General features: G+C 42.8%; 2 protein-coding genes and 2 pseudogenes across 2 annotated transcripts; all 4 read left to right on the top strand.

Annotated features, from left to right (window-relative positions):
- Positions 1-22,081: 22,081 nt before the first annotated feature.
- LOC123090366 (omega-hydroxypalmitate O-feruloyl transferase-like) lies at positions 22,082-22,908 on the top strand (annotated as a pseudogene).
- A 5,057-nt stretch (positions 22,909-27,965) lies between these two features.
- LOC123089658 (cortical cell-delineating protein-like) lies at positions 27,966-28,700 on the top strand (annotated as a pseudogene).
- Positions 28,701-38,055: 9,355 nt separating this feature from the next.
- On the top strand, positions 38,056-38,826 carry LOC123089657 (cortical cell-delineating protein-like). The gene has a single exon (XM_044511280.1). The coding sequence runs from the start codon at positions 38,127-38,129 to the stop codon at positions 38,556-38,558; it is 432 nt and encodes a 143-aa protein (XP_044367215.1). The 5' UTR covers positions 38,056-38,126; the 3' UTR covers positions 38,559-38,826.
- A 30,680-nt stretch (positions 38,827-69,506) lies between these two features.
- LOC123089656 (cortical cell-delineating protein) lies at positions 69,507-70,262 on the top strand. Its single transcript, XM_044511279.1, has one exon. The coding sequence runs from the start codon at positions 69,567-69,569 to the stop codon at positions 70,029-70,031; it is 465 nt and encodes a 154-aa protein (XP_044367214.1). The 5' UTR covers positions 69,507-69,566; the 3' UTR covers positions 70,032-70,262.
- Positions 70,263-72,089: the final 1,827 nt, after the last annotated feature.

Here is a 72,089-nt window from a genome sequence, read left to right as displayed (position 1 = left end):
GTATTTGGATTTTTAATCTTGGACAATGGCGTCGCCCCAGTAGCCCACCACCCGACACTGACCATGCCTTGACAGACCTGTGCCGCTCTACCCATGTGTTTGCTCCCTTAGGCCTATGCCGCCACCGCAGTCTGCTAGATTCGGCCATAGCCCGTGTACCCCTCCGCCCATGTCGTCAGCATCCATTGCGGAGGCCGTGCACGACAACTAGTCGGTCAAATGCCAAAACGAAATTACTTGGCGTTGTGTTTTTTTTCTTTGACTCAAACACAGTGGATTCTGATGAGGTGTACTTCTAGGTTGAATTCATGGATTTTCCTTCATTAGATGAGGAAGATGGGTATCAAACGGAGGCGATGATGGCGATTATTGAAGAAATAAAGCGTGTACAGGAGCATGTTCTCAACTTCATGTTGGGATATTAAGCGTTGAATCGGCGCTAGTCATATGGGCATGTTGATCTATACGAAGACGACTTTTCCCCTGATGCGCTATTCTAACACGTCTGGAGACCAAGATTGCATGCACTTAAAATGGAAGAACTGCCCATATACTCAACAAAGGAAATACTAGGGCCATCATAGAATTCCCACCGTCATTATTGAAGCATTTGCATCAAAAGATTTTGGGATTTGACACTCTTTGTATGGCATGCCAGGGTCTCACAAGTCACAGTGACATCAACGTGTTGCAGCGCTCTCCATTGCTTGCAAGGTTTTGTGCAGGCTAAGATCCTACATGTGGGGAGTGGGGGAGGTTAAAGGAAAGAAGGCCTAGCTTGCTTCCTTCCAAAAACTATGGGAGGCATGGGTTTTAGAGACATGAGAACTTATAATCAGGCTCTTCTAGCCAAGCAAGCGTGCACATTGCAGAATCTGGAGAGTCTTGTGGCACGACTACTGATGGAGAAGTAGTACCTCAATGATAACTTGGGTGATACCGTTTTTACAGGGAATGTGTCAGTTGTATGGCACTAGTGCCAGCTGGGGCACTAGGCCTTGGCCTTCATGTACATCCGATTGCGCCAGGAATGACGACTACAATGCTAGGCCATGAGTCCATCTTCTCCTGGGGCTCTCCTACTGCAAATACTAAAAACTTTTTATTTTGAGACATAACTTGTGCTCGCCTATGAAGATCGACATGGTGGACTGGCCAAATAATTGTGTTAGTTAGAGGTTTTGTGGTTTTTTGAAGCATCTATGGACCGGTTCATGAAACCTTCTATCAAATTTTTCAGTTTTGGGAAGATTCCACGATGTTTTTCCCTTTTCCATATTTCTTTATCAGTTTTTCTTTTGACTTTAAAAAAATACATGTCTACTTTTTTTTACTACACATTGAACTGTTTCAGTATACACAATGATCTTTTTTTTGATACACATTGAATTTTTTAAATACATGATGAACATTTATTCGAAATGCCAAATACATGTTGAACATTTTTCTATACAAAAAGCAGTGCCGGCCTGGATACGTGTCCACACCAACGACTATGCATGTATGAGCTAAAGCTAGCTATGGAACATTTATAGTTGACTTTTCCTACTCTCCAGTGCATATGCATCTGCTATACATTCCCATGCATGGTATCAACCTAAGTAGCAAGTACAGCATGCATGTGCATGGCATGAAAGTCGTCACACAAACATATCTTCAGCGCATATCTTCAACTAGAGCTTGTTTGAAAATACGCATGCCCATCAAGTATTGAAAGTCGCCGGCGTATATCTCGCTCTAAACATTTTATTGGTTAGCGCACAGAGATTGAGGGCATCAATAAGGGTAAGGGTATATGTACGTAGATGGATTTTATTTTAGTTTAACTGTAGAATGAAACTTGATGCATGTATGAACGATAGATCATGGGATCAACACACTTGCATGCATGTATGTGCAACCGGGCCATCTACAAACACACAAACCCAAAACACCTACAAACCCTTGCTATCTATTGTAAGCCTTGCTTCCTCTCGACCAAAGCTTTCGCCATGGCGCCATCGACCAAGCTCTTCCTCCTGCTCCTCGGTCTGAACCTGATGGTCGCCGCTGCGCACAGCGGTTGCGGACCCCACTGCCCGACCCCGCCGCCACCGTCGATGACCAACGGCTCGTGCCCGATCGACACGCTGAAGCTGGGTGTGTGTGCCAACGTGTTGAACTTGCTAAAGCTCGGGCTCGGCATGCCGCCCAGCGAGCCCTGATGCCCTCTGCTAGCCGACCTGGACGCCACAGTGTGCCTCTGCACCACCATCAGGGCCAAGGTCCTCGGTGTCATCAACCTCAACGTCCATGTCGATGATGTATACACATGACATGCATGCACCTTCCTAAGTATATACTACTCCTTCAGTTTGTATTTCAGTTCATCTATATGGCTCATGCATGTCTAAGTTCGGAGTCATGCATTCGCGTTATGCATGCATGCAGTGATCACTTCGAAAGTGTGTCATGTTGTGGTGTCCAAATAAATGACCCACATAATCGGCGGTTTGTATCATCATGTGAAATATGTTGAAGTAGTGTTAACTCGATCTGTGTGTTATACATATTCTGCTGCGTCATAATCCACTCCTAAAACATATACTCCCTCCGTTCCATAATATAAAACCAGCATTCTTATGTTTAAGATCAAAGAGGCATATAACTTTTTGACAAGTCAAACCTCACAAACTAGGAAACATATTTACATCTGGAATGCCAAACATATATCATTAGATTCGTCATAAGATTTAGTTTCATATTTTATATATTTGGTATGGTAGATATAAATAGTTTTCTCTATAAACTTGCTCAAAGTTTGCAATCTTTGAGTTTTAGAAAATCTGTACACACTATATTATGAAAGGGATGGAGTACATGCACCTAGATCAAAGTCAACTCTAAATTTATAACCATAGAAAATACCATGCTGTTCTAAAAGACTCTCAAAATAATATAAGTGAAGCATGAGAGACTAGCAAATTCTATAAAATAAGCCACCGCCGTGCTCTAAAAGATATAAGTGAAGCACTAGAGCAAAAACTATCAAGCTCAAAAGATATAAGTGAAGCACATAGAGTATTCTAGCAAAATTCTAATCAAGTAGGCATCTCCCAAAAGGTGTGTACAGCAAGGATTATTGTGGTAAACTAAAAAGCAAAGACTAATATAATACATGACGCTCCAAGCAAAACACATATCATGTGGTGAATAAAAATATAGCTCCAAGTAAAGTTACCAATAAACGAAGACGAAAGAGGGGATGCCTTCCCGAGGCATCCCCAAGCTTAGGCTTTTGGCTATTCTTGAATATCTTGGGGTGCCATGTGCATCCCCAAGCTTAGCCTCTTGCCACTCCTTATTCCATAGTCCATAAAAGCTTTACCCAAAACTTGAAAACTTCACAACACAAAACTCAACAGGAAATCTTATAAGCTCCGTTAGTGAAAGAAAACAAAATCACCACATAAGGTACAGTAATGAACTTATTCTTTATTTATTTTGGTGTTAAACCTACTGTATTCCAACTTCTCTATGGCTTATAAACTATTTTACTAGCCATAGATTCATCAAAATAAGCAAACAACACACAAAAACAGAATCTGTCAAAAACAAAACAGTCTGTAGCAATCTGTAAGTAACGCAAACTTCTGGAACTCTAAAAGGCCTATCAAAATAGGAAGTCCTGGACAATTTGTTTATTGATCAGCAGCAAAAATAATCAACACAAAAGCACGTTTCTGTGATTTAACAAAATTAAATTCATGCGCGCAAAGTTTCTATTTTTCAGCAGAATCAAATCAACTATCATCAAAGGTTATCCTATAGGTTCTACTTGGCACAAACACTAATTAAAAGATAAAAACACATCTAAACAGAAGGTAGATGCAAAATTTATTACAAACAGGAACAAAAACAAAAAAACACAAACAAAATTGGGTTGCCTCCCAACTAGCGCTATCGTTTAACGCCCCTAGCTAGGCATAAAAGCGAAGATAGATCCAAGTAGTGCCATCCTTAATTTTCAGTTTTTTAGCGGAGTCATGCTCAAATCCGGGAGGCTCTTTCCGTTTCCCTTCATACTCAGAAATTTTTAGATCTAAAGAATCCAACCACTTATTGCAAAGAGTAATCAACATATTCATATGGTGAAGATTTCCGCTAACACTTTTAAGACGCTCAAGAGACTTTTGTAAATTTTTTGTTACTTCGCAAATTTTTCCAAACACTTGTCTTTCTTCATGGGTAGGATGAGATCCTCCCTTTTGAGGTAGTGTTCCCACTATTCCCTCTATAATTTCATGAGCAATATTGGGATCAATTTCAATAAAATTTTCCTTGGCAATGCAATCCAAGAGTTGTCTATGCGTCATATTTAGCCCAACATAAAATTTGCGAAGAAGAATTCTAAAGTTCACCTCTAGGGTGCACTTGCGATAAGATTCCATCATCCTATACCAAGCAACTTTTAAGTTTTCTCCTTGCCTTTGCTTGAAGTGAAGAACTTCAAACTCGGGAGACATAGGAGTGGATAAGGAACTAGCCATAACGACAAGGTAAACGAACCAACACACGAGCAAACGGAAAAAGACAAGCGAAAAGAGAGGAGAAGATTGGGAAAGAGAGGGTGAATAAAACGGCAAGGGTGAAGTGGGGGAGAGGAAAACGAGAGGCAAATGGCAAATAATGTAAATGCGAGGGAGATGAGTTTGTGATGGGTACTTGGTATGTCTTGACTTGAGCGAAGACTTGCCCGGCAACGGTGCCAGAAATCCTTCTTGCTACGTCTTGAGCTTGTGTTGGTTTTCCTTTAAGAGGAAAGGGTGATGCAGCAGAGTAGCGTAAGTATTTCTCTCAGTTTTTGAGAACCAAGGTATCAATCCAGTAGGAGGCTCCTCAAAAGTCCCACACACCTACACAAACAAACAAAGAACTCGCAACCAACGCAATAAAGGGGTTGTCAATCCCTTCACGGCCACTTGCAAAAGTGAGATATGATAGAGATAGTATGAGAAGATAAATATATTTTTGGTATTTTATAATATAGATGCAAAAAGTAAAGATGCAAATAAAAGTAGATTGGAAGCAATTATGATAAAGGATAGACCCGGGGGCCATAGGTTTCACTAGAGGCTTCTCTCAAGATAGCATAAGTAATACGGTGGGTGAACAAATTACTGTTGAGCAATTGATAGAAAAGCGAATAATTATGAGATTATCTAGGCATGATCATGTATATAGGCATCACGTCCGCAACAAGTAGACCAACTCCTGCTTGCATCTACTACTATTACTCCACACATCGACCGACTCCTACCTGCATCTAGAGTATTAAGTTCATAAAGAACAGAGTAACGCATTAAGCAAGATGACATGATGTAGAGGGATAAACTCAAGCAATATGATATAAACACCATCTTTTTATCCTCGATGGCCACAATAGAATACGTGCCTTGCAACCCTTTCTGTCACTGGGTAAGGACACCGCAAGATTGAACCCAAAGCTAAGCACTTATCCCATGGCAAGAAAGATCAATCTAGTAGGCCAAACCAAACTGATAATTCGAAGAGACTTGAAAAGATAACTCAATCATACATAAAAGAATTTAGAGGAGATTCAAATATTTCTCATAGATAAACTTGATCATAAACCCACAATTCATCGGATCTCGACAAACACACCGCAAAAAGAGTTTACATCAATAGATCTCCACAAGAGAGGGGGAGAACATTGTATTGAGATCCAAAAAGAGAGAAAAAGCCATCTAGCTAATAACTATGGACCCGAAGGTCGGTGGTAAACTACTCACAACTCATCGGAGGGACTATGGTGCTGATGTAGAAGCCCTCTGTGGTCGATTCCCCCTCCGGCGGAGCGCCGACGAAGGCTCCAAGATGGTATCTCGCGGATACAGAAGGTTACGGTGGTGGAAATTGTGTTTCATTGGCTCCATGGATGTTTTCGGGGTACATAGGCTTATATAGGAGGAAGAAGGACGTCGGTGGCCGCCCGAGGGGCCCACGAGATAGGGGGCGCGCCCTGTAGGTGTGGGCGCGCCCTCCCCTCTCATGGCCGCCTCGGCTGCTTCTTGACTTGCACTCCAAGTCCTTTGGATCACGTTCGTTCCAAAAATCACGCTCCGGAAGGTTTCATTCCGTTTGGACTCCGTTTGATATTCCTTTTCTTCGAAATACTGAAATAGGCAAAAAAAACAGCAATACAGGCTGGGCCTCCGGTTAGTAGGTTAGTCCCAAAAACGATATACATGTGTAAAATAAAGCCCATAAACATCCAAAAGGGGTAATATAATAGCATGGAACAATAAAAAATTATAGATACGTTGGAGACGTATCAGCATCATAATGAACTTCCGCTTCATGCACAACCAAGGAGGAAGGTTATAGATACATAGAGTCACGGGCCAGGTGTTGTGATTGCTGTTCTGCTCCCCAAAAGGATTAATGCCATCCGTGCTTAAACCAAACCATACGTTCCTTGCGTCACCTGCAAACTCCTCCCAATACTTTCTCTCGATTTTTCTCCACTGCGCCCCGTCAGCGGGTGCTCTCAACTTCCCATCTTTCTTTTGGTCATCTCTGTGTGATCGCATCAACTTGGCATGTTCTTTATTTCTGAACAGGCGTTTCAACCGTGGTATTATAGGAGCATACCACATCACCTTGGCAGGAACCCTCTTCCAGGGGCGCTCGCCGTCAACATCAGCAGGGTCATCTCGTCTGATCTTATACCGCAATGCACCGCATACCGGGCGTGCGTTCAAATCCTCGTATGCACCATGGTACATGCTGCAGTCATTAGGGCATGCATGTATCTTCTGCACCTCCAATCCTAGAGGGCAAACAACCTTCTTTGTTGCATACGTACTGTCGGGAAATTCGTTATCCTTTGGAAGCTTCTTCTTCAATATTTTCAGTAGCTTCTCAAATCCTTTGTCAGACACATCATTCTCTGCCTTCCACTACAGGAATTCTAGTACGGTACCGAGCTTTGTGTTGTCATCTTCGCAATTGGGGTACGAACCTTTTTTGTGATCCTCTACCATGCGATCGAACTTCACCTTCTCCTTTTCACTTTCGCACTGACTCTTTGCATCAACAATGACCCGGCGGAGATCATCATCGGGCACATCGTCTGGTTCCTCTTCATCTTCAATAGCTTCCCCCGTTGCAGCATCACAGTATTCAGGGGGCACATAGTTGTCATCGTGCTCTTCTTATTCCCTGTCTTCCATCATAACCCCTATTTCTCAGTGCTTGGTCCAAACATTATAGTGTGGCATGAAACCCTTCTCAAGAAGGTGGATGTGAAGGGTTTTCCTGTTAGAGTAAGACTTCGCATTCTCATAGATAGGGCATGGACAACACATAAAATCATTATGCTTGTTTGCCTCAGCCACTTCGAGAAAACCATGCACGCCCTTAACGTACTCGGAGGTGTGTCTGTCACCGTACATCCATTGCCGGTTCATCTGCATGCATTATACACACACACACACACAGATATATATATATATATATATATATATATATATATATATATATATATAAAATTAAGTGTGCCAAAAACCATTACAGAACATCATGGATAGATAATTAAGTGACCAAATTAATAGAAGTTCATCATCGCATTAAAACCAAAGCACATACATAGTTCTCGTTGAACAACATATAGCTCTCCAGAGCATCTAACTAATTAAACCATTCATTGAAACTATGTAAAACATTTCAATGCAAAAACAAATGCGATCATAATCGCAACCAATGTAACAATTGATCCAACGGCATAATGATACCAAGCCTCGGTATGAATGACATATTTTCTAATCTTTCTTATCTTCAAACGCATTGCATCCATCTTGATCTTGTGATCATCGACGACATCCGCAACATGCAACTCCAATATCATCTTCTCCTCCTCATTTTTTTTTATTTTTTCCTTCAAAAAATTGCTTTCTTTTTCAACTAAATTTAACCTCTCGACAATAGGGTCGGTTGGAATTTCCGGTTCACATATCTCCTAGATAAATAAAATCTATGTTACGTTGGTCGGCATAATTGTCATAAACAATAAATGAACCAAATAGTTATAAAGGTAATATATACCACATCCGGATCATAGACAGGACGAGGGCCGACAGGGGCGGATACCAAAACCATCGCACTATATAATAAGAAGCAATAATAAAATTAAGAAAATTAGACAAGTATCTATATAATCATACAAGTAAGAATTTTTTTTCTTTCAGAAAGAAGATAAGAACAAGAGGCTCACCACGGTGGTGCCGGCGATGAGATCGGCACGGGCGATCAACGGCGGTGAAGACGGGGACAGGACGTGACGGACCGCTAAACCTAGACAAATCTCGAGGAAAATGGAGCTTGGAGGTCGAGCTTCGAGAGGAGAAAGCTAAAATAGTGTGGCTCGGGCATTTCACCGAACACCTCGTGTGCATAGGAGGTGAGCTGGAGCACCACAGAGCTCTCCCCTCGCTGGCCCAAAAAATAGAGCAGTGGAGTGCTCTGCTCGCGGGCGAGGGGTATATATAGGCAACTCATTGTTCCCGGTTCGTGGCATCAACCAGGACTAATAGCCACCCTTTGGTACCGGATCAAGCCATCGACCGGTACCAATGATGGTGGGCCAGGAGTGAGGCCCATTGGTCCCGGTTCGTCCCACCAACTGGGACCAAAGGTGCCAGACGAACCGGGACCAATGCCCCCACGAGGCCCGGCAGCCCCCCTGGCCACACGAACCAGAACCAATGACCCCATGGGTCCCGGTTCGTGACTGAACCGGGACTAATGGGCTTATCAGCCCGGAACGTATGCCCTGTTTTCTACTAGTGGGGGGAGCGCTGCGACCTCTAGAGGCGAGATTGGCGGAAGATTTGAAAGCTCCTGGTCATGAGCCCTGGAACAGCTCGACACGCTGATCAAAATTGGAGACCATACCGAAGTGATCGTCGACAGAGAGGGGTTCGGTTCGAACATCAAGAGCGGAGATGAGAGGCTGATAATCCATGGCAAGCCCTGCGATGATGAACGAGATAAGCTCGTCCTCGCCGATTGGTTTTCCGGCCGCTGCTAGTTCATCTGAGAGCAATCTCATGTGGCCAAAGAAAGTAGCGGCAGTCTGGGAGCCCTTCTGGGCATTAGTAAGGAAGATGCGGCAGTTGTTTGCACGGGAACGGGATTGGGCAGCAAACATGTTTGCGAGAGCTTCCCAGATGGCATGGGATGTTCCTAACGAAGCTACCTGAACCAATACTTCCTTGGAAATATTACGGAGAAGGTATGCAACAATATGTTGATCTTGAATCAGCCATGGGGTATAGGTAGAGTTAGGACTAGTTTGATCCTTTCCTTCTGAGGTTTTGGTGATAATGGTTTTGGGTGGTTCTGGGATTGTTTGATCGATATACCCATATAGACCCGATCCCATGATCTGGAAACGAGCTTGGGCTCGCCATAGGATATAGTTTGTACGGGAGAGAGGCTCGGATGTTGTGAAGTTCAGGCCGGTGGAGTTGTTTTGGCTGCTGGAAGACATGGTGGATGGACGTGGGTTTGGCTGGAGTTGGAGAGGGCTGGATGGATACGGCTGGTCATTGGCTTCATTTTCTTCGCAGCCGAAGAATTTGACACAGCTGATGCCTTCCTTTTCTTCACTGCAGCTCGCTCTGCAACCTTGGTTTTCTTCACATCAAATGCACATGGAAGAATTGGTGTTGGTGTAGGTGCAGATGGAGCTGAGGAATCTGGTTGAATTTCTTCAGACGCAACTGATGCAGTTGCCCTGACTTCTTCAGTTTCTTCAGGCGCACCACTAGTGGATGCCCTGGCAATTTCTTCAGCGGCTGGAATGGAATCATCAGCCCTGGAACTAGCATTTTCATCAGCAGCCTGAACTTCATTAGCGCTGCTGGCATGTTCTTCAGTCGGCTGAGCTGAGGCTTCAGCCTGAGGAATTTCATGTTGCGTTGAGGCTGCAACATTGGTGAATTTCTTCGTCAGGTTGACGAATCTGACCTTGGCCCCTTGCCAATCAGCATAATAAGCATCGAAGTTTTTGCTGAGGTCTTGAATTTCAGTCTGGACCTTGAGAAGTTCTTCAGGTGTCATTTTGACGACGTTTTTCTTCAGGAACTTCTCCTTTCTGTATTGAGCTTTCTTGATCTCTCTTGCCTTTTCAAACTTCCATTTCTCTTCAGTGATGAAATGGGTCAGCATGTGATTTTGACCAGCGGTCAGATGGAAATCAGGCATGGGGGTGTTTGGATCCTTGTGCCAGAGATCAATATAATCGAGGATTTTCTTCGGATCCAACAACAGTGGCACAGATGTGCCTTTGGCTCTAGCGGCCTTCACCTGTCTGTCTTTGATGATTTCTGTGAGTTCATCATCAGAAGCTTCATCATCAGATGACACATGGAATGCGACCTGTTTCTTCTTTGGACTTGGCCGAGGACCTCGTCCAGCTGTTGCTTTGGTCTTCAGCAGAGTCGGGCCAGATGATGAAATTGGTGCAGCTGAGGAACTTGCTGAGACACCAGAGGCAATCAAGAAACCAGCAGTCCTTTGACATGTAGTCAGATGCACAAGAGCTGAGGACTTTGTCGGAACTGCTGCGGACTTGGGAGGAGCAGGAGCAGTGTGAGGAATTTGCCATGAGGGCGCTGCTGAGGAACTTGGCCGTGAGGGCGCTCATGGTGAAGCACTTGGCTTACGAGCAGACTTCTTTGGCATGGATTTCCTCGGTTGGACCGAGGCCTCAGTAGCAGTAGCAGTGGCAGAATCCTCATTGAATTTCTTCACTGCCTCCTTGGCTTGTCTTGCCAATTTGGCTTGGCGCTTAGCCCATTCTTCAGGAAAGTCCTCACCGCGTTTGATGCTTGTGGGATCAGCTACTTGGCCAGGTGCCAATGGAGCTCTTGGACACGGAGGATTGAGGGCGAATTTCTTCATGTACTTTGGAGTCACATATCTGTATTCCCTCCATTCCCTTTCCCATCTCCGTTCAATCTTCTGAATGCGCACCTTGCGCTGATTTTTGTTTTCTTTCCGAAATTTTGCTTCATCAGGTGTGCAATAGTCAGCATAAATTTCCTCAGGGATTTCAAACGCAGTCATAACCTCAGGTTTCTTTCCTCCTTTCTGCGGCTTCTTACCGTCTGCCATATTCTTCAGTTGAGGAATTTGAACAAATGAGTTCTCTGAAGAAGTATGCAGTTTTTCTTCAAGGAACGCTGCAAATGAGTTAAGTTGATGAGAACCTAGTGATTCAGCAGCAGACATGAGTACCTGTGAACAGAGTACAGGTGCGAGGAATTTGGAGAGGTCATATGCGTTCTGAGAAGGTTTCTGAAAAGAACAAGTTTTGAGGAATTTGACCAGATGAACCTTGAAGAATTTCACTAAGCGATCTTTGTCTTAGGTTCCAGAGTTGTATAGATCGAGGATTCATACAATTGAGCAATCTTGAGGAAAATCATTGCTTAGAGAAACGAATCAAGAGCATAGTTTGTTTGAGGTGTTCATATATGTGAAGATTTGAAGAATAAACACCTTTGAAGATTTTCAGGAAAGCTTGAGAATCAAAGCGAGTAATAAAAGTAACTTTTAATTACCCGAAATGAAGAACACGACGAACTGAGAAGAACAGACGGGAAGTTCGTCAGGTTAGATCTTCCTTGCCCTAACTCGGCGGAGGAAGACAGCTACGGCGGCGGCGGAGTGAAGATTTCCGCGGTCGGCGTGAGTACGGCGGCGACGAGGTCGAGGCAGCGAAGCTCTTCCTCACCGGCGACGATGGAGTAGCGGTGGCGCTAGGGTTTGAGGAGCTCGAGCGGGAGAGAGATGGTCGAGCGGAGTAAATGAAGTGAGGAAGGGGAGAGGGGTATTTATAGACACGGTGAAAAACTGTTCGCCCGAAGATTTGGGACGAACGTGCCCCTGCCCTTTCTCCTTCACGCGACATGTGTCACCCACGTACTGTGTAGTGGAGATCGTGTACGATCGTGGGTGAATAGAATAATGCATCGTGGGATGCGGAACAGTTTGAGCGGCAAAACCGAAAATTTGGATAAGATTTGTTTTAAAGTTTCATTCGCAATTTCTTCAGCTGACAAGGACACGGTGAAGATTTTGAACGAGTTTCAAATAGAACGCACATGAAGAATTTGTGAATAGATTGGGTTGAGTATATCATAGAGGGGGAAGGGTCCGATCACATTCACTTAGCAGAAAAAACAACTTGAAGAAATAGCTATAAGTGAATGTTGTAGAGGACATAAACTCATATATATATATATATATATATATATATATATATATATATATATATATACCCAATGAAGAAAAACGAAGGGAACAGTGAAGATTTTGCAAAGTTGAAGAATTTAAAAAAAACTGAAGAATTTCAAAAACTAAGGAAAAACTCAAATTGAAGATTTTCAACTTTTTGTGGTGGCGTGACCCACCGTATAAGAATGATGATTTCAAACACCGCGTACAATTGTCGTAGGGTTCTGAGAATCAAATTCTTCATTAATTTCTTCACACTTAGAGTGTTATTCTTCATTGATTGAATAAAAACGTTTCTTCATGTGTTGCACATCTAAGTCATCAATTTTGCATAAGTGCTAGGATGTGTGTCTTTTCAAAGAACATTCGAAGATTCTAAGATATTTAGCTCACACCGCAACTTGCTAAATCTCTTCTCATCCAAGGGCTTAGTGAAGATATCAGCTAGCTGTTCTTCAGTCTTCACGTGCTCGATGGAGATGTCGCCCTTCAACACATGATCATGAAGAAAATGATGACGAATCTGAATGTGCTTTGTCTTCGAGTGCTGAACTGGGTTGTGAGCAATCTTGATGGCACTCTCATTGTCGCAGAGGAGAGGCACATTCTTCATGTTGACGCCATAGTCCTTGAGTGTTTGCTTCATCCAAAGCAGTTGAGCACAGCAAGAGCCAGCAGCAATGTATTCAGCTTCCGCAGTGGACAGTGATACGCAGTTCTGTTTCTTCGAGGACCAACAGACCAAAGATCGTCCGAGGAAATGACAAGTGCCAGAAGTTGACTTGCGGTCCACACGATCACCAGCATAGTCAGAGTCAGAATATCCAATGAGATCAAAAGACAGAGCCCTTGGGGTACCATAATCCTAGTGTTGGTGTGTGAGCTAGATATCGAAGAATATGCTTCACAGCCTTATGGTGTGATTCCTTCGGTGCAGCTTGAAATCGGGCACACATGCAAACACTAAGCATTATATCTGGCCTAGATGCACATAAGTACAATAAAGAACCAATCATGGAGCGGTATACCTTGTGATCGAAGTCAATACCATTTTCATCAGTGCATAGATTGGCCTTTTGTGGGCATAGGAATTTTGACGCCTTTGCAATCTTGCATGCCGAATTTCCTCAGTACATCTTTGAGGTATTTCTCCTGAGATATGAATATGCCATTGCGCTGTTGACGAATTTGAAGACCTAAGAAGAATTTCAACTCTCCCATCATAGACATTTGATATTCTTCACTCATCATATAGGCAAATTCATCACTATAACGTTGGTCAGTACAGCCAAAGATAATATCATCAACATATATTTGGCACACAAACAGTTCACCATCATAAGATTTAGTAAAGAGAGTAGGGTCGAGTGAACCGGGTGTGAAGCCATTCTTCACGAAGAATTCCTTCAATGTATCATACCACGCCCGAGGGGCTTGCTTGAGGCCATAGAGGGCCTTATTAAGTTTGAAGACTTTGTCAGGATTCTTTGGATCTTCAAAACCTGGGGGTTGAGCAACATATACTTCTTCCTCAAGCTTACCATTGAGGAATGCACTTTTCACATCCATTTGATATAAGATGATATCATGATGATTAGCGTAAGCAAGTAATATGCGAATAGCCTCAAGTCTAGCAACAGGTGCAAAAGTTTCATCGAAATCAATTCCTTCAACCTGTGTGTAGCCTTGAGCTACTAGTCGTTCCTTATTCCTTACCACAAGGCCATTTTCATCTTGCTTGTTGCGGTAGATCCACTTTGTGCCAATGATATTATGTTTGCGAGGATCTGGACGTTTGACCAGTTCCCAGACATTGTTGAGCTCGAACTGATGTAATTCTTCTTGCATAGCCTGAATCCACTCCGGCTCCAAAAATGCTTCATCTACCTTAGTGGGCTCTGTGATAGAGACAAAAGCATAGTGCCCACAAAAGTTAGACAAATGTGAAGCTTTTGAGCGTGTGAGAGGACCTGGCGCTTCAATGTCATCGATGATCTTGTCAACTTGTACTTCTTTTGCAACGCGAGGATGAGCTGGTTGACGTCAAGGTATGTGATCATTTTCCTCAGCACCATTGACTTCATCATTATCTTCAGGTGCGTCAGCTCGACGTTCTTCGCATACTGGAATGAATTCTTCAGCAAGTTCTTCAGTAGGAATGACATCCTCAGTTGCCTTGAACTTGATAGAATCCTCAGGTGCTGGTTCATCTAACACAGAAGGTAGGTGCTCTTTTTGCGAGCCATTAGTTTCATCGAACCGCACATCTACAGTTTCAAAAATCTTGTGAAGAGCGATGTTGAAGACTCTGTAGGTGTGTGAGTCCTTTCCGTAACCAAGCATAAAACCTTCATGTGCTTTCGGTGCAAATTTAGAATTGTGGTGAGGATCTCTAATCCAACATTTAGCAGTGAAGACTTTGAAATAACTCACATTGGGTTTCTTGTCAGTGAGGAGTTCATAGGCCGTCTTCTTGAAGAATTTGTGAAGATATACTCTGTTGATGATGTGGCACGCAGTATCAATTGCATCAATCCAAAAATGATGAGGCGTTTTGTATTCATCAAGCATAGTGCGAGCCATCTCAACAAGAGTTCTATTCTTGCGCTCCATGACGCCATTTTGCTGAGGAGTATAAGGAGCAGATAACTCATGAGTAATACCAAGTTCATCAAGATAGTCATCAAGACCGGAATTCTTGAACTCGGTTCCATTGTCACTTCTGATGTGCTTGATCTTCACACCAAAGTTGGTTGAAGCCCTCGAGGAGAATCGTTTGAAGACTTCCTGCACTTCATGTTTGTAAGTAACAATGTGTACCCATGTGTATCGAGAGTAATCATCAACAATGACAAAACCATATAGAGATGCAGCATTAGAGAATGCTGAGTAATGATTTGGTCCGAAGAGGTCCATGTGAAGCAATTCGAATGGACGAGTAGTGGTCATGATAGTCTTCGCTGGATGCTTGGCCTTGGTCATTTTTCCAGCTTCACAGGCTCCGCATAAGTGATCCTTGAGGAATTTGACATTCTCAATGCCAATGACATGCTTCTTTTTCGCAAGCGTGTTCAAATTCCTCATGCCTGCGTGACCAAGTCGTCGATGCCATAGCCAGCCTTCTGAAGCTTTTGCAAGTAGACACACGGCTGGTTGTGGTCCTGTAGAGAAATCAACAATATACAAATCTCCTCTCCTAAAGCCTTTGAAGACTTTGGAATTGTCAGCTTCCATAATCACAACACAACGATACTTGCCAAAGACAACAACCATATCAAGATCACAAAGCATTGAGACTGACATGAGATTGTATCCTAAGGACTCAACAAGCATGACTTTGTCCATGTGTTTATCCTTAGAGATCGCAACCTTACCAAGACCCAATACCTGACTTTTGCCTTTGTCAGCAAAGATGATATGCTTCAGATGTGACGGTGTTAAAGGAGCATCCATCAAGAGATTCTTGTCACCAGTCATCTGATTTGTACATCCACTATCGAGGACCCATTCAGTGGTTTTGGGTTGAACATCCTGCAGATGAATTAGTGTAACTTACAATCGCATATGCTTCCTCAGTGAAGAATATGATATCAAGTTCATCAGATGAATTTCATCAAGCGGTAAACAGATATAGCAGTAGGAGGACGTGTGAAATGAAAGTTCATTTCATCATGGTTAGCCTGCGTCCTTTCAGGCAATTTTGTCAGGTCCCCAGCAAATTCTTCAGACGTTAAGGCACGTCTGGAGACCTGACCCTGCAGAAGAGATTAGTTCTTTTTCTTCACCACCCACATCTGAAGGGGTGGCAAAGAGTTCATCACTCTGCGAGCACCATAAGAGAACGGTGGCATAGAAGCCAAACCATTTCGTTTCGCATAAGAGGGGTTAGGGTAAGCATATGAATAAGCAGAGAAATTCTTCGAGGACATATGAACATAATGATTTGAAGAATAATGTGCATATTCGTAGCCCTTAGCTCTACCCTATGAAACAGAGTTGTTAGCACGATGATAATCATGTGAGGACTTTGATCCATTTGAGGAATTTGGTCCACATGAGGACTTGGATCCATATGAAGAATTAGGTCCATATGAAGAGTTTGTTCTGGGGTTCCTATTCTTCACAGGTAGTTTCATGAGGACATTCACCTGAAGACTTTCAACATAACTTTTGGGAACCCAGATTTTCTTCATAGGGGAACCGTTCCTGCAGTTAGTCCCAACATATCTAGCAAATACTTCACCATTCTGATTTTTGAACAGTTTATAGTTGGAGTCAAATGACTCATCAGAAGAATGAGGAGATTCACATGTAAAGCCAGATAACATGGATGGATCAACTGGAGGTCCCTTTGCAGCAACCCATGAGGTTTTGGGGTACTGCTCAGGCTTCCAATATGTTCCATCAGCATTAAGTTTCCTCTCAAAGGCAATACCCTCTTTCCTAGGGTTTCTGTTGAGGATCTGCTTTTTGAGCACATCATAAAGAATCCGATGCCCTTTGAGGCTTTTGTACATGCCTGTCGTGTACAGTTCCTTCAGCCCTGCATCGTCAGTGATACTAGCAATATCCTCAGATGAGGAATTAGTGATAGCAGAGGCAGGTGAAGAATTTGTAACAGTTGAAGCATTTGAACACTCAGGTGAAGAATTAGCAGATTCACGTTCAATGCACTTTAAGCATGGAGGAACAAATTCTTCCTGAGAAGTGCTGATTTGTTGAGCAAGTAATGAATCGCGCTCCTTCTGAAGATCTTCATAACTCACTCTTAGCTTCTCAAGATCTTGCTTTCTTTGAAGAAATTCATAAGAAAGTTTATCATGATCAGATAAGAGAGTGTTATGATGACTTTGAAGGTTATCAAACTTAGACTGAAGTCTCTGAAGATTTTCAGTCAGGGCTTTAGTGCGATCCATTTCTTCACCCAACATATCATCACTTTTGTCTAGCATGTTTTGAACCTTTTCAAAAGCCCGTTGTTGTTTTACAGCAATCTTTGCAAGTTTAGAGTAGCTGGGCTTGAGATTCTCATCAGATTCATTTTCACTAGATTCAGAGGAGGTGTATCTGAGTACCTTTGCACCTTTTGCCATGAAGCAATAGGTGGGAGTGTAGTCATCATTATCTTCATCAGGCTTGTCGTTGGGTCAGTTTTTTCAGTGTTGAAGATTGACTTGCTGACGAAAGCAGTAGCGAAGGCCAGACTCGCCACGCCAGATTCGGATTCTTCAGACGCCTCCTCTTCCTCATTTTCCTCAGATTCAGCTTCAGAGTCCATTTCCTTGCCAATGAATGCCCGAGCCTTCGTGGAGCTGCTCTTCTTGTGAGATGAAGACTTCGAGGATTTTGATGACGAAGATTTTGACGATTTCTTCTTCTTCTTCGCATCATCAGAACTGTAATCCTTGTATTTCTTCTTCTTCAATTCCTTTTCCCACTGAGGACAATCTTGAATATAATGACCAGGTTTCTTGCATTTGTGGCACAGCCTTCTCTTATAGTCACTTGATGAGGAATCACTGCTTCTTGAGGATTTTCCAAAGCGACCACGTCTTGAGAACTTCTGGAATTTCTTCACGAGCAGTGCTAGCTCCTGGCTCAGTTCTTCAGGATCACCAAGGCTACTACCAGAGTCCTCACATTCAGACTCAGACACAACCTTGGCCTTCAGAGCACGTGGTTTGCCACAGCTCGAACCATAGAGATCTCTCTTTTCAGCAAGCTGGAACTCGTGAGTATTTAGCCTTTCGAGGATATCAGCAGGATCAAGAGACTTGTAGTCAGCCCGTTCTTGTATCATCAGACCCAGAGTATCAAATGAGGAATCAAGCGATCTCAACAGTTTCTTCACCACCTCATGGCCAGTGATGTCAGTGGCACCGAGGGCTTGAAGCTCATTTGAGATGTCAGTGAGGCGATCGAAGGTTTGTTGGACATTTTCATTGTCGAGTCTTTTGAAGCGGTTGAAGAGATTTCGAAGAACATCAACTCGAGAGTCACGCTGAGTTGAGACTCCTTCATTCACTTCGGACAGCCTATCCCAGATAAGCTTAGCAGTTTCCAAAGCACTCACTCTTCCATACTGTCCTTTACTCAGATGGCCACATATGATATTCTTCGCTTGAGAATCGAGTTGCTTGAATCTCTTCACATCGGTAGCGTTCAGTGAGGGTGAGATAGAGGGAACACCATTTTCCACAACATACCAGAGATCGTTGTCAATTGCCTCAAGATGCATTCGCATCTAGTTTTTCCAGTAGGGGTAGTCCGTTCCATCGAAGGTAGGACACCCAGCCGAGACCTTGATCATACCTGCGGTCGACATAACTAAAACTCCAGGCGGTTAAACCAAAATCACACAGAACAAGGGAGTACCTTGCTCTGATACCAATTGAAAGTGCGTTATGTCGACTAGAGGGGGCGTGAATAGGCGATTTTTATAAATTCTTCACTGAGGAATTTGCCGGTGAGGAAATTCCTTAGCGAAGAACTATTAGCAGCGAAATAAGTACTCAGAAGTAAGCATAACAGAATACAAGCATGGTCATCATGATGAAATGAAGACTAGCACAGAGTACAGAAAGCGTAATCACAGGATAACAAAAGATGAAGACAAACAGACTGAAGAAATTGAACTGGGGAAATTGAGAAAGTCTTCAGTCAAAGTCTTCAAACACAGATATGAACAAAACACTCAACACAACAATGAGGAAATGGAAGGGTTGAGGAAATAGAACCAGTAGGTTGGTGAAGACAATGATTTGGTAGACCAGTTCCAACTGCTGTCTCAGTTGTACGTCTGGTTGGAGCGGCTGAGTATTTAAACTCGAGGACACGCAGTCCCGGACACCCAGTCACTGAGCACGCAGCTCAGGACACCCAGTCCTCACCGTATTCTCCTTGAACTAAGGTCACTCAGACCTCGTCCAATCACTCGTGGTAAGTCTTCAGACGACTTCCAAACCTTCACAGACTTGGTCACTCGGCGATCCACAATTCCTCTTGGATGCTCTAGACCTTGACGCCTAACCGTCTGGAAGAAGCACAGTCTTCAAAGGTAACAAGCGTCGGATCCATGCAGGATCAATTTCTTCAGTGATGCTCAATCACTTTGGGGTTTGTAGGTGTTTGGGTTTGGGATTTTCCTCACTTGATGATTTTCGCTCAAAGTCCTCAGAGGATGGGTTGCTCTCAAATGACAAGTGTCAAGTTCTCTCGGAGCAGCCAACTAGCTAGTGGTTGTAGGGGGCGGCTATTTATAGCCTAGGGAGCAGCCCGACATGATAAGACATAAATGCCCCTCAATGATATGACCGTTAGGTGGATAAGATATTTTGGGACAGCTGGCGCGCAGCACAGCAACGGTCGGAAATTTGACTCTCAAATTCCTCAGGGCTATCATGTTCCTCACTGTGTAGGTAATTCGCACCGACGAATTCCTAACTCCTCAGTCAGAACAAATTCATCAGCGACCAAAAGAACTTCGTCTCTGTCACTGAAGAAAGTGACTGAACTGTATGAGATTTCCAAAGGCTTCACTCGAAGGGATTGGTAGGTGTAGGATTTTGAGTTGAGCATCACATGGAAATTTTTCCTTAGTATTTCCTCGACCCCCTTTAACAGTATGGTGTTTCCTATGACTCAAGAAGGAGAAAATGAAACTACGAAAACAAAAGTCTTCACGCTTCATGTTCCACAAATGAATACCAAGTCTTCAAGGTCACACCAATTTCTTCACTTTCAAAGTCTTCAGAAAGTCTTCAGAATATCAAAGTCTTCAGCTGAAGAACTTCATTTTTAGGGGTCGACTTTCTCTGTAAATATCAAACTCCGCATAGACTTATAGACCTGTGTATACTCACAAACGCATTAGTCGCTTAACCTATAAGTCTCCAATACACCAAAATCACTAAGGGGCACTAGATGCACTTACACTGTGGCACAGCATCGTCAGTGAGCCCTCCTTCCGCTGCCTCCACACCGCCAACTACGTCATCACCTTGTCGGCTGACGCAGAGGTCTTGTTCGTCTTGACGACGTGTGAGCCGGGCCGGAGCGACGAGGCCAGCATCTTCAACATGTCTTCGGGCAAGGCCATGTTCTCCTTCGACATCCCCAACGACTACGACCTCGGCAATGTCTGCAACGGCCTCCTCTGCTATGTGCACAGCAGCGGCCCCGAAGCGCCGGCGGTGGTATGTAACCCAATCACCGGCGAGACGCTGGCGCTTCCCAGGGCGCCGCCGCTCACAGGAACCAAGAGGAAGACACATCTCTTCGCCTTGGGATTCAGTCCACCCACCAATGAGTATAAGTTGTTCAGGTTCTCTAAGATGCACATGGCCATGTACACCTTAGGCGACACTCGCCGCTGGCGGTAGCACTCGTTCCATTCACCATCTCATCCGGCTGAAATCCTGACTTGGCCGCCACTGCTGATCGACGGCAAGCTATATGTGGTGACGATAGGTTGGAAGCGAGTGTTGGTAGTCGATGTGCTTACTGAGACATACCGCACGTACCGTCTCCCAGAGCATGAGACTCTCGACTATGCCAAGCGGCTAATGGGTGCCTTCGAGCTCGACGGCCAGTTGTGCTTCGTCAAACACGTCTGTTACGTGGGCCCCCACTTTTGGGTCATGTCACTGCCGAAGGATGACAAGCCTCCACAATGGGATCTGCGCTATAACTTCCACATCAAGGAACCTTTCTACATCTTCAGGCCATGGAGCGCCTGGGCTGACGATGGCGACAAGATGCTCTGCTACATGAACGACGAAACTTTGTACAAGTATGACACGAGAACATGCTCACCGCTGATGCCTGACCAGGGTCAACAGCTGCGGTGGGACCAAAGGCTCCAGATCCCGGTGTTTCAAATATCAGGGAAAATTTTGAAATGCGACTTTATCATCCGTGGGGGTTATCGCCCCACCCTGCTCTCGCCTCTCACCTTTGCGTTACCGCCTTCCCAAGCTGATGAAGACAGAGAAAAATACAGACGCCAATTCAAGCACACCCTGTCAAGTGTACTATATGGTACCATCAACAAATTAAGAAGAAGAAAGCAAAAGGAAAAAGAATAGATGACAAAAGTTATACTCATTTGTTGATAGCTGATGTCAACTAAAAGCATTAGAAAATCAATAACATATGCATACATATCGGCGTGGAATCATGTTATCCATGCATTTTTCTTCTTCTTCTAAGAATGCATGCATCTTCGATCTGGTGATATATTTGTGTATATTATCATTTTGGCATCCAAAGCGCTGCTCCAGCCAGTATAAAAGATTCCACGCTGACTTTGGAATTTTCAAGGTTAACTTCTACTGCAGCACTTGTATATACAGTATTTCAGGGCAGGGAAGGGAAAGCGTATCTCATAGACAGCAGGTCAGTTTCTTTGCGTGTTCGAGTGACCCGCAGGAGTATCGTCAAGGCCTCCGTCACGCGGCCCGGCGCCGTGCTTCCCGTCTCCAACCTTGACCTACTGTATTATCATACTTTTAAATAGCCGGCTATACTCCGCTATAGCCTTTTCAACAGGGTGCTGCTAAATGATCGTCTTCATAAATAGTCCGCTATACCTCCGCTATAACTGATTTGAAGGCCCACCGCTATTTTTCATAGCCCGCTGTTTAAACATTGGTATTACCCCATGCCGCTCTTGATGGGGCCCTCCGCCGGCGGTGGCTTCGTTGACGTCGTCGCCGCCTTCGAGGGCAAGTTGTAGCCCTTGCTAGACCACTTCTTTCCGCTCGCAGGCCGCATCATGGCCAACCTGCGGACAGGGCTCCCAGAGGTGCACTGTGACAACCAGGGCGGAGCTCGTCGTCGTCGAGGTCGGCATGGCGCTAGGCAGCCTAGACTTCGGCGACATGGACGCGTAGCTGGCGAGGGTCGGCGTCCCCGTCCAGTACGGCGCGGACGCCGCGCTGTCGGTGCAGCTCGTGTCGTTCCCCTGCGGCTGGTTCGTTGTTACCTGGACCTGGAGCACTAACCACAGCCTCGTAGACGGGTGCACGTTGTGCATGATCATTGACGCGTGGTTTGAGCTCGCGCGGGCCGGGACGATCGTCGCCACCCCGAACTTTGACTGATCCTTGTTCCACCCTCGCATCACGCCGTCGTACGGCCCTTCGGTGGGCAAGCTGTTGGTGACCGGCCGGGGGTTCCTTGGTCTGCCGCACCTACTAAGTCGAGGAGCGGGACCTCGCCATGCTGCGCGCGCAGGCGACCGGCGACGGGGAGCACGGAGCAAGCCGCGTTGAGGCGGTTTCTGCATACCTATGGAAGGTGTTCGCCGCCACCGTGGGCTTGTCAGACCATAGTTGCCACATGGGCTGGTGGGTGAACGGGCGACGGCGTCGCACCACCGCATCGGAGGAAACCAGGCGCAACTATGTCGGCTACGTCACGACGTTCGCGGTGGCCTTGGGAAGCACGAGCGCGATCCAGCGGCAGCCGCTCCCTGAGATCGCGTCGATGGTGCGCGAGTCGATTAGGTCGATGGCCACCGACGAGCACTTCCAGGAGCTGCTGGACTGGGTTTGTCACATAGTGACTGACATGTGGGTCCCACATATCATAATGCCTTAGGTGCTGGTCGAAATAAATGGAGTTGACTATCCAGTCATGTGAGCGTGATGGGTGGGCCTCTCCTCTCATAAACGCATTTAATTTGTCTAAACTGGTACCTATGCAAAAGCGATAGTTTTTAAGAAAATTTTAGAACAAAAATGGTAGTTTTTTTATAAGAAGGGGGTAGTTTTCGGGGCAAATACCTCTAAAATGGTAGTTTTTTGGAAATTACTCTCAATATGAGGTTCAGTTGGCAATGAGTGACCAATAATAGGTCATGGGCCAGTGAAGGAGATGAAATTTCATATACTCCCTCTTTTCAGTTTTTAACTCAAAAATCTCCTCAACCAAGACAAATGATGAGTGAAGAAGCAAATTCCGTACTTTGCAAATCTATCGAATTAGTGAATGAAATGAAATTAAGGGTGGCTCGCAAGGCCTTGGAAATTTGGTCCGTGTCAACCAACGGTCAAGTGAAGGATGGGCTGACCAAGCGGAACGATGCACAGCAGCTAATACAGACAGTTTTGTTAGCTGATTAGTTTGATTGAGGGGAGTGTAAAGATCTGGGAGTTGTATCGGCACACCTAATTAGTCAACTTGTATGCATGAGGGTAAATCCAAATGAAATCATACCAGATCATATAATAGTGTGCCATGCTTGAGTAGAGGAGCCATTGGCCGTGATATAACACATATTAATTGGTCTACTATGAGAACCACTGGCCTAATGAGCCAACTTGTGTGCATGAGGGTTGTTTAGCATCCGATCTTGAGGGACGCGACTACCAATTTAGTGCCACATATGAGGAGAGGAGCCAATAACCAGCTATATTATAGGAGCACATAGTTGACTTGGCCTGCTACTACCTAATTAGTTCATGTCTATAGTGGACGTTCACAAATAATGAGAGCAAGCAATGCATGCCCGTGGCGTGCTCCCCAAAAATATCAGCCAATTCCAGCAAGTGCCATGAGGGCACCTGTACTGTAAGCTGCGCGTGGCTTGTTGTAAACTGCGTACATTGGGTCAGAGCATCGATCCATGAGGGTACACGATCTGATTCTGATCTGATCATCAACATGTACACAACCTCTTGCATCATGTATAATCCGGCTATAAATAGCACCCCAAAACAACCCGAGGACATACAGCGGTACAATCACATGCACATGTGACTAGCTTTCTCAATCAAAGCTCTAGCAATGGCGCCGCCGCCATCGTCCAAGCTCGCCCTCCTGCTCCTTGCCATGGCACTGACGGTCTCCACAGTTCGCGGTTGCGGATACAACTGCCCGTCCCCGTCTCCGCCGCCGCCGCCGCCAACACCGTCGTGCCCGGGATACAACTGCCCATCCCCGTCTCCGCCACCGCCGCCCCCACCACCGCCGTCGCCACCGCAACCGGCGTACCCCGCGTCGCCACCACCACCATCAACTAGCTCTGGCTCGTGCCCGAATCTGCAAGTGTGCGTCAATGTGCTGAACCTGCCGATTCTCAGTCTCGGCTTGTTTGCGAATGAGTGCTGCCCGCTGCTCTACGGGTTGGCCGACCTGCAAGCTGCCGCGTGTCTCTGCGACGTCCTCGGCGGCGTCCTCGGCCTCCGCCTCGACGTCGTGCTCCTCCTCAACCAGTGCAACATTCGCTGCGAATCCACCTACACCTGCCCGCGCTGATCGATCAACCGTACACATATATGTGCTCTTTGCAAGTTTGCGTTCCAGTTCATCTTATATCTCAGTCTTGTGCATGAATGCATGCAACGGTGTTCACTAGGTAGGTACATGCGTAATCGTAAAAGTGTGTCGTGTTGTGTTGTTGGAATTAATACTGTACCAAACATGCATGCATATGTAAGTGGAATAAAAGTACGTTGAAGTTGTCTAACAATGTGCTTATATCATCTGGGATATTCATGTCTTTGTATCATCTGAGATGTCCGGGCTGTGCATGCATGAAAGCTTCTGATTTTCCTTTTCTTTTGATGAAGAAGGATAGAAAATTACGTGAAAACCAAGTTTCGGTGGAAACCGATGAAAACTACTAGGAACAATGTTTTAATGTCTCGAAAAAATCTCAATGGGCATCAATACAACATGGGGTACTATCTTTGTGATGGCATCTATTCCATACTCATCAGAATAACTCATGGTGGGTGCTGCATCTAGAGCCAGAGTTAAGGGCCCATTAGTTTGGACTAGAGCCACTCTCTAGTGCAAGATCTATTCCTTGCTTATTGTGACGACATCATAGGTCTCGTCCGCAGCGCCCATACTTTGTGGTGTGTCAAGTTTGTGGTGTCCAAATAAATGACCCACGTAACCGGGGATTTGTATCATCATCTGAAATACTGTACCGGGCGCCTATATGCCCCTAGCTTGTATGATCTGAAATCTGATGAAGTTGTGTAAACTCGAGATGTGTGTTACATATATATTGCCGCGTCATAGTCCACTCCTAAAACATTGAACTTGCACCGAGATCAAAGCCAACCCTAAGTTTTATATGGATCGTAGGAAGAGAAACATAAATAAATTGGATCAAGGATGGATGAATTTAGTATTGACGAGCGACTTGCATACACATGGCAAGGGAGCTGTGATGTGATACCATGCAGCAGCGATGTTTATATCGGCTGGCAGTTCATATCATCCTTACATCCAGTTACAGACCCAAAAACTTCTTGAAGCATATCAAAATGTTTAGAGTTGCATCTTCTTTGCATGGAAGTCATTGTAAAAGAAGTGGATGCTGCTTATGGCTTGGTGCGACCTTTGTTGTCTTGCACAACTCCTCGGAGTAAAGTAAAAAAGGCCGTGTTTATTAGTCTTTGTTGTCTTGCACAACTCCTTTCCCTGCTCAAACATTACTGTTACATGTTTTGGGTGGCTGATGTTGTTTGGGTATCATTTTTTGCGTTTTCCTTTTGTCTCATTTTTTCCCTTTTAACCTTTTCTCGTGTTTTTTATGTTTTGCCTTTTCAAATTTTATTTGCATCCATTTTACTTTGTTCATTTTCTGCCATGTCTTTGTTTTTTCATTTGTTTTCTTATGCTTTTGGAAAAATACCGGAATATCCATATTTAATTATTTAAAGCATATGAACATATATTTAGATGTTCATGAATAACTCTTCTTCAGAACATGTTTTTGGATATTTAGAAATACATTTTAAACATGAGATGACCACTTTGTTCAAATATATGCATATTTATGGTGAGGTACATGCACATTTTTAAAATTGATCTGCAACATGTGATTTTATCAATCTTTCAAACTAACCTTAACATCTGTTTCTGAAAAATATTAAATTAAAACATACTTTCTAACAAATAAAACATATTAGTAGATGGCCTAGCCAATTAAGCATTAAGGATCTGTCAAGGCGTGCAATGCCACACTATTCTTCGCAGAAACGTTGAATATGATGACTCATTCATCCTTGCACAAACTAGAAATTTGTTAGCTACATATTAGTCCAGCGAAAAATAAAGCTAGATTCATCCGTGCATAAAGTAGAAATTATTTTTTTAGCTACAGATTAGTTGTACTGTGCGTTTTTGCGACAACAAACAGTACACTCATTTATTTTACCTAGATTAGAAGCTCCAACAGCGGCATACTGTTTTTTTCACAGATAGAATGCATATGATTTCACTTTTACTATTCTCAGTAGCTAACACTTTCAAAGTATTGATTATCTAAAATTGCATACTTACACGTGACATAAAAGTTTAGTACTCAAAGTGCGCAATTTTGCAAGAACTCGTACGTTTAGTCTAGGTGTTGATCCAATGATTGAAAAGATGACTGGAATATAAATATATTATAGAAAATTCAAAAATAGCAAATTATAACTCCCTGCTTCCCAAAATATAAGGCGCACTTGACTTTGCACGGTCTTTGATCCATGGCTTTAACCACTAATACTATCTCAAATTTTTCGTTTTACCGATTTAAAGAGCTCATCTCCATCTCATATTGAGATTTCGAGGCGCATTAAACATTTGCATGCATGAATTAAAAAGGAACTCACCAATGCATGCAATGCTCCTACTCATCTAGAGTACGAGATACATTCCTTCACTCACCATCTGTCTTGGTTGATGAGATTTCGTACTTGAGCCCTATAAATAGGAAAGGAGGGAGTGTATATTAAAGAACAAGGATTGAACATGTGTGTGTGTGTCTATATATATATATATATATATATATATATATATATATATATATATATATATATATATATATATATATATATATATTCTAAACATACAATACGTGAAAATCATAGTCAAAGTTGTTTAACAAAGACAAAAAAGTCAACCGGCACTTTATATTTGGGAAAGAGGAGGTAATTTCTTCACCTGCCCTTGTTCACATGGCGGCCTAGCTCCATCACATGAATATTGTAGCTAGTTTTTTAGGGGGTATTTTAAGCTAGCTACTATAACAGTGTAATGCCCTTGTCAATATCGAGATTATTTTCCAGCGCCACCACTGCCCACTGGGGACGATATTTTAAGCTAGCTACTACAACAGTGTAATTCGCTTTTCAATATCGAAATTACTTTCCAGCACCACCACTGGCCACTGGGGACGAATAACAAATAATTAGACAGCTAGCCAGTATATAATAAACCAAAGTACGAGACGTATAGTGGACATCTCCTTCCGTGGTAGGAGCTTGCATGTGCATGCATGGCCACCTGGAGCCAGTATATTTGCATCCCGTGAACTTGCATATCAGTTTATGTGCCAGCTCGTAGCCCTATGATACATATATATTCCTTTGTCCAATTCTATGTGTGCTCTCAAGATAACAGCAAAATTTGTAAACCCATCAAACATATCTTATGGTTTTTGTTGGTTAGCAAAAAAATTAAGCTCCAATAATGGTACACTAGTGGTTGTACATATTTTTCCCAAATTACGGAAAGAGTCAAACTCGATATATCATGACGTGCTTGCCCTTGTTGCACAATGCACACTACATCCCGGCCTATAAATACCACCCCAAGCAACCAAAGAAAAGCATCACAAGCTAGCAAGCCCACCTAGCTCAGCCACAAGCCTAGCCAGTACACTCTAGTTGGCCACTTGCTTCATCAACATAGCAATGGCGCCCTCCACGCTCGCTCTCTTCCTCGCCCTGAACCAGGTCCTCTTGGCAGCCGTGCATGGCTGCGGGTCGTACTGCGGCAATACACCGGCCGTCCCAGTGCCAACATCACCGATCGCCGTGTCTCCGCCCGCCATCCCAGTCCCTGCCCCCGCCGACAACCGGAGGAGGCAGCGGCACCTGCTCGATCAACACGCTGAAGCTGAAGGTGTGCGCCAACGTACTGAACCTGCTAAAGCTCAACTTAGCCGTGCTGGCGAGCGACGACTGCTGCCCGCTGCTGGGCGGGCTCGCCGACCTCGACGTCGCCGTGTGCCTCTACACCGCCATCAAGGCCAATGTCCTCGGCATCAAGCTCAACGTCCCCGTCGACCTCGTTCTCCTCCTCAACCAGTGCGGCAAGACCTGCCCCGCCGACTTCACCTGCCCCAGCTGATCCACCCATCATCCCTCGAACCATGCATCACAAACCATGTGTCGTCGTCGTCATACTCGTCTTTGGTTTGCATGCCATCACACCCGTCACTCGTGCATGCATGCACGCTTACGTGTTCATTTCTTCCAGGGACTGCTTATAAGATAGTCGTTGATCATTGTATTCCGATAGGATATCTAAATGCATGGTTCGCATATTTGTAAAATGATATACATACGTGGAATAAAATGATTCAAGTTGTGTTAACTCAACCCGTGATATATTGCCAGCTTGTATGCAAGCATTATTGCGTGAATGATGATCAGATCCACATCTTGTACCTGATCATGGTGTCTATTCTTTGCTTTTGCGAGTTTCAACAGCAGCAACTCGCTTGGCATGATTCTCTTTTTGTTAAGCTTAAGCAGCACCACAAAGAACCATGCATCTGTGAAATAGAAGGATGGTTTGGATAATGTATCATGGGATCGATAAACTCAACTGTAAATCTTTTGCAGTGTAAAGCGAGTAAATTTTATTTGAACCAGATCTCTATGATGTTGCAACACTTTGACATAAATTTTGTCATTGTGATAATTTAATTTGAATCAAATTTCAGCTTCATAATTTCACGCTAAACTAAATGGCTGACCTGATCGGTTTTGACAATAGGGTCTTGGGCAGCAGCTCAAGCTAAAACCTGGCTCAAAGTGTCCAGAAAATAAAATCTGGCTCCCACCAGAATATCAAAATACCTGTTTTAAACAAAAATGTACTGTATATACACACATGAATGTAGTGTTGTTAGTGAAGTCATATAACATGGTCTAGCTAGATAAATCCCAGAAGGAAGAAGCTGGGTAGCCATACATCTAAATTTATGAATAGCTACCAATTATATATATGATCCAAAACTTCCAAATATATCAGTACATACAAATGTCTCTATTAAACTTACACATAAATACTTATCATGAGCATCATATGTTTTTATGAGCACGTAATTTGTGGATCCTTTGCATTGGGATTACTAAGTTTGAAAGAATGAAACTGTGTAGAAAAATGTCCTACATAGTCCTTTCAGATGAAGGAATAATTATCCTTGCAACAATTTCTAGGGACGTTCTCTATCTTTTAAATTCCTACGAAACTTATGTCAACAGTTGCTTTTCATGTGAATATATTGGTCAAAATTTACATATTTTAATATTATAAAAAATACAACAAATATAATGTTATTTTTTTCATTTAAACAACATTAACATTTCACATGCATATTGTGATTTAAAGTTGTTCAGGTTCGACTTTCGTATATCTAGAAGGACATGTATTTCCAAATGGGGGAGTATTTTTCTTGGGAAACTAGCAGTGGCATCTTAATACTACGCTTTCTAGTTCCCTCAGTTTCATGATCGTGTGTTACAACAATAGTATAGCCCCATTTACTTATTCTTGTAATTACCAAAACCAGTAAACCTTTAAAATACACAAGAGTGCTAGAAAACAGTTCAATTCATTCAATAATTTCATGAAAATAATAGGTTGCAATTCTATTCTTACAAAATATTGCAGAAAAACAACTACAAATTATATTGGTCCAGTCCCTTAATTGTGGCCCTCTCTGCATAAAATCCTCAGTACAGAAGGGATACATGGCAAAATTTTAGGGAGTTTTTAGGGTACATTGTACTACGGAATTTATTGTGTAGTAGTATTAACTTGACCCAATGGTTAATATATTTCGACTTGTAGTTAGGCTGAATGTCAACTTCGTAATTTCCCGTTAGCCTAATATCATGTTTGTTCTTTCAAATGTTACCGATCCTAATTAATCTATGATTGTTCTAACAATTACAGCCGCTGATGCAGTTAACACTTCACGACACGTGTTGCTGGCCATCGCCCACTGCCTGCCGCACACTGGAGCGTCTCCTCCACCGTCCCGGTGCTGCCTACGTGCCTCCGCCTGCTTCCCCCTCATCCAGCCATCCATCTGCCTGTCGTCGTCTCTTGGAAACGAGTTTATCACTCAACCTTCTAACGTGAGAACCAGTACTCACTATTAGAAAAAGGCCTACTAATGGCGCACCGGTTTTGCCTACTAATGGCGCACTACCGGTGCGCCATTACTAGCACGCACCGTGGGCTATACTAATGGCGCACTACATGGTGCGCCATTAGTATCTGGTATACTAATGGCGCATCACATAGAAGTCCGCCATTAGTAACATTTTTTTTCAAAAAAATTTTAAAATGTTCTTCAGAAATTTTTTAAATTTTTTTTTCAATTTTTTCTTAATCTCAGTTCACTATGGCTTAATCTCGGGTCAATATGCTTAATCTCAGGTCAAATCGCACTCCATGGTCAAACTTCCCAAAAGGTCACCCATCCTCACACTACTCCAGCCCAAGCACGCTTAACTTTAGAGTTCTATCCAACCCCAGCAACAGCTCACTTCACAGGCACTTGTTGATATATCTAGCATATCAATCCTGTTATACCTTGTTGATGTCTAGGACTTTGTTTGTTTATGACTATGATGAAATTTTGAAAAATATTTCAAACTTCCCGATCATATTACGTATCATTTTTTGAAAAAAAATTCAAAAAAAAATTCAAAACCAATTTTTTTTCTGTTACTAGTGGCGCACCACATCCACGGTGCGCCACTAGTAAGTTTGAAATTTTTTGAATTTTTTTGCCGCTAGATCTTGAAAGCCCCGTAACTTTTTTCTGTTAGGTTTTTGGGGATTTTGAAAATGTTTAACGGGGTTCCCCAGTTAAATTTGGATGTAACTTTTCGAGTAGATGATTTTTCATATAAAAAACTTTTTCATCCGAGTTCGTATGCAAAAGTTATGCCCATTTTACAAATTTCCAGAGAGATTTTGCAAATAAAGTCGAAATTCATATTTGTAAATTTTCCCAAAAACTAGAGCACATATCACATGGGAAACATATTATCCTTTATTTTTTTGACATTTCCATCATTTTCTTTTATTTTTTCTAAAACTGAAAAGGCGATCCAGGGGGTGTGCATTCGGTGTTAAACTAGTAATGGCGCACCACCCCACGGTGCGCCATTACTAGTTTTGAAAAAAAAATAAAAAAATTGATATTTTTTTGATTTTTTTTGAAAAAAACTTAGTAATGGCGCACCAATGAAAAGTGCGCCATTACTAGTTAAAACTAGTAATGGCGCACCGAGACATGGTGCGCCATTAGTAACAAATTTTTTTTATTTTTTTTTATTTTTTCCAAAACTACTAATGGCGCACGACGGATGTGGTGCGCCATTACTATGTCAATTAGTAATGGCGCACTATGCAACGGTGCGCCATTAGTAACAAAAAAAATTTATGTTTTTTTTCAAAACTACTAATGGCGCATCACACACCAGATGCGCCATTAATAATATATTACTAATGGCGCACCGTGACATGGTGCGCCATTAGAATATAGTAATGGCGCACCACATCACAGGTGCGTCATTACTGGCCATTCCATCTATAGCCCTTTTTGTAGTAATGACTAATTCATATGGTACTTGACGTGTACTCCCTCCCTTCTAAAATAGATGACTCAACTTTGTACTAACTTTAGTATAGAGTTGAGTCATCTATTTTGAAACGGAACGAGTAGTATATACACTGGTTTCAGAAGTATAATAGAAAGGATGTGGTGCGATTTGGCTAGCTTGACCTCTGATTGTCTCAGGACTTGAGGCGCGGCTTAGGACATTCGCGATTAGTAGCTGCCTTCGATTGGAGATTTCTACCAATACTTCCGATGCAAACATCGAGACGAATTCGGCCCGGACAGGGCACGATTTCCAAAGCAAATCACGAATGGTAGCCGAGTTCATCCGTTGATAATATGAAATCCATAATCTACTTTAGCTCGCTTTTGGAGGGAACTTGGTGGAATTTTTCTTTGCTGTTTATAACAGTAAATTGCCTAATGTGCCCTTGATGTCCAAATATACTACCAGATTTTTTCCGTGTATTGTCAAATTCGGGCAGCTGGATCACAAAAAAAAGGCCCAGAATAATTTAATGTACTGTAAAGGACTCAAAATATGTACGCCCTCCGTACAGAAAAACAACATTTTGGACTTATCTTAAATGAAAGTTGAAAATTTCGACCACCAATTCTCTTTTATATCCCTCTCAACTAAAATCTATGTTATATTATTTTTTTTAAACTAGAAAATCATATGCTTAAATTTGTATTGGGAAGTTTAATTTATTTTGTTGTTGTTGTACCTCTATTTATGTATCAACTTGTGGTCAAAGTTACACTTCGTGTCAATGTTTAAAACATCAAAAATTTCGTGAACTAAGAAAGTACACTGGATAGGTAAATAATGGACGAAGACTGAAACCCATCCGCTAGAAACGAACTATTTTCGAGCGTTTGATGCTGAAAATATCAGTTCTTGTAAGGCCATTTGCACTCCATCCTGTCAGATACGCTCTACCTTTCTTGGATGTCAAGTTGTCAACTCTCTAGTTTGTGTCATAGTCTAGAAGTAATCCCTTCTAGTAGCAATCGAATTGACTCAATGTTTGTACATATACGGGAAGTTCTAGCAGCTAGAGAGAGCAATGTTTGGATGCATCCTCATTAGTATATCGCTCCACCACATGTACAGCTAGATATGTAGAGCCTCTCTGCCGAACTGATGGAGATCGACGTGCGTATATGTCTCTCGCTACCTAGGCGACCCTGCCGACATGGAAGGATATATGTCCATGCATACGTGAACTCTTGATCGACCATACAAAACTACAAGGAAAAAGAATAAACCTAACCAGTAATATATGTTAGAGTACCAGCACTGCACAAACTTCGAGACCACTTGCATAAACGATAAGGTAGAGATCCATTTGACAACGATCGATCGACGCGTGAATGAGCTGCGGATTCGTGCAAATAATCAGTAACTGGACGTGCGTACGTAGACGTTTAGCTGTTCCCGATCGATCGTGTGAAATGAAGAATAAAATGTCTCCGTTTGACCTAACAGCTAGTGTATATATTTTTTCTGAACATAACATCTAGTGTACGTAGAACGGCGTGCATGCATATATACTCCTTCCGTTCCTAAATAGTCTTTTCATATTTCAATAAGGACTACATACGAATTTATATAGATATATTTTAGAGTGTAGATTTACTCATTTTACTTCTTATGTAGTCCACATTGGGATATCTAAATAGACTTTTTTTTTAGGGAAACAGCAGGACTCTGCTGCGTATTTTTATTGATTTTTAAAAAAATATAGTACAAAGAATAAGGTCTGAAGAAAAGAAAACAAACTATACATCGAAGATACAAACAAAACTAAGGAAAGAAAGAAGAGATAGTAAACAACAAATACAACAGCAACATAGCAAGTTATCTAAAGGATTTGATCTGACACGTGGTCTCTGAACCATCGGAGAAAAGAAAACAAACTATATATCTAAATAGACTTATATTTAAGAACGGCGAAAGTAGATTTGGTCTGACACGTCGTCTCTGAACCATCGGATATCATGGGTCACCAAGCTAGGCCGCTGGCATGCGTGGCACGGCCAGCACGGGAGACTACCTGTTTATTCACTTTTACATGGTACTCCGTTCGTATTTTTTTATGGCCGACTTGAACTACATGGTCCGAACTAAGTTAAGCAATACCTAATTTGACACTTCAAAATCCTGACGGCTCGTCCATTAAAGATCACGAACACAAACGTTCTCAACAGCATGGCTGCCATGGGGCGGCATGACGACGGGTCTATTGTATTGCGGATCATGGTGTAACTCCACGGGCACATGTGATCGTCCAAAGATAAGCTGGCGATTGGACCGTCGATCCCATTGATTGGTGGGCGAGCACAATTGGGATCTCAGGTACTCTATTTCATCCCTTAATATTAGCCTTTCATATTTTGGGTCAAATTTTAAACATAAATTTAGCTAATATAATATGAGTTATAGTAGTAAAATAATATCATTTGAAACTTTGCTTGAATATGAATATAAAGATATATTCTTTATGCATGTAACTTGTATTTTATTAGTCAAATATATGATCAAAATGATATTATGAACCTGGACGAAGAAAGTATGTGCTAACGATGCCTCTCTTAGGGTTGGGTCACATGTTGTGGAGCGGATTAGTGTCACAAGGGAGCAACTTGCACTGCTACAAATGTGCATCCACCCAAAGTAAATAGTCAAACTGGTTTGTGAAATTTAAAATCCTATGGGAAAGGTACCCTCTTCTTGCTCAAGCCGTGGTTCGGCAGGACCCCGTTATGCGATGATTTCATGGCTCTCTTTGCGATCTGCTCGGATCCGATGCTCTTGGTTGCCTCGGCAGCCAACAATGGGAAGCATAACATCTTCTGACAAAAATTTGGCCCCAAGGAAACGTAAACATTTGCATATACAATTTGCCGGAGAGGGGAGCGATGGGGAAATTGCTCCCTCATTGTGGGGGTCCTTAATTGTTGTTTCTTGGCACCTGGCTCCCTGGGGCTCTATCCAGTCATGTCGTCATACCGTGCCTTATGCCATGCGCCAACCCTTGCATGGACCACACCTTTGTGGAAAGCGCCTCTTCCTCTGAAGATCAAAATCATCGCTTGGTAGAAGCTCCATGATTTCCTCCCCTTAGATGCTTAGCTGGCGCAACGGCTTATGTCGGGCAATGGATTTTTCCCTCTTTGTATGGCCCTTTCTGGGATCCACATTTTTAGTTCTTTTACCGGTGCTCGTTCATAGGGAGCTTTGTTCGTGAGTCTCCGGGGCCTGAGTGGTAGGCCTTTGAATTGGGCAAAAGTTCATAGAGGCTCAGTCCCAACGTATCGGTACGAGGAGGTGCATCTTCTAGGTAGTGTTCATCATGATGATCTAGACTCTACATAGTACATGTAACAAGATGGTTATCAAGCTGGTGTTTCTATGGTGCGCTTACGACTCTTGTAGTAGTGGTACCTTCTTTGTAGGAAGCGAGACAAGGACCGACTAGGGGCAGGCCACCAACTCGCTTCGCCCCCTGGCCAGTGATCTTTTGACTCCATTGATTCATGCATCACTTTTTATTTTGCATTTGGGCATGTTTATGTTGTCACCCTAGCATACCTCCTATTTTCTTTCATGTACTTGAACTACATGTCAGGATGTGGTGATTGCTTGATTTATAAAGTGGGAGGAAATCCTATTTCGAATAAAATGAGTGTGGTTTGAGTTTAGCAGGCGGAGGGTTTTAGATGATGTGCGGCTAGTAGTTTTATTTGGGTCTACACAGTTTAGGTTGTCCTTCATTATTGCCACTTACCAATAAAATAATATGGGAGCTTATAGTGGTACACATACTTGCATCCATGCACAGGAGAATTCATCACGACAAACCCTATTTTACAAGCATTGTTATTTTGGTGGTGTACATAGTTTCCATAGTTGTAAGACCTGAAAAGATGATAAAATCCCAGTTTATCCCTAGAAGAAGAGTAGAATACGCCTCGAGGGGTGATCGAGCAAATGTGATAGAAGTCTTTAAGAATCACCCCCGCGTAATGAAAATGGCCATCTATTTTCTTGGTTTTCTTGCAAACTCCTTCCCCTGCTAACATATTTCCATTTCAAACCAGGTTGTCCATTCGCTCATACACACTTTATACAAAGGAGAGTGGGTGTTTCTCCCAAAGTAAATATGCATGGGCGGGCTCACTCATGTTCTAAGTGTCATTTTTTGGGTTTTCACATTTGTGTGATATTTTCCTTTCAATTATTTTTTTGTGTTTTGCTTACTTTAAACTTGTATTTCATTTATGTTTACTTTGTTCATTGCCTATTTATATTTATTTTTTCATTTTCTCATCATTTGTATGTTTTCTTGTAAAGCATATGAATATATAGTCAGATGTGCAAGAATAACTCTTATTAAAAACATGTTTTTCGTACATAGGAATACATTTTAAACATGACCTGAGCACTTGTTGCAAATATGGATATTCATACTGAGGTACATGAACATGTCTGAATTTTCTCGCAATATATGATTTCACATCTTTTATTCACGCATTAACATTTGTATCGCAAATATATTATATAGAAAACATTTTTGCATAGAACTAAACTCTAATAGTAGACGGGCCGTACTCTGTGGCTGGCCGATTAAGGATCTTTCGAGGCAAAGTTCCCATTATCCTTCGCATAAAAAGTTGAATAGCATGACCCATTCATCCTTGCATACAAAAATAATATGTTAGCTACAAATCAGTCCATAAAAAAAATTAAGCTAGATTCATCCTTGCATATACTAGTAATTAATTTGTTTTCTACATATTAGTAGTAGTGTCATGCAAACAACAGATACTAGATTCATTTATTTCAACTCGAAGCTCAACAGAGGTATACAATTTGTCCGCGGATAAAAAGAGCATATTTTCCCCTTTACTAAATCTCAGTGCCTTAAAACATTTTAAATCTGAGTACCTTAAATGCTACAGTATTACCTACTCAAAGAGCAGAAGCTTCATTCAAATTAAAGAGTGAAATAAAGTTTTAGTCTCCAAAGATTTAAAAAAATTAACTATACATTTATTTTTGACAGCAAAAATAGACAATTATCAATTTCTTCACGTGCCCTTATTCACACGGCGGTCTAGATCTATCACACACAAGAGTATTGTAAGCTAGCTATGATAGTGTATTTCCTTTGTCAGTGTTGGAATTATCTGTGAGCACCGCTGCCCACTGGTGTAGGATCAACTAATAATTAGACGGCTAGCTGTAGCGTACGTGTAACCAAAGGACGAAACATAAAGTAGACATCTCCTGCGCTGGTAGTAGCATGCATTTGTATGGCTACATGGAATAAAAACCGACATAATAATCTCCTAAATTTGTCTCTAGCGAACCTCAAGATCAGGTTATGCCAGCTGGTAGCGCTGCCGGATATATTTCAATTATCACATAGTATGTGTGTCTTCTAGGAGAATGATCGCCTACCCATCGTCCATGTTTGCTTTGAGATTCATGCTATTTTTTTACTGTTGTCAAAACTTATCTTGTTTCATAAAGTTCCGTTAGTTGTTATTATTATTCCAAAGTGTATCACCATGTTTCGTTGTGTACAGACAAATAAGGGTGCACTTGTTTTAGATCGAGTTTGTTGCACAATGAAACATTATGATACACTTTAAAATGAGAGCAAAACCTAACATAACACGCTGAAACAAGACAAATTTGTCAAAACGAGGAAACACAACACAATTTCAAAGCAATGGTGGACGGTGGATCCATATAAATGATATCCCGGGCTAGAATATCATGTCTCATGCCTAAATTATTGTCGAATTTGTGAACCCATCAATAAATACATGCATATTGGAGTACATGGAAATTAGTTAACATTTTAAACTCCAATAATGGTACGCACGTAATATCGTACAATTATAGCAGTAGTAGTACTAATAGTAGCAGCAGCGCTAGTGGTGGAAAATAATGTTTTCAAATTACGGCAAGAGTCAAACTCAACTGATCATGACATGAACGATGCACTTGCACGTTACACCCCGGCCTAGTTATAAATACCACCCCAAGCAACCCAGGAAAAGCATCCCAAGCTAGCAAAGCCCACCTAGCGCTCAGCCACAAGCCAGTACACTCTAGCTAGCTACTAGTGTTATCCACATAGCAATGGCGCCCTTCAAGCTCGCCCTCTTCCTCGCCATGAACCTGGCCATCCTCTTGGCCGTGCATGGCTGCGGGTCATGCGGCAACACACCGCCCGTCCCAGTCCCAAGCCCGCCCATCGCCGTGCCCCCACCAGCTCCCGTGCCGTCTCCGCCTTCGTCCGGTGGCGGGGGCGGCACCTGCTCCATCGACACGCTGAAGCTGAAGGTATGCGCCAACGTGTTGAACCTGCTGAAGCTAAACCTCGGCGTGCCGACGGACGAGCAGTGCTGCCCCCTTCTGAGCGGCCTCGCCGACCTAGACGCCGCCGTGTGCCTCTGCACCGCCATCAAGGCCAATGTCCTCGGCATCAAGCTCAACGTCCCTGTCGACCTCGTTCTCCTCCTCAACCAGTGCGGCAAGACCTGCCCTGCCGATTTCACCTGCCCTAGCTGATCCATCCATCACAAACCATGCATTTCATACTTGCATCATCATCATCATCGCCGTACTTGCAATTACAATGTTTTCTCGTATACGCATGCACCTATATATTTCCTCGTAATTACAATATGTTATATGTCAGTCGCGTGCATGCATGGGCTCCCTCCCTCGTGCATGCATGCTTCAGGCATTCAGTTAGTCATTTGCCGTTACGGTATTCCAGTATTTGTAAAAGGGTATATGTGCGTGGAATAAAAAGTTTGTTCATGTTGTCTTTTTATTTTTTTGTGCGGGTGTTCTGGTTGTGTTAACTCGATCCGTGATCTGCCAGCTTGTATATATTGTACGAAGCATGATCAGATACACAGCTCTTCACATGTGTTGGCTGCTACTTCATGTTTCTCGTGGCCTCTCTTCTTTCCTTTGTCAGTTACAAAAGCGAGGTAACGTTTTTAAACTTGCCACGTGTTGGCGGCTACATCTTTTTTCTCATTGTGGCTACGAAGGTATTTCACAACATACTGTTATCAACAAATAAGAATCGTATGGTATCCAAATATAATGATACATAAGAATGTATGCATTAAACATATGCATACCTATTTATGTTGAGCATCGGATGTTTATATTAGCATATAATTTGTGGCTCTCGTTGGCTGGGTATCACTCGAAAAAGTTTGAAAAATGAAATGATGAAATTAAGTAGAACAATATCCTACAAAGCCCTTTTAGATGAATGAATTACTATCCTTGTAAAAAATTCCAAGGATGTTCTCTATCATTTAAATTCCTGAGAAATTCAGGTCTAGTACCAAACAAACCAATTTTTTTCAAATAATTAATGTACTCCCATCATTTGGATATATGTCTTTTAGGGATGGGTACGTCTTCAACATGCAACTTTATGAATATGTTGGTCGGATTTTACAGATTGCAATATAATAAAGAAATTACAACAAATCTGATGATATTATTTTCATCTAACCAACAATAATATTTCCCATGCATAGTCAGAGTTAAACTTGTTCAAGTCTGATTTTGGTATTTCTAGAAGAACAACTATTTCTAAATGGGGGAGCGATTTTCTTCGGCATCTACCAATGACATCTTAATCCAACTCTAGCTTATTCAATTTCATGATCATGTGTTACAAAATAGTCTACCTCGTTTACCTATTTGATCAATGGGAAATTACATTTTTACTAGAATAGAAGTGCTACCTATAATTACTTTATGTAATTCCATCAAATTATTGAAGGACATGAACTGTTTTCTTGCACTCTCACGTATCACATATACTAGTTAAGTAGTTCATCCCTACTACTTTATTGATCTCAACATGCACATATGTCACCTCATCAGCATAACCACCTCAATTCTCTCAACATGCATGGGATGTTGATTATAAACAATATGAAAATCCCATTTCATCAACCTCACTAATTTTAGTACACTCAACATGCATGGGCAATAATACTTATATTCTTTAATATTTGCAACCATATAATAATAATATTCAATAAATAATATGTATTTTTAGTCTTCATTCTCATATTCAAATTCAGGACAACAAAACCGATCAAAATAATATTATATTGCACCCAATTCCTACAGCAACATGCGGGGGATCATCTAATTTATAAGGTTTTCTTGTTTGTACTTTTATAATTAAAAGTCGATGAAAGTAACTATAATTACACTTAGCCCAGTCCCAAAATTATGGTCTTCTCTGTGCAAAATTTTAGGTACAAAACTGATACATGACTACTACCTCAGTAAAAAAACGACGTTTTGGATCAAATTTTAAAGTTTTGACCACTCATTTTATTTTTAGTTATTTGATTATAAACTTGAAAATCATATGCATATATTTGTCTGGAGAAGTAGTTCCGGAATATTATTTTTTGTTCACACATTTAGTGAAATATTAATTTGAAGTCAATGTTACATTTTGTGTCAATGAAAAAAATCACATTCTGGTGAATTAAACGAGTACACCCAATAGGTAAATACGGTCGAAGACTGAAAGCCATTGATATCCATGAGAAAAGGACAATTTTCTAGGTGATGTTTTTTTAGAGCGGAGGCGCTTGGCCGACCATAAGAATGAGGCCCTTAAGTTTAATGCTACTAGTTCTAGAGTTTGCAGAAAATAAAAACGAAAAAGAAGGCAAGTGAAAAGGTTCGATACAAGCCATTAGAGCCAATACAAGCGATGCTGCCCAAGCCATCGAGATTAGCCACCGGAGCTGATGAACTTGGTTTTCTAGCAAATGATCCTGATGAAATATATCAGTTTTTGGAAGGCCATTTGCGTTCTTTCCTCTAACTTAAATATCAATCGGATACGGGCACACACTCCCTTTCTTGGATCTCAAATTGTCAACTCTCTTGTTAGGGTCATGGTCTTGAAATGATCCCTTCTTGTAGCAGTCGATTTGACTCAATTTTTGTACAGATATGTGAAATTGTGGATGCATCCACATTATATATTAATATCCTAGTACATCTCTCGACCATATAGACAGCTAGATATCGAGCTTCTCTCCCGAACTAATGGAGATCGACGTGCATATATGTATCCTGCTACCTAAGGCAACGCTGCCGACATGGAAAGATAATTATATATATCCCTGTGAACAGTTGAGCGACCATGCAAAACTACATGGAAAGAGAATAATTCTGACCAGTAATATATGTTAAAACTACATGCACCACACAGATTTCGAGACCACGACTACTTTCATGAATATATGGTCTATCAACTTGCATGTTCCATGGATTGTAGGCACAGCTAGTAATCCACCTAACAACGTCCGATTGACGCGTGAAATGGGCAGCAGATTCATCCAAAGAATCAGTAGGAGTAACTGGACGTACGCAGAGCTGGCTATGGCCCTCGATCGATCGTGTGAAACGGAGAATAAAAAGGTCTCCATTGGCCACAGCATGGAGACGCTATGTTTGACCTAACAGCTAGTGTACTACATGCGTCCATGCACGACTAAGTTTTCTTAACAGAGCCGGTACCTGCCGGTCAAGCATCCGCCGATGGTGTCATTTTGGAGATTTGTGTCATTTTTTTATTTATCAGATAGATGAATGGTAATACATGAATACATGTATTTGCGTCAGACAGATAGAGTTAGCTTTTACAGAGAAGAGAGAGGGGACTGGAGAGAACGGTGCATGCATGCATTCTCTCACCCCATGTACTGGACATGCATTTTATTTTCATCCTCATATTTCTAATGATTCATATCTTTTGGACCAAATGTCCATTACTGAAACTTCTTATATATTTGAATTCGTGGGTGAAGACCTTCAAAACATGATCAGTTTTGAATATATTTGAACTATTTTTTCATATATATTTCAATTACATTTGAAATTAGTTTCATAAAACATAAAAATGTTTCACTAGTTCATAGAAGTGATTTATACGGTTTCGAACATGTCACAAACTGGAATATGGAAATCACAAACACAATGAAAGATCTTTCATATATTATGAAAAGAAATTTTAATAAATTTTTAATAATCAATTCTGCACTGTTTTAACTGATTTGAAAAGATCAATATCACACATTTGAACACATAGGTTTCGGCCATTTCAAAGAACTGGCTTCATACATTTCATAAAACTGATTTCATTCACTAAAAAAACTTATTTTAGAAAACTGATTTCACTTATTTTAATGTAATCATTAGAAAGCAATTCACTCGTTCCAAGACTAGATTTCACTCACAAGATGAATTCACATATTTTAAAAAACCTATTTCACTATTTTTCACACACAAGATTAAGCAAATTGACAAACATACCGAAATATGTTTCATATATTTGAAAAATACATGTTTCATATATTTCAAAGAAATAGTGGAATGACTAGATTTCACTCATTAAAAGAAACTAGTTTCGTATATTTGAAATAACCAATTTCACATATTTTAAACAACCTATTTCACTATTTTTCAAACACAAGATTAAGCAAATTGACAAACATACCGAAATATGTTTCATATATTTGAGAAATGCATGTTTCATAAAAATTGAGTGAAATATTTAGACAACAACTTAGACGTGTTTGAAATAATCAATTTCACATATTTCAAATAACCTATGTCACATATTTCACTATTTTTTTATATTTCAATTATCTTTTAGATCGCTTTCATAAAACATAAAATTGATCTGCTATTTCATAAAAGTGTTTTTGACTGTTTAGCTAATATCAGTTAAAAAACCACTTCACTCATTTCAGAAATTGATTTCACACATTTCATAAGACAGATTACTCTCATTTGCAAATACCAATTTCACTGCAAATTTATGAAATATATTGAAATGTATTCCGGTCGTTAAAACTATCGGTTTCAAACACTGGAAAATTAGTTTCACAAAAAAAATTGGTTTTATTTCTCTTTTATTCAAATACTTATTTCACTCATTTCAAAAAACACACTGCACTCATTTACAAAATATATATTTCACCAATTTCACTAGTTTCAGGAAACACATAACATTCATTTTCAGAAAACATATTGCGCTCATTTCACTAGTTTCCAAAATAATTATTTAACAAATTTGAAACAATGCATTTCACTGATTTGGAAAACTGATTTTACTCATTTCAAGAACTGGTTTCAATCATTTTGAAAATTGTAATTTGAAATGAGTGAAATTGATATTTTGACATGATTGAAATAGTAAAATTAAACTATTTTAAATATATTCAAGAATGGTCTCATTCTAAACATCTTATGTTCAAGAATTTGAATATATGAAAATTTTGAATAATAGAACAATGCTGTAAAAAATATTGGCCATCTAAAAATGTAAACAAAAATAAAATGCATGGACTTGTTTGAGAGAGAGGAGAGATGCTACATGCATGGTACATCCCGCTGCAAAAAGTACAGCCACTCCTGACATGGGCCCTATTCATGTGACGATGATTTGACTATATACAAAAAATTAACTGCCTAAATACATGAGTATACATATGAATGGTCCCGCTTAGACACACATCGTAAAGCACGTGAATGGTGGATGGGTAGCCGGTAGCTCCCAGCACCTGTAAAAAACTTTGCGCGTCCATGCAGCTGCACCAGATCTCTAGGGACGGAAACCCATGCCATTGTTGCACCGCTCATTTTTCTCTAAACCATCGGATGCGCAACGGCTGCTGCAAGCCGACAAGTTCTTCTGCGAGGTCGGTGGGGAGCTGTCACAACTGACAATGAAATTGATCTCTCTAGTGATCTAAACGATCTACTTTTTCTTTACGGGGGAAGTACATCCGTGGAGGAAACAAAATGCCCGAGAGACAAGGCGCACAAGCCTTGGGTGATCCTGAAGTTCAGGATGCGACATGCGTGCATGCATGCTTCTGTACAACTATGTGTTTACATGTTAACATCCCCCCCCCCCCAAGGTGGAATCCCGTTCAGTAGGACATTTAGATTGGAACGGAACTCATGAAATATAGGCGACGGTAGTCCTTTGGTGAACAAACCTGCAAACTGGGAGCTCGAAGGAACATGAAGAACGCGAGCTTCACCGAGTGCAATGCAATCCAGAACGATGTGTAGATCAATGGCAATATGCTTCGTGTGTTGATGTTTAACTAGATTTGAAGCAAGATAGGAGGCACTGATGTTGTCGCGGTAAACAATTGTGTCTTGAGCAGGTGGTCGGCGACGCAACTCCTGCAGGAGCTGCCGAAGTCAACATGACTCAGGGAAACAGTTAGCCACACAGCGGTACTCTGCTTCGGCACTTGAACGCGACATGGTGGCTTGCAACCGAAAAAACAAATCCTCACACGCCCCTAGCTGTTGTCACTTTTCCTCTTACCACCATGACTGATGGTGGTCACGGTGTCCATCTATTCATGACGAATGTGAACATTACCAAGGCGGTGAGCTTGACAATCATACTCTAACACACACATGCGCCATCACTAACCTGTCCCCTGCACGGATTTGTAATTCCACATATTTGTAAAGATGGTGGGTGACTCTCCTGTCTCATCTACACTTGGTACACCACCATCCACACTGACTTGTAACTATAAAGACTTGTGATGATGGTGGGCCGCACCCCTTCTCATCAACATTTAGTGGGCATGTTGGCATATTCAATCAATATAGGCATATGCATGTGAGATTTCACATGACAAAAGACATGGTTTTTTATGAGGTGTATGAACTTGTAGAAAACAGGGCTTTCGTCCAAACTCAATATATACATTAGTCCTAGTTGCATCACGAACCGGGACTAATATGAGCATTAGTCCCGGTTCGAGCGGCTAAGGCGTCGGGAAGGCATTAGTCCCGGTTCAAATGGGACCTTTAGTGCCGGTTTAAGACACGAACCTGTTGGAAATATGCCCTAGAGGCAATAATAAAATGGTTATTATTATATTTCCTTGTTCATGATAATTGTCTATTGTTCATGATATAATTGTGTTATCCGGAAATCGTCATACATGTGTGAATACATAGACCACATCATGTCCCTAGTGAGCCTCTAGTTGACTAGCTCTTTGATCAATAGATGGTTACGATTTCCTGACCTTGGAAATTGGATGTCATTGATAACGGGATCACATCATTAGGAGAATGATGTGATGGACAAGACCCAATCCTAAGCATAGCACAAGATCATGTAGTTCGTCTGCTAGAGTTTTTCTAATGTCAAGTATCATTTCCTTAGACCATGAGATCGTGCAACTCCTGGATACCGTAGGAATACTTTGGGTGTACCAAACGTCACAACGTAACTGGGTGGCTATAAAGGTGCACTACAGGTATCTCCGAAAGTGTCTGTTGGGTTGGCACGAATCGAGACTAGGATTTGTCACTCCGTATGACGGAGAGGTATCTCTGGGCCCACTCGGTAATGCATCATCATAATGAGCTCAATGTGACTAAGTAGTTGGTCACGGGATCATGCATTACGGAACGAATAAAGTGACCTGCCGGTAACGAGATTGAACGAGGTATTGGGATACCGACGATCGAATCTCGGGCAAGTAACGTGCCGATTGACAAAGGGAATTGTATACGGGATTGATTGAATCCTTGACATCGTGGTTCATCCGATGAGATCATTGTGGAACATGTGGGAGCCAACTTGGGTATCCAGATCTCGCTGTTGGTTATTGGCCGGAGAGATGTCTCGGTCATGTCTGCATAGTTCCCGAACCCGTAGGGTCTACACACTTAAGGTTCGATGACGCTAGGGTTATAGGGAATAGATGTACATGGTTACCGAATGTTGTTCGGAGTCCCGGATGAGATCCCAGATGTCATGAGGAGTTCCGGAATGGTCCGGAGGTGAAGATTTATATATATGGGAAGCCCAATTTCAGTCATCGGAAAGGTTTCGGGGTTTATCGGTATTGTACCAGGACCACCGAAGGGGTTCCGGGGGTCCACCTGCCCCAAAGGACCTAATGGGTTGTAGTTGGGTGAGAACCAGCCCCTTAGTGGGCTGGTGTGCTCCCCCAAGGGCCCAAGGCACCCCCCAGTTAGAAACCCTAAGGGGGCCGCCGCCCCCCCTCTAGATGGATCTAGGGGGGCGCCCCCCTCCCCTTCTCCTATATATAGTGGGGGTTTTGGGGCTGCCAGAGACACGAGTCTCCCTCTCTCTTGGCGCAGCCCTACCCATCTCCCTCCTCGTCTCTCGCAGTGCTTAGCGAAGCCCTGCTGGAGTGCCACGCTCCTCCACCACCACCACTCCGTCGTGCTGCTGTTGGATGGAGTCTTCCCTAACCTCTCCCTCTCCCTTGCTGGATCAAGGCGCGGGAGACGTCACCGGGTTGCACGTGTGTTGAACGCGGAGGCACCGTTGTTCGGTGCTAAGATCGGATTCGGCCGCGATCTTAATCGCTTCGTGTATGACTCCACCGACCATGTTCTTGCAACGATTCCGCATCGCAATCTTACAAAGGGAAGAAGATGCAGTCCCCTCTCGTAGCTAGTAAACTCCATAGATTAATCTTGGTGATGCGTAGAAAATTTTAATTTCTGCAACAATCCCCAACAGTGGCATCATGAGCTAGCTCTATGTGTAGTTTCTATGCACGAGTAGAACACAAGTTGTTGTGGGCGTCGATTTTGTCGATTTAAACTTAGGTTATATATATATGCCGAGTAAAATTCCCGGCTTATAGTACTTATTAGGTATAAACCGGGTGCCATGACAAAAAAGACTCAGCTTATACCTAAGCCGTGTGTTTACACGAGGCACCCGGTTTCATAAAAGTAATATGACGGCCAGTCGGATGTTAACAGCCACGTATCGCCGTTTGTGTAAACCGAGGACCGAGGTGAGCCACACGGTTTATACATAAACCAAGCACCGAGGTGAGCAGCCCGGTTTATACATAAACCGAGAGCCGCGATGCGCCGCCCAGTTTATATATAAACCGAGGGCTGTCGTGACTCGTGAGCTGCCCGGTTTATACATAAACCTAAACCGAGGGCAGTTGTGGGCCACCAGCGGTATATGTACACGTATGTATATCCCTCTGTAAACATTGAAAGTGACAAGAATAAACGAAAATAAGCAAGCCCGATTCGAACTTGTGGCAATACACCGGTTTTGTGTGTGCGCATGTGTACAATAAACGAAAAGAACCAGATTCAGGAGCTGTGTACGTGTGTTCCTTAAGGCAAGAATCAATTATCTTGATGCTTGTACTGCGCAAGGATACTTGAAAGAAAAAAGCGTCGGCACGACCGTCGCCGTGGTGGACTGCTGCTCCTGCTCCGCTGCTGCTTGCCGCCGCTGCTCCTCCACTGCTGCTGCTCCCTACTTCTGCCACTTGCTGCTCGCTGCTGCTACTCCGCCGCTGCTGCTCGCTGCTGCTGCTGCTCCTCCGCCGCTGCTTGCCGCCGCAGTTACTCCCAACTGCTGCTACTTGCTGCTCCGCTGCTACTACTCACGAGGAAGGAAGAGAGGAAGAGGTGGAGAGGAGGACGAGAAAAGAAGGGACGAGGACCAGCTTGGCCGAGAGGAGGAGCAGTGGTGGCGAGGCGAGCCAGAGGAGGAGTGTCGACGGCGAGGCTAGCAAGAGGAGTAGCGGCGGCGAGGCAAGCGAGAGGAGGGGCGATGGCAGCTGCGTGCAAGATGGGTTTGTGCGGCGGAGGAGAAACGAGAGGAGATAAGGAGAGGGAGAGATGGGGAGAGATAAGATAGGTATTCAGAGCCGTTCGATCAAAGCCCGATCCAACGGTCATAACCCATAATCCGTGGGAAGCCTGTATTGACCAATCAGAATGCAAGGATATAAGTCGTGTGTTTTCTTTAACGGCACTCAGTTTATAGATGGGTAACTACTCACAGCCGTCCGACTAAAGGAATCCGACGGTCCTGACGCGTAATCCGTGGGAGGCCTACACTGACCAATCAAAATGCAAGATTGTAAGCCGGGTATTTTTGAGGCACTCGGCTTATAATGGGATAAGCCGAGCGCATAGAAAAAAACAATGCAATTTTTGAATTTTTTACTTTTACTCCGCACTTTCTTTTTGAATAAGGGCTCAACATAAACTGGTCAATAACAAACATGATTTATTAAGACATTCTCGATGACCTTTTCATCAATTTGTATTATAATTTTTAATTATATTCATTAAATACCTATAAATACATATAATGATGTAAATATAGTAAACGGACCCCGAAATATGCCTAGTTTTGATATAGATTGTACAATGGTGCATCATGAGTATAAAACAAAACTCAAGGCCAACAGTGAAGCATCGGTCATATCGCCTTTAAACATGATATGTTCCCTCTCAAAACCATATATCTTACTCGGAACGTGTTCGGTTTGTGAAAGAAGTGTGGGGCTCGTTGCTCCGTCGGCCTTGAAACTTTTTGTGCTTTCAAAGGAGGCCATGTTATACGTGCGAGGCCCTGGCATCTTTCGGGCCCACCCTCAATATTTGAGACATTTATTACATTCCTATGGTTTTAATGCGGGAAAATTGCAGATCTCCACAGTGGCCACATTACATCATGTCCAAAAGTGGTGTGGAAAATTTTGTATGGTGTCTTTGCGACATGTGTAGGCCCTGTGGCGCCGAATGAGGGGCAGGCTCCGCCACCGAGGGGCGAATGTACCTCGGGGGCATGAATGACGCAATCATTCAAATCCATGGAAAATCATACGATGTCGTAAATACTCGGAACCTGGCACGGTGTCGTCATATGGCCCCCGTAGGATGTGGGAAAAATATGAGTGTGTTTTCTCATAAGCCTGACCGGAGGCTGCTTGTAAAATGTACCTTCTCGAAGCTAGTATCTAATTATCAAGAGGGAACGTGTCTGGTTTGGTAAGGAAGTGCAGGTCATGTTGCTCCCTTGGCCTTGAAACTTCTCGTGCTCTCAGAGGAGGCCATCGAATGCCACCTGCCAGGACCCCGCATTTTTTGGACCCTCCTACAATATTTGGGGAATTTATTGCCTTGCTAGGGTTTCAACTTCGGAAATTGCAGATCTGCAAGGTGGCACATGAAATCATGCCCAGAAGCAGCATGGAACTATGTGATGTCTTTTTGACATGCGTAGGCCTTGTGCAGACGAGGAAGGGGCAGGCCCAACCATCGGGGGTGGGGGAGGCGAAATTACCTCGGTGGCATGCCTGATCCAACCGTTTAAATCCTTGAAAAATCATACGATGCCGGAGATCCTCGGGAGCTGGCACGGTGTCATCACAATTCCTTGTAGGGAGTGGTAAAAGTTTGGGCGTGTTTCGAATAGGCCTCACCCGAGGCCGCTTGTAAACTACAGTATCTCCAAGGTAACCCCTGTGTATCGAGAGGGAACGTGTCTGGTTTGTGAAAGAAGTGAGGGACATGTTGCTTCGTTGGACTTGAAACTTCTTCTGCTCTCAAACGTTGCCATCGAATGATATGTGCGAGGCTCCCGCATTTTTTGGACCAGATAGTAATATTTGAGACATTTATTGCACTCCTACAGTTTCAGCGCCGGAAATTGTAGATCTGCAAGTCGGCACATGAAATCATGCCAGAAGCGGCATGGAAGACCCTATGTCATGTCTTTGCACCATGCTTAGGCCTTGTGCCGACAAGGGAGTGGCAGGCCCAGCCACCGGGGGCAAAATTACCTTGGCGGCATGCCTGCTCCAACGGTTTAAATCCTCGGAAAATTGTATGATGCCGGAAATCCTCGGGAGCTGGCACAACATCATCACATGGCCTCTATAGGGTGTGGTAAAAGTTTGGGAATGTTTCGAATTGGCATCACCTGAGGCCGCATGTAAATTACACCATGTCAAAGGTAGTCTCCAGGTACTGAGAGGGAACTTGTCGGGTTTGTGAAGGAAGGACGGGTCATGTTGCTCCATTGGTCTCCAAACTTCTCGAGGTCTCAAAGGTAGCCATTGAATGACATGTGGCAGGCCCCGTGCAATTTTCGGACACACCTCTAATATTTTAGACATTTATTGCATTGCTAGGATTTTAGTGCCGGAAATTGTAGATCTACAAGGCGACACATGAAATCATGCCCGAAAGAGGCATGAAAAATCCTATCTGATGTCTTTGCAACATGCGTAGGCCTTGTGCAGGTGAGGGAGGGGCAGGCCCAGCCACCGGGGGGGGCGAAATTACCTCGATGGTATGCCTGATCCAATCGTTCAAATCCACGGAAAATCATACGATGCCGAAAATCCTCGGGAGCTGGCATGGTGTCATCACATGGCCTCTGTAGGGTGTGGTAAAAGTTTAGGCGCGTTTTGAATAGGCCTCACCTGAGGCCGCTTGTAAACTACACCATCTTCAAGGTAGTGTCTGGGTACCGGGACAGAACATGTCGGGTTTGTGAAGAAAGTGTGGGACTTGTTGCTCCGTTGGCCTCGAAACTTCTTGTGCTCTCAAAGGAGACCATCAAAGGACACATGCCAGGCCCCCGCATTTTTCGGACCAGCCCGTAATATTTGAGGCATTTATTGCACTACTAGGATTTCAACGCCAGAAATTGCATATCTACAAGGCAACACGTGAAATCATGCACTGAAGCGGCATGGAAAATCCTATGTAATGTCTTCAATAGTGGCAGAGCTTCTTGGGGGCCAACCTGGGCCATAGCCCTCCAGACCCCCCCCTCCCTAGCTCATGGCCCACCCATGATTCCCGCTCAAGCTCCGCCACTGGTCTTCGCGACACATGTAGGCCTTGTGGAGATGAGGGAGGGGCAGGCCCAACCACCGGCTTACATTGCTTTGTCGAGCGCTCGTGTTTTGGCTCTCGACGAAGAGCCAAACACTCGGCGTAGAGTGAATATTCAGTAATGACTTTTGCATGCGATCCTAATATGGGTACGCTAGGGGGTCGAAACAGTACAAGGCCATCAAGTGGCGGTAAATTGAAGGTTTCAAAAATAAGGCCCATGAAAACTAGTTGGGAGAAAATTGGTGAGAAATTAGTAATAATTATGTAGTAAATATAAATTCAATGAAAATCATTTTAAACCAATTTCGCATAATTGTAATGAGCTGCCAAAAAATTGCAAAAATATAAGCCCAGTGCTTTCATTTGGCACACAACTTATATACCCTGTAAACCGAGTGCTTTCATTTGGCACACGGCTTACATGCCACGTAAGCCGAGTGCTATCTTTTGACACACGGCTTATAGACTGCTCCGTGATGGCTCTGTCAGCCACCTCCGTTGTAGACACATGGCAGACATCTTTGCCGACCGTGAGCTGTAAGCCGGGTGCTATTCATAGTAGATACCGTGTGTTTCCTGTAGGCCGAGAGCTTTTTTGGAACACTTGGCTTATAGATGGCCATGAGCCGAGTCCTTTGTGTTTGCCGGGTATTTTTTTTCCTAGACTCAGTTTAAAGGGACATAAGCCGGGTACCCGAAAAAAGCTCACGGCTTATAGGCTAAGACATGGGAAAGAAGAATTTTCCTGTAGTGTAATTACTTTACTTTATTGCTAAACTGTTAGCTATAGTAGTAGAAGTAATAGTTGGCGAAACAACTTCATGATGACACGATGATGGAGATCATGATGATGGAGATCATGGTGTCATGCCGGTGACGATGATGATCATGGTGCCCCGAAGATGGAGATCAAAAGGAGCAAGATGATATTGGCCATATCATGTCACTATTTGATTGCATGTGATGTTTATCATGTTTTGCATCTTATTTGCTTAAAACGACGGTAGCATAAATAAGATGATCCCTCGCTTAAATTTCAAGAAAGTGTTCCCCCTAACTGTGCACCGTTGTGAAGGTTCGTTGTTCCGAAGCACCACGTGATGATCGGGTGTGATAGGTTCTAACGTTCGCATACAATGGGTGTAAGCCAGATTTACACACGCAATACACTTAGGTTGACTTGACGAGCCTAGCATGTACAGACATGGCCTCGGAACACAAGAGATCGAAAGGTCGAACATGAGTAGTATAGCAGATACGATCAACATGAAGATGTTCACCGATGATGACTAGTCCGTCTCACGTGATGATCAGACACGGCCTAGTTGACTCGGATTGTGTATCACTTAGATGACTGGAGGGATGTCTGTCTGAGTGGGAGTTCATTAATAATTTGATTAGATGAACTTAATTATCATGAACTTACTCTAAAATCTTTACAATATGTCTTGTAGATCAAATGGCCCAAGCTAATGTCAACCTCAACTTCAACGCGTTCCTAGAGAAAACCAAGCTGAAAGATGATGGTAGCAACTATACGGACTGGGTCCAAAACTTGAGGATCATCCTCATAGCTGCCAAGAAAGCATATGTCCTTGAAGCACCGCTAGGTAAAGCACCCGTCCCGGCGAATCCAGACGTTATGAACGCCTGGCAGTCATGTGTTGATGATTACTCCCTGGTTCAGTGCGGCATGCTTTACAGCTTAGAACCGGGGCTCCAAAAGTGTTTTGAGAAGCACGGAGCATATGAGATGTTCCAAGAGCTGAAAATGGTTTTCCAAGCTCATGCCCGGGTCGAGAGATATGAAGTCTCCGACAAGTTCTACAGTTGTAAGATGGAGGAGAATAGTTCCGTCAGCGAACACATACTCAAAATGCCCGGGTTGCACAATCGCTTGTCTCAGCTGGGAGTTAATCTCCCGGATGACGCGGTCATTGAAAGAATCCTTCAGTCGCTTCCACCTAGCTACAAGAGCTTTGTGATGAACTTCAATATGCAGGGGATGGAGAAAACCATTCCTGAGGTGTATTCAATGCTGAAATCATATTGTCGACGGTGTACCATCAGTTATATGGAAATCCGACGGTGAACTATAATATCCGACTGTAATTTGACCCTCGGTTATAATGAAAAATCTAGTAGTAGTGCCAGCTTTGAGCATGAACATTGTATCTGGATCTCGTTTAATGCGAGATGGCTACTCATTTAAATCCGAGAATAATGGTTGCTCTATTTATATGAGACATATGTTTTATGGTCATGCCCCGCTGGTCAATGGTTTATTCTTAATGAATCTCGAACGTGATGTTACACATATTCATAGTGCGAATGCCAAGAAAAGTAAGGTTGATAATGATAGCCCCACATACTTGTGGCACTGTCACCTTGGTCACATTGGTGTCAAACGCATGAAGAAACTCCATGCAGATGGACTTTTGGAGTCTCTTGATTATGAATCATTTGACACGTGCGAACCATGCCTCATGGGCAAAATGACCAAGACTCCGTTCTCCGGAACAATGGAGCGAGCAACCAACTTGTTGGAAATCATACATACTGATGTGTGCGGTCCAATGAGTGTTGAGGCTCACGGTGGCTATCGTTATGTTCTCACCCTCACTGATGACTTAAGCAGATATGGGTATGTCTACTTAATGAAACACAAGTCTGAGACCTTTGAAAAGTTCAAGGAATTTTAGAGTGAGGTTGAAAATCAACGTGACAGGAAAATAAAGTTCTTATGATCAGATCGTGGAGGGGAATATTTGAGTCACGAATTTGGCACGCACTTAAGGAAATGTGAAATTGTTTCACAACTCATGCCGCCTGGAACACCTCAGCAAAATGGTGTGTCCGAACGTCGTAATCGCACTCTATTGGATATGGTGCGATCTATGATGTCTCTTACCGATCTACCGCTATCATTTTGGGGTTATGCTTTAGATACTGTCGCATTCACTTTAAATAGGGCTCCGTCCAAATCCGTTGAGACGAAACCGTATGAATTATGGTTTGGGAAGAAACCTAAGCTGTCGTTTCTAAAAGTTTGGGGATGCGATGCTTATGTCAAGAACCTTCAACCTAAAAAGCTCGAACCCGAGTCAGAAAAATGTGTCTTCATAGGATACCTGAAGGAAACCATTGTGTATACCTTCTACCTCAGATCCGAAGGCAAGATCTTTGTTGCCAAGAACGGGTCCTTTTTGGAGAAAGAGTTTCTCTCGAAACAAGTAAGTGGGAGGAAAGTGGAACTTGATGAGATGACCCCTCTCGAACCAGAGAGTAGCACAGCGCAAGAAAATGTTTCTGTGGTGCCTGCACCGACTAGAGATGAAGTTAATGATGACGATCATGATCAAGTTACCACTGAACTTCGTAGGTCCACAAGGAGACATTCCGCACCAGAGTGGTACGGCAACCCTGTCCTCGAAATCATGTTGTTAGACAACGGTGAACCTTCAAACTATGAAGAAGCGATGGTGGCCCAGATTCCAACAAATGGCTTGAAGCCATGCAATCCGAGATAGGGTCCATGTATGAAAACAAAGTATGGACTTTGACAGACCTGCCCGATGATCGGCGAGCGGTAGAAAATAAATGGATCTTTTAGAAGAAGACGGACGCGGATGGTAATGTTACCATCTATAAAGCTCGACTTGTCGCTAAGGGTTATCGACAAGTTCAAGGGGTTGACTACGATGAGACCTTCTCACCCGTAGCGAAGCTGAAGTCCGTCCGAATCATGTTAGCAATTGATGTATTCTATGATTATGAAATATGGCAAATGGATGTCAAAACGACATTCCTTAACGGCTTCCTTAAGGAAGAATTGTATATGATGCAGCCGGAAGGTTTTGTCGATCCTAAGAATGCTGACAAGGTATGCAAGCTCCAGTGCTCAATCTATGGGCTGGTGCAAGCATCTCGGAGTTGGAACATTCGCTTTGATGAGATGATCAAAGCGTTTGGGTTTACACAGAGTTATGGAGAAGCCTGTGTTTACAAGAAAGTGAGTGGGAGCTGTGTAGCATTTCTCATATTATATGTGGATGACATACTATTGATGGGAAATGACATAGAATTCTTGGAAAGCATAAAGGCCTACTTGAATAAGTGTTTTTCAATGAAGGATCTTGGAGAAGCTGCTTACATATTAGGCATCAAGATCTATAGAGATAGATCGAGATGCCTCATAGGTCTTTCAAAAAGCACATACCTTGATAAGATATTGAAGAAGTTCAATATGGATCAGTCCAAGAAGGGGTTCTTGCCTGTATTTCAAGGTGTGAGATTGAGCACGTCTCAATGCCCGACCACGGCAGAAGATAGAGAAAAGATGAGTGTCATCCCCTATGCCTCGGCCATAGGGTCTATTATGTATGCCATCCTATGTACCAGACCTGATGTGAACCTCGCCGTAAGTTTTGTAGGAAGGTACCAAAGTAATCCCGACATGGAACACTGGACAGCGGTCAAGAACATCCTGAAGTACCTGAAAAGGACTAAGGATATGTTTCTCGTTTATGGAGGTGACGAAGAGCTTGTCGTAAAGGGTTACGTCGATGCTAGCTTCGACACAGATCTGGATGACTCTAAGTCACAAACCGGATACATGTATATTTTGAATGGTGGGGCAGTCAGCTGGTGCAGTTGCAAGCAAAGCGTCGTGGAGGGATCTACATGTGAAGCGGAGTACATGGCAGCCTCGGAGGAAGCACATGAAGCAATCTAGATGAAGGTGTTCATTACCGACCTAGGAGTTATTCCAAATGCGTCGGGGCCGATGACTCTCTCTGTGACAACACTGGAGCTATTGCCCTTGCCAAGGAGCCCAGGTTTCACAAGAAGACCAGGCACATCAAGTGTCGCTTCAACTCCATTCGTCAAAATGTTTAAATGGAGACATAGATATTTGTAAAGTGCATAGGGAGTTGAATGTCGCAGATCCGTTGACTAAACTTCTTCCACGGGCGAAACATGATCAACACCAGAACTCAATGGGTGTTCGATTCATCACAATGTAACTAGATTATTGACTCTACTGCAAGTGGGAGACTGTTGGAAATATGCCCTAGAGGCAATAATAAAATGGTTATTATTATATTTCCTTGTTCAGGATAATTGTCTATTGTTCATGCTATAATTGTGTTATCCGGAAATCGTAATACATGTGTGAATACATAGACCACAACATGTCCCTAGTGAGCCTCTAATTGACTAGCTGTTGACTAGCTGTTGATCAATCGATCAACATTGGATGTCATTGATAACGGGATCACATCATTACGAAAATAATGTGATGGACAAGACCCAATTCTAAGCATAGCACAAGATCGTGTAGTTCGTCTGCTAGAGCTTTTCTAATGTCAAGTATCATTTCCTTAGACCATGAGATCGTGCAACTCCCGGATACCGTAGGAATGCTTTGGGTGTACCAAACGTCACAACGTAACAGCGTGGCTATAAAGGTGCACTACAGGTATCTCCGAAAGTGTCTGTTGGGTTGGCACGAATCGAGACTGGGATTTGTCACTCCGTATGACGGAGAGGTATCTCTGGGCCCACTCGGTAATGCATCATCATAATGAGCTCAATGTGACTAAGTAGTTGGTCACGGGATCATGCATTACGGAACGAGTAAAGTGACTTGCCGGTAACGAGATTGAACGAGGTATTGGGATACCGATGATCGAATCTCGGGCAAGTAACGTGCCAATTGACAAAGGGAATTGTATACGGGATTGATTGAATCCTTGACATCGTGGTTCATCCGATGAGATCATCGTGGAACATGTGGGAGCCAACATGGGTATCAAGATCCCGCTGTTGGTTATTGGCCGGAGAGATGTCTCGGTCATGTCTGCATAGTTCTCGAATTCGTAGGGTCTACACACTTAAGGTTTGGTGACGCTAGGGTTATAGGAAATAGATGTACGTGGTTATCGAATGTTGTTTGGAGTCCCAGATGAGATCCCGGACGTCATGAGGAGTTCCGGAATGGTTCGGAGGTGAAGATTTCTATATGGGAAGTCCAGTTTCAGTCATCGGAAAGGTTTCGGGGTTTATCGGTATTGTACCGGGACCACCGAAGGGGTTCCGGGGGTCCACCTGCCCCGAAGGACCTAATGTGTTGTAGTTGGGTGGGAACCAGCCTCTTAGTGGGCTGGTGCGCCCCCCAAGGGCCCAAGGCACCTAGGGTTGGAAACCCTAGGGGGCCGTTGCCCCCCCCGGGCGCCCCCCCTAGTTGGAAACCCTAAGGGGGCCGCTGCCCCCCCCCCCCCGAGCTCCCCCTATAGATGGATCTAGAGGGCCGGCGCCCCCTCCCCTTCCCCTATATATAGTGGGGGTTTGGGGGCTGCGAGAGACACGAGACTCCCTCTCTCTTGGCGCAGCCCTACCCCTCTCCCTCCTCGTCTCTCGCAGTGCTTGGCGAAGTCCTGCTGGAGTGCCACGCTCCTCCACCACCACCACGCCGTCGTGCTGCTGCTGGATGGAGTCTTCCCCAACCTCTCCCTCTCCCTTGCTGGATCAAGGCGCGGGAGACGTCACCGGGCTGCACGTGTGTTGAATGCGGAGGCACCGTTGTTCGGTGCTAAAATCGGTTTCGGCCGCGATCTGAATCGCTTCGTGTACGACTCCACCGACCGCGTTCTTGCAACACTTCCGCATCGCGATCTTCAAAGGTATGAAGATGCACTCCCCTCTCGTTGCTAGTAAACTCCATAGATTGATCTTGGTGATGCGTAGAAAATTTTAATTTCTGCAACGATTCCCAACAGAACTAGGACTAAAGGGTGCGATGCCCTTTAGTCCCGGTTCATGTCTCAAACCGGGACTAAAGGATCAAACTCCACCCCCTCCCCCCCTGGTGTATCACCTTTTCAGTTTTGTAAAAAACAAAAGAAAATGATAAAAAGATCAAAAATTAAAATCCTTCGAGATGTAGTTATGTTACTACATCTACTAGTTAGGAAAATTGAAAACTTAAATTTGGACATGTTTTGTAAAACAAGTGTTATGAAAAAGTAAAATGGCCATATCTTTTGCATACGATATCGAAAAAATGCATAATATATCAAAAAATCAGCACGAAAATCTGCATCCGATTTTGGAGGGGCCATCATCGCCATGAAGGCGAAGAACTAGAGGGAGAACTTCTCCCCATCCAGGGGGGAGACCATGGAGGAGAAAGCACAAGGGGGAGAACCTCTCCTCCTCTCTCTCGGTGGCGCTGGAGTGCCATCGAGAGGGGAATCATCGCCGCGGTGATCGTCTTCATCAACATCACCATAATCATCACCATAGTCATCTCTTTTATGCGGTCCACTGTCCCGCACCCCGCTGTAATTTCCTACTTGAACATGGTGCTTTATGCCACATATTTATGATCCAATGATGTGTTACCATCCTATAATGTTTTGAGTAGATTTCTGCACGAAAAATCTGCATAATATATCAAAAAAATCAGCATGAAAAAACCTGCATAATATATCAAAAAAAATCAGCACAAAAATCCGCATCCGATTTTGACAGCCGTAGGCCTGTTTGCAAATTTTTAGAATCCTCAAATTCTGGAAGGAAAAAAAAGATATGCTCAAATTTCAGTTTTTTTAACTTTTCATTAAATCTGGTCAAACTATGGTCAAACTACTTATGCAAAAATATTAGTGTTAATAAATATTTTTTTTTATTTTTTGACTTTTGGTCAAACTGTGGTCAAACTATCGTCAAATCTGGTCAAAATGTGGTCAAACTATGGTCAAACTACTTATTCAAGAAATATTAGTGTTACTAAATAATTATTGTTTTTTAGAATAATAGTTTCAAACTCAAACGGTGCTTAATACTCAAGTTCAACTCCTAAGGGTTAATAAGATTGACAGCTGACTATTGTTAAGAAAACGACAAGTGCAGACTTGGAAACTAGGGGATATAACTTGAAAGTTAAGCGTGCTCAGGCTGGAGTAGTGAGAGGATGGGTGACCGGCCGGAAATTTAGACGATTTGGAATGAGTGGTTCATAATTGAGCAGTGATGAGGAGTGATTAGAGTGGGCGATTAGAGATTAAATTGTCAAATAATTCAGAAATTTGAAAAACAAGAAAAAAAATTCAAATTTTCTTTTTCAAAAGAAAACAGAAAAAGAGAATTAAAAAAAAAGACCTTTAGTCCCGGTTGAGCTCCAAACAGCGGCCACGTGGAGCTCCTTTAGTCCCGGTTCGTAAGCAAACCGGGACTAAAGGTTTGGGCTTTAGTCTCGAACCTTAGTGCCGGTTCCAAAACCGGGACTAATGGCTCGTTTTCTACTAGTGATGTTAGAAGCATATACTAAATTGATGTATTTCCATGTTCTTGCCACTGCACCAGCATAGACCCAGACTGATTCATGTGGTTTAATCATGTTTACTCATTGCAGTAACACTACGTACAGCTAAAATAATTCCCTTGTAAGTAACTAAATATATTCAGATGTTCGGTTCAAAGGTGAAAATTTTGCCCATAATTTTGCCAGCGAATTAGAACTTCCTAGAATTTTAATCCCTGTTCCAGATGATAGCGAGACTCTTTGATAACTTCGCCAATCTATCAGCTCCACAACTTTGACCTGGTCTTGTGCATGGTGGTGTAAGCTTGTGTGTGTGGGCATCCATGTTGTAATCAATATTTCTAAAAACAATGTATCAGCATTTTTCACACCATGGAATATGTTCTATAAATACACAATAAAAGTTGTTACATTTTACTATTTATATGAATAATTTTTTATCATGCCGGAATATTTTGTAAAACTACATGAACATTTTCCAATAGGTGAACACTTTTCAAATTATATTAACATTTAAAAACTGAAATGCTAAAAATCTGATGTCGGAGTTTTAGGCATGGCAAATCGAATATTTTTATGGCAAATTATATTATCGTGAGGGTGTCAATTTCCTGTAGCAAACATGATCATTCCTGGCCAAAAACTGAACATAAGAAATATTTGCCATGCTTGCTATAGAAAATTGTCATCGCCACGACATCATAATTCGCCATCTCAAGCATTCGATTTGCCATGCACAAAAAACCGACATTTCATTTATGGACCATCCTTTAAAAAACAAGAAGCATTTTTTAATTATGTCAACAATTTTCCTTGTTTTATGTCAACATTCAAATAAACAAGTGGTAACATGACAACGATACACTAGTAGTTAGGTTTTTTTAGACAAACACTAGCAGTTATATGTGGTCAATGCTCCAGTGGGCAGGCCCAAGTGATTGATGACGCGCTCGACACCTCAGTATTACCCATAGATCACACTGTGGTCTTTAGATGATGTTGGAGTCCCCTCAAAACCTATATAGGACCTTAAGCATCGGTTTTAGTATGTTTTGCAAAATGACACACACCTTCGATCCAAAACCGACCAACCCATGTAAGCCAGGAAGCGGGGAAGTTTATCCAACTTTAGTGAAGCTTTTGAAGCTTCACAGCCCGGTCAGATTTTTCTCGTTTTTCTAAATCAGCTGATGTTGAGTTATTTCTATTTTTTCTTTTTTTCTTTTTTTTTCAAATGTGTAAACTTTTTAGAAATTCGATAATATCAATTTGTGAACTTTCCTCAAATATATTCATGTTTTTTTTAAATTTCACGTACTTTTTAAAAATCTGCAAACTTTTTAGTGAACCTTTTCATATTTCACGAACTTTTAAAAATCCATGAATAATTTTAGTTTTTGCTAACTTTTCATAATGAGCTTTTCTTAATTTCATGAACTTTTTTAAAAATATATTTTTATCAAATTCATGTATTTTTCAAATTTGTACACTTTTAAATTCATATTTTTTTTGAATTCACAAATATTTTTAAATTTCATGGAAATTTTCAATCTATTGAACATTTTTCAAGTACGTGAACTTTTTCTAATTCATGAACTTTTTTGAATTCGGGAATATTTTTTCAAATTCATGAAGTTTTTCACAGCCTGAGCTCACAAGAGAAAAAAAAGGATAGCAAGCAGCCCTACTTAGGGATGAATCGAACGGGCAGCATCGTGTGAGAGCGAAGGAAACAATAGTTGTCGAGTGAACTATATGGACCACGACCCACAAGGGTAGCGTGTTAACGCTAGTAGCCTTCGTGGTGCTTAAGGCGTTAACGAGGAGCTCTCGGTCCGGAAACACGGAGCCCCTATTCTGCGCGTGGCACGCTGGCGATCGGCCACGCGTGCTCCCCCCACTCCCCAGCGCCCTTCTTAGCCGGCCCACATGGGGTGCAACAAGCCCCCTTTTCAAAACATTCACTGATTTTATGATTTTTAGAAAAGATTCACTGATTCAAAAAAATGTTCACGGAATTTTAAAAAAGTTCAATTAAACAATGTTCATGATTTCAAAATAATGAACATGTTATCGATTTTGAAAAACATTTTTTATTTTGATGAACTATTTTTATGAGCATTTTTCAATAAATATGAACAGTATTACGTATTCGATGAACAAAGTTTGAATTCGATGAACTTTTTTATATCTTGATGAACAATTTTTGTATTCTAGAACATTTTTTTTGAAAAAATGGATGAACATTTCTTTAATTTGATAAAGAGAATTTGAATTTTATGAACCTTTTTGAAAATCAGTGAACAATTTAATATTCTAATTTGATGACATTTTCTAAATCCGATCAACAAAAATTAAATGCGATGAACATATTTTGAATTTGGTGAACACAATAATGTTCACGGATTCGAAAAGAAAATTCGCAAAAGGAGGGGGGGGGGCATTAAATAAGAAAAAGACAAAAACAAACAGAAAAAAAAGGAAAAAATTAAACCCAAAAGAAAAATGAAAAGAAAACAACCCAAAATCGGATTGGATGAAAGCCGAAACAATGGGCCGGGCTGGCCCATACAAGAAAACCAGCAGTTCGCGCTAAATAGGAATGCCCGCGGAAACCCTGACAAAAAAAGGACGACGGGAGGACACAAGCATTTCCCCGTGTGGCCACCCCAGTAACGTGTTTTTTTACCCTTTGTTCTTTTCTCCTTCCTTTCTCTGGTTCTATTGTTTTTCATTTTAATTTCCCATTTTATTTTACTACTTAATTTTTTCCACTTTTTACTTTCGAGTCTAATTTTTTCAATGTTTTCAAAGAATACTAAGCACTTTTAAAATTACATGAACATATATTCTCACACACATGAACACCCTGTCTAAAATATATGAACTTTTTTTCACAAATGTGAATATATGATATTGCCTTTCATATGTGAGGACACTATTTTTGCGAATATATGAACCATCTACATTTGGGTACAAGAATATATTTTTCTTTTTTATGTACATATTTCTCTACATATTATAAACCGATGTAGAGAACATTTTAAAATTATTAAATACAACAACTGCTAAGAAATTAAACTATTGTTTTGCATTTTCTAAAAATAATAATTTAAATGGGCCTCATCATTTGCTGGCATAATTATAGTTGATTTCATTGAGATGGTGCCCCCATAGTTGCCACTTAAGACCGTATATAGGAACATCCAGACACAAGCGCTTTATGAAACGGTTCTAAAAAGAGAGAGAAAAATGGTCTACCTTATCTCTGCCTAAAAATGCCTAAAAATACTGTGCTCCCATGCTCAATTGCCAAAAAAATTGATTTTAAATGTTTGAGAAAATTCTGATATTTTTTGTGAATATTCACGAGACATGTGTCTATAAACAATAAAGATGACCCAAACTCAAAATACATTGAGAAACAAAAAAAAGAGAAATCTTGATGTGAATAGTGTCGTTTTAACTTTTGTCCTCTTGTGACACAATTCATGCCGAGTTTTTTTTTGTTTATCAATGTGTATTTCGAGTTTGGATCTGATTTAGAGGTTATGGATGAAAGAACATGTGGTGCCCTCATGTTTGGTTTTGGCAATTGATGACAATCTCTATGGACTAATGGTTGCCTTCAGTTTTATTTGAAGGGTTTGTCCATAGGCTTTTCTTGGAGTCCATTTGTTGGTTTCAAGGAGAGTTTGTGATGACCATGGTGGTATTAAGGAATTATCCAAAGACCGGTCATGTGAGTGTTGAGCTTATTGCAAGCATGTCTTGAAGAATAAGATTGTGTGATCATTCATGTCCACCTTCAAGACATCATCCAAATGAAGAGAGTTGGAAAGATTCAACACACAAAGCTCCCAAGATGTACCGAGGGATCAAGTGATCCCATGGTATGGTACGCATTGTCCATTACGCTTTGTGTGCTAATCCATGGTCTTCGTGAGAGTTCTTTGTCGGTTTAGGTTGCGGTGTGCAAGTTCAAGTGATGCATCACGAAGAGATCAAGTGCTTGAAGCTTGCCGTCCATTGTGGTGACAATAGACTTGTGAAGATGAGCGGAAGAGTGGCTCACCCATAGTGGAGTATGGGGGAGCAATCAACTAGTCTTCATCGAGCCAACACAATCAAGAAAGGTGGTCCATCTTGAGGAGGAGTAGATCGTCATCATCTAGCTCAAGTGGACTTTGTGCAAGGCAGAGGTTTGCCCTTGATAGGTTTTCTATTTTACCGGTCTCATGGTGGTAGTTGGGAGACAGGGTTTTAGGATCGATTGTCGTACTATCAAGGGGGGCTCTCGATGAGTTGCTTGATCGTATCGTTCGTAGAGAGCTCAAACCATTGCATCCTTGCATCATCTTTATTGGTTCTTGTTTGGTTCTTCTCCTTGTGAGGTTTGGAGCTTGTGGTCATTTTCATGACAAGCTCGAGTTCATCGAAAACGGAGTTCACATGCATCTTCTATGATGTTTTCGATGTTGGAGGTTCTGCCGGTTCTTCTCTGTTGGAGGTTTCTCTCCTCTCTTGTTAGGCATACCTCCCTTGCCTCTTCTTACTATAACCAACAAGCTTGAGTTTGCTCAATTCGGAGCTCATTTGCAGAAGTTATGGCAGTTCTGGTTTTACTGTTTCCCTCTGTTGTCTTCTCTGCAAAATGAAGGACTCCTAGTGTTGCTGATTTGGGGCATGCGGTAGTACTGCTCTCCGGAGTGGTAGTACCGCAGGCCCTTGCGGTTGTACCGTAGTCCCCTGCGGTAGTACTGCAGGTGCTCATGGTAGTACCGCTCTGTGGGAGCGGTAGTACCATGGCCTCAGGCCAGGCGCAACTGCTCGAGCGGTTGTAGGGGCGGATGTAATTTTTTACATCCGCGCCCTACGCGGTAGTACCGCGCCGCGGGTGAGGTAGTACCGTGGGCTCTGGCCAGGCTTAGCAGCATGAGCGGAAGTAGGGGCGGATGTAATTTTTTACATCCGCGCCCTACGCGGTAGTACCGCTCTTCGTGTCCGGTAGTACCGTGCCGGAGTTTTGCGCAGGTCCTCCTTCAGCGGAAGTAGGTACAGAAGTAATTTTTTTACTTCCGTGCTTTCTCTGTGCCTAGTGTTGCCTGCCTTACGGTAGTACCGTAGGGGCGCGCGGTAGTACCGCTCCGGCGGTTCTACCGCTCGTTGCTCTGTGCAACAGGCCTTCATCTGGCCAGTGCTGCACATGCGGTAGTACCGCAGCCGACCGCGGTAGTACCGCAGCTCCGTGCGGTAGTACCGCGTCGTGCGGGCTGAGTGAGGGGATAATGGTTGGATTTTCTCCCCACCTATAAAAGGGGGTCTTCTTCCCCATTGAGACCTTATCCTTTGAGCTCGTGTTCTTCCCCCATTGTTGACCTTCTTCGAGCTTGCTATCTCTCAATCCCTCCATGGATTCTTGCTAGTTTTTGAGGGAAAAGAGAGAGGAGATCTAGATCCACGTTTCCACCAATCACTTTCTCTTCTATGTGAGGGGAACCCCGTGGATCTAGATCTTGGAGTTCTTGGTGTTTTCCTTCTTGTTCTTCCTCTCATTTTCCTCCCTAGCATTAGTTGCTTCGGTGGGATTTGGGAGAGAAGGACTTGGGCACTCCGTGTGCCCTTGCCATTGCATTTGGTGCATCGGTTTGAGTTCTCCACGGTGATACGTGGAAGTTTCAAGTTGAGAAGCTTATTACTCTTGGGTGCTTGGTTCCCTTGAGCTTGTTCCTCTTGGGTGCTTTGGCACCCTAGACGGCTGGTGGTGCTTGGAGCTCAATCATTGTGGTGTAAAGCTCCGGGCAAGCGTCGGGGTCTTCAATTAGGTTGTGGAGATCGCCCCGAGCAATTTGACGGGTACCGGTGACCGCCCCCAAGGGTTGCCAAAGTGTACGGGTTCGGTGACCGCCCCCAAGGGTCGCCATTTGTACGGGTTCGGTAACCGCCCTCAAGGGTCCCTTAGTGGAATCACGACATCTTGCATTGTGCGAGGGCGTGAGGAGATTACGGTGGCCCTAGTGGCTTCTTGGGGAGCATTGTGCCTCCACACCGCTCCAAACGGAGATTAGCATCCGCAAGGGTGTGAACTTCGGGATACATCGTCGTCTCCGCATGCCTCGGTTATCTCTTACCCGAGCCCTTTACTTATGCACTTTACTTTGTGATAGCCATATTGTTCTTTGTCATATATCTTGCTATCACATAGTTACTTATCTTGCTTAGCATAAGTCGTTGGTGCACATAGGTGAGCCTAGTTGTTTTAAGTTTTGTGCTTGACAAATTAACCGCTAGGTTTATTCCGCATTTGTTCAAGCCTAAACCGTAATTATTTTAAAGCGCCTATTCACCCCCTCCCCCCTCTAGGCGACATCCACGATCTTTCAATGGACACATGTTCTGTGATCATTGGTAAAAAAAATCAGAATTTTCTGAAATTTTTGAAATTAATTTTTTACACACGAGCACAGGATATTGTCCCCCATTATAATCTAGTTAGCTATAAAATAATATTTGTATGAATATTTTGCATGTAATGCATGTGAAACCAAGCCATGGAGAAAGATAGCTGCAGATTAATATGGGGACATCTATATTTTCATTTAAATTAATTTGTTAGCTTGCAAACTAATATAGTGATATGTACATAAAGTGGATATATTTTTCACTTGCACTAGATCTTAGTTACCAACACCTTTTTATATTCCAATTACCTAAAATTGCACAATGTCTAGCATAAAGTTTCAGTATTGAAAGTGCACACTTTTATTAGAACGAAACTGAATTCTTAGCATGTATGATTATTTATTTATTTGTCGGAAATACTTGTGATCTATTCATCAAACATCATGGCAGTTCAAAGAGCATCGAAAGCTACAAAAGTTACATCCATGTCTGTAGACTTTCTAGCGACAACTACAAGCACTGGAGCAAACCAAAGGTGTGCCGCTGTCATTGCCCCTTCCTCACAGGAGCAGGGCAAACCTTGTTGTAGTAGACAATCTAAATGTTGTCATGCTAAGGCCTTATAGGACCAGCGCAACAGAACATAAACCGTCACCGATGAACAGAAGCATAGATTGACGGATCCAATTTGTATACACACCAACACAAATGAAGGAGGGCGGACCCACACAGATCCACCGATGAAAAAGCACCGATTGAATCCCGCGAGATCCTCTAGAGACACACCTCCACATGCCCTCTCACAATGCGAGATGCAATGCCGGGATGGGGCTAGTTAGAGAGAATCTTATTAAATCTTCGGCAACCATCGCCGTTTGCTAGTTAGGGAGATTGATGCGGCGCCAGCGGGAGACAGGGAAACCCAAGACCCATGGGAATCATTCGTGGGCTAGGTCAAAAACGTTCGCCGAGTCTCCTATTGCTAGTTCACAAGATTAAAAAGCCTAATGTCATATATTAAGATTCATTCGGACATTACTAACACAATCAAGCATAAAAATAAGATAACTCTCAAAGAGTTGGAGGTGTCGAACTCTTATTCCTCCTGCATCCACTGGTGTCGCGTCGTGAGCATATCTTGATGTCACCTCTGGGCCTCCGCCTTGACGGAGTAAATTTTTTGAAACCCAAGATCGTCTGGAAGCAGCGGACCAGAAGTCATCGATGCATACCAGCAGAGGCTGACGACCGCGATCAACGAAGCAAATCGTCACCCCGACGAAAAGAAGGCTGAAAAGGGCCCGTCGAAACACTTTTTTGCAAAAAAATCATCCGGATCTTATATAAAAGCTCATCGGAAGTACAAAATATTCCAAACATAATAAAAAATACATCTAGATACTTATACCATCAAACGACTAATAATACCCCACCAGAACGAGCCATCGACGCACCGATGTCTCTGTTCCCAATACTGGAGCCGACCTTGCCTCATCGATGACAGTGGAGAAGCTAAGGACCAGCGCCTTGGAGCCGAAATCATCGTCATTAAACCCTTGAATCGGTCCAAAGTACCTAACACCATAACACGCTGCCGCATACGTATAACAAGAAACCCTAACCTCACCACCCCAAGGAGACGTTAGGAACCTATACCGAAGCTTTGTCAATTCCGTCCAAATGCCACCCTCGGAGGACTAAAACCCCTAACCTAAACTACTAACCAGAATAGAGGCACCGGGATTCACCTCCCTGCCACCGGCCGTTGGAGCGGCACGCGGAGGGGAGGAGAATCCAAGAGCCTATAGAACCACTGAAGACCCTGAAAGCCGGTTAAATCCAGACAGATCCATAGAAACTTATACCGACCGAATCCCGTAAGACCCACTAGAAACACAAAGCCACACTCTCTCCGCCGGTGATAAGCACACCAATGGAATGGGGATAGAGTGTGGAAGGCAATATTTCTAAACTGGAAAAGTGTCACCGCCGCGCCATCCCAAACCAAACACGAAGACTCCCTAAAAAAATTGAGACAAATTCCCCACGTTGTTTTATGCCAAGTCCAGATCTGAGAGCAAACTCAGAGTCGTCCAGGGCCATACGCTGACGTCGTCTACTCCGATGGCCTGGCCCGGCCAGGCCGCCATAGAAACTCACGCGCTGGATACGTACGGCCACTGTCGGCTTCACCAACGGGGCCGCCGAGCATGGCCTGACGAAGATTTCCACTCGAGCTCTCATTTGCTTCTCCGACCGACGCAACCCTCCAAAACCTCCAAAATATGCCTGTAAACAATAGAACTAAGGCCACATGAGATGAAGTAGATCGGCGCAGCGTCGGCGGAAGGCAGGGAAAACCCAGGACGCGTGGGAGTCGCTCGTGGGGGGAGGAGAAAAACGTTTCATAGAGGCTATGGTAGTTAACAACATTTAGCGTGTATGATTTATGTGAATGAGATGGGGATGATGATGATTAGTTGTTCATCCAAAGAATAGTGAAGAGACTGAAATTTAAATTTTATTCTACATTGTCCATAATAGACAATTATCAATTTCTTCACGAGTCCTTGTTCACACGGCCAGGTCCCTCTCCATCACAGGAATATTGTAAGGTAGCTATAATGGTATAATTCTTTTGTCAGTATTGGGATTATTTGTCAGCAGAAACACTGCCCACTGGGCCGGATCGACTAATTTGAGCAAGTTGTAGCGTACTCGTCCATGCATGCATGCATACAATCCAGTATAAACCAAAGCGCGAAACGTATATATAGTAGACATCACCTGCGCTGGTAGTCTAGCATACATGTGCATGGCCACATGGAATGAAATCGTACGACGTAATAATCTCCTATTCCCTCCATCTCATAATATAAAAACGTTTTTGACACTATTATATTATGGAACGGAGGGAGTATTTTGTATCTCATGACCTGAAGATCAGGTTAGGCCAGGTCGCTGCATGATATATTCCTATTGTCATACATACTATGTCTGCTTCTATTCCCTCCGTTCCTAAATATAAGTCTCTTTTAGAAATTGCACTACAAACTATATATGGATGTAGATTCACTCATTCCACTCCGTATGTAGTCAATAGTGAAGTCTCTAAAAAAGACTTATATTTAGTTTAGGAACGAAGGGAGGAGTGCGGCTAATCTGCACCCGGACTCATCTGCACCCACGCTTAGAAAAAAATTCAAAAAAAATACTAGAAAAATTAAAAAAATTCCAATTTTTTTTGTGGTGGTAGATAATTTGACGCGTGAGGTGCGCACCAAAATTCAACTCATTTGAGCATCTGAGCAGCTCTCGGCAAAAAAGACAAAATCAGGGTCTGTAAAAATGTATACTGTTCACGCACTGTTTTGACCCGATTTGTCTTTTTTGCCGAGAGCTTCTCAGATGTCCAAATGAGTTGAATTTTGGGGCGCACCTCACGCGTCAAATTATCTAGCACCACAAAATTTTTGGATTTTTTTGAATTTTTCTAGTATATTTTTTTTAATTTTTTACTGAGAGGGAGCAGATGAGCCCGGGCACCGTTTTGAGTTTTCCTGAAGGGAGTATATTATTGTCCATACTACTCCCTCCGTTCCTAAATATAAGTCTTTGTATGGATTTCATTAGGTGGACTACGTACGGAGCAAAATAAATGAATCCAAACTTAAAATGCATCTATATATATCTGTATGTGGTTCATAGTGGAATCTCTACAAAGACTTACATTTAGGAACGGAGAGAGTATATTTTTGTGTCAAATTTTCTAGGAAAAGCTCTCGTGTTTCTGTTCGTTAGCAAACGAGTTAAGCTCCAGTAATCGTACACACGTACGTACCATCCAACAATTGTGTAGTAGTAGTGGTGGTTGCGCATATTTTTTTGCAAATTGCGGCAAGAGTCAAATTGGATCGATCATGACATGAACTATGCAGTTGCACTTGGGCGCTGCACCCCGGCCTAGCTATAAATACCACCCCAAGCAACCCAGGAAAAGCATCCCAAGCTAGCAAAGCCCACCTAGCGCTCAGCCACAAGCCAGTACACTCTAGCTAGCTACTAGCTTCATAGCAATGGCGCCCTCCAAGCTCACCCTCTTCCTCGCCCTGAGCCTGGTGCTCGTGGGAACCTCGCACGGTTGCGGATCGTGCGGCAACACGCCGTCCGTGCCAGTCCCAACGCCGCCGATCGCCGTGCCCCCGCCGGCCCTCCCAGTACCAACCCCGCCGGTCGCCGTGCCCCCGCCGGCCGTCCCAGTACCAACCCCTGGTGGCGGCGGTACCTGCTCGATCAACACGTTGAAGTTGAGCGCGTGCGCCAACATACTGAACCTGCTGGAGCTCAACCTCGGCGTGCCGGCGAGCGAGCAGTGCTGCCCGCTCCTGAGGGGCCTCGCCGACCTGGACGCCGCCGTGTGCCTCTGCACCGCCATCAAGGCCAACGTTCTGGGCATCAAGGTCAACGTCCCCGTCGACCTCGTGCTGCTTCTCAACCAGTGCGGCAAGACCTGCCCCGCCGACTTCACCTGCCCTAGCTAAATCCATTGATACATCGATCGAGCTAAATATCACAAACTATGCATGTTATACTTATATGTGCATGAGTAGTCGTGGCTCGTGCATGCATACATGCTTACGTTTTCTTTCTTGCACTGACTATGCATAAGCTAGTCATCGATCATTGTATTCCCTACGTTATGGTATCTAGATGATTCCCATATTTGTAAAATTATATACATACTTGTACACATACGTGGAATAAAAAGTTTGTTCATGTTGTGTTAACCAGACCTTCTCGCATGCATTGGCTACATCACTTTTCTTTTTTGCTTTTTTCAGAAAGGCGGTTGAAACCCTGGCCTCTGCATCTCCTTTCTAATCATGGCCTCTCTTCTTGCATATACTGAATTGCCCGCAAATGTTTGGACCGAATAGTATGGGCATGTTTTGTCACCCAACGGCGGTCACCAGTTGTCCACGGACAATAGGTTAGGTGGTCCGGATGTCCGAATTTCCTCAAATCGGCACCAAACCTACGGGAGCCTTGGGGGAGTCTGGACAGGCCGCGGAAACGCACCACAAATCCGTGTTTCCTCCTCCCCCCCCCCCCCCCTTCTCTCTCCATTGGACAAGGGGCGGACATTTGGTGAATGAGGTTGGATGGCAGGCAGCCGCCCGTCTGGTAGCGGCGCCAGGTTGATGCCACACCAAAGGAAAAACAGCGTATTTATAGTGCGACATGGTGCCAAATAATATAGTTGTACCAATAGACAACAAAGGGTCAGCCTAGGACACCCTAGGTTGAGGCCCTGGCTGCCTGGGGCATGGCGCCGCCCCTGCGCCTAGCTATCCCCAGGCACATCCAAACGTGTCCCGCGGGGATTTGGTGATGTGCGTTTTTGTGATACGCGTTGGAATTGCCCTAACTTCTAGTAACACGACTGGCATGCCGATTTTCAAAGCTTAGGCAGCAGGACAAAGAACCATGGACCCGTCGAAACAAAACAATAGTGTGGATAATGTGATGATGGGTCGATGAATTGAACTGTAAATATTTCCATGTTGAAGCAAGTAAATTCTATTTGAACCAGACATTTAAGATATTGCAACACTTTGACCTAAATTTATCATTTTGGTGATTTGAACCATATTTTAGCTTCATAATTTGCATAGAAGTCGGTCACAACCACAACTTGTTGTCTGACAAATCATATCAAAATACCTTGTTTAAATGGAAATGTAGTACTGCAATGAAGTCGTCACAACCACAGCTTGTTGTCTGACAAATCATGGGAGGAAGAACCACGTAACTTCATGGGGATACCATATACCTAAAATAAGGAATAGCTACTCATCACATGATCCAAATATATTTGTACATGCGAATGTATGTATTATACAAATGGATAATACTATTTAATTATCTTGAGCATCATATGTTTTTATCAACATAGATTTCATGCCCCCATTGGATGGAGGATTACTGGAGAAAGTTTAAAAGAATAAAATTATGTAGTGAAATATCCTACATGGCCACTTCGTTGAAATAATGTAGTGATGTATCCTACACAGACCTTTTGGTAGAAGAAATTATGATCCTTGTTAAAAATTACAAGGACATGTTTCTACCATTTAAATTCCTACAAAATTTAATGCGAGCATCAAATTGATAACTTTTGGCTAAATCATATAATCTAGTCATTTGGAAATACATGTATTTAGAAATGGGTATTCTTGCCAACATGAAACTCCGATTGTTGTTGTTCATATAAAAAATATTGTGGTCAAATTGTATAGATTGCAATATTATATTTCTTACAACAAATATAATGATATTATTTTCAGCTAACAAATACTAATATTTCCCCATACATATTGTGAGTCAAAGTTGTTGAAAATTGACTTTGGTCATTTCTAGAACAACTTGTAATTCCAAATGGGGGGACAATTTTCTTTGGCATCTAGCAGTGAAATATTATTCCTATTAGGATGTGCTAGAAATAGGTGGCCTCATTTAATTATTTGATCAATGCGAAATTGTTATTTTTGCAAGAGTAGAACTGCTACCCGGAATTCTTGAGCAAATTATACTTGTTC

The sequence above is a fragment of the Triticum aestivum genome, chromosome 4B, assembly GCF_018294505.1.
Source record: "Triticum aestivum cultivar Chinese Spring chromosome 4B, IWGSC CS RefSeq v2.1, whole genome shotgun sequence".
NCBI lineage: Eukaryota > Viridiplantae > Streptophyta > Magnoliopsida > Poales > Poaceae > Triticum > Triticum aestivum.
Note: the sequence above shows the minus strand (reverse complement) of the source record. Positions and strands in the feature narration are given on the sequence as shown.

What these genes read in the sequence shown, in the direction of transcription:
- LOC123089657 (XM_044511280.1), top strand. Translation starts at nt 38,127, where the DNA reads ATGGCGCCCTTCAAGCTCGCCCTCTTCCTCGCCATGAACCTGGCCATC.
- LOC123089656 (XM_044511279.1), top strand. Translation starts at nt 69,567, where the DNA reads ATGGCGCCCTCCAAGCTCACCCTCTTCCTCGCCCTGAGCCTGGTGCTC.